The 63,489-nt window shown below is 41.8% G+C and overlaps 3 protein-coding genes and 1 pseudogene across 3 annotated transcripts in view; 2 read left to right on the top strand and 2 right to left on the bottom strand.

Annotated features, from left to right (window-relative positions):
- LOC129339735 (vomeronasal type-2 receptor 26-like) overlaps positions 1–6,486 on the bottom strand; it is a 7,204-nt gene extending 718 nt beyond the window's left edge. Inside the window, exons 1-5 of the mRNA XM_054994317.1 lie at positions 6,467–6,486; positions 5,286–5,577; positions 2,933–3,160; positions 1,752–1,878; positions 1–193 (exon numbers count right to left, since the gene is read on the bottom strand). The exon at positions 1–193 is cut by the window's left edge and continues 718 nt beyond it. Of these exons, the coding sequence (XP_054850292.1) occupies positions 1–193; positions 1,752–1,878; positions 2,933–3,160; positions 5,286–5,577; positions 6,467–6,486 (860 nt within the window). The remainder of the gene's footprint in view (positions 194–1,751; positions 1,879–2,932; positions 3,161–5,285; positions 5,578–6,466) is intronic.
- A 3,956-nt stretch (positions 6,487–10,442) lies between these two features.
- Positions 10,443–17,878, top strand: LOC129339734 (vomeronasal type-2 receptor 26-like). The gene is made up of 7 exons (XM_054994316.1): positions 10,443–10,660; positions 11,628–11,805; positions 12,046–12,906; positions 14,378–14,605; positions 15,718–15,722; positions 16,419–16,540; positions 16,977–17,878. Exons 1-7 carry the CDS (start codon positions 10,443–10,445, stop codon positions 17,876–17,878), a joined length of 2,514 nt encoding a protein of 837 aa, XP_054850291.1.
- A 10,769-nt stretch (positions 17,879–28,647) lies between these two features.
- On the top strand, positions 28,648–40,698 carry LOC129339733 (vomeronasal type-2 receptor 26-like). The gene is made up of 6 exons (XM_054994314.1): positions 28,648–28,865; positions 30,614–30,791; positions 31,006–31,866; positions 32,948–33,175; positions 39,224–39,350; positions 39,797–40,698. The coding sequence occupies exons 1-6, from the start codon at positions 28,648–28,650 to the stop codon at positions 40,696–40,698; spliced, it is 2,514 nt and encodes an 837-aa protein (XP_054850289.1).
- Positions 40,699–46,524: 5,826 nt separating this feature from the next.
- Positions 46,525–59,209, bottom strand: LOC129339732 (vomeronasal type-2 receptor 26-like; annotated as a pseudogene).
- Positions 59,210–63,489: the final 4,280 nt, after the last annotated feature.

Here is a 63,489-nt window from a genome sequence, read left to right as displayed (position 1 = left end):
ATGGGTGTCTTCTGGTGCTTTACAAAGATTGCAAATACTAAAGAGGTGAACAGACAACAAGAAATAGTTAAAGTCACTAGGAAAATGCCCAAAGGTTCTTCATAGGAGAGATAGCTTATAATTTTGGGAATGCATCGATGTTGTTGTTTGTTGGGATGTTGATCTTCTGGACATCTGACACAGGTATCCATGTCTGAAAAAGAAGATATGTTGTGATCAAATGGGCTTTTAAAGGAAAGGTTTACTTAGTGCAGCACCCAGAGAGTTGGAAGGTGAATGTTAAAAAAACTGCTTGAAGGGGGCATGATTGAAGGGCTGCTCCCCCCCCTCTGTGGTTGGCCACTGAGAAGGTAACATTTGGTGCTGATAAAATTGTTGAAGCAGTTGAAGTCTGGAGTCTGATTAAGAGGATCAGACTAATAATCCTCTGTCCGGGCAGGAGGGAAGGAAAAGTTTGCCCTAACTGGGACAGCTTCACATTTAAAGTAAGCCTTTTCTTAAGGTATTAAAATATGAAAGTCAGACAGAATAGAACTGGGAGTATGTTTTTGGTAGAGAAAGTGGATAGTGAAAGGAGACTCCTCTTCAGCCAAGTGATCAGGGTTATGTCTTTTGGGGGGAAAATCCTGCCTAGTGTCTAACAAGAGGGGGTTGGCTCTGAGGAGGTCCCTGGCTCTAGTGTAAAAGGAAAATAGAACTGAATTGAAGACAGAACATCTAAGATATAAAGTGAAGTCTGTGAAGAAACATTGTTAATGTAACCTAAATCTGAAGCTACCCAACTCTCACTTTTAAGATCTGTAACTAGTAAAACTAAGCTATAGGAAAATTATTGTGTCTAATTCTTGTGAAGTATTCTGTTCTACAATCAAAATTTACCTCAGCTTTTCTTTCCCTGCCTATCTATATACCAACCCTGCCTGTTTAATAATCCCATTGTTTCCTTTTGAACTTTACTGAGCCTCTAGTGCTATTTCATTTAAAGAAGATATGAGCTCCTGCTTCTTCCCTAGCAAGTATTTGGGCTGGGATGTGTGTGTGTAGAGTGCCTTGGCCTGGGATATAAACTATATATATGCTTTAAAGTGTGGGACAAAAATACTTTAAAATTACACCCAGAGGCTGTCCAGCCACAGCAAGCTATCATGACCATTTTGGAGGGGAAATCAGTCAAAAAGTGGAGGAGTGACTCAAGCTTACCTCATATATGTTTAAAAAGTTCAAGTTTTGACAAGCATATATGGGAAAGGAGATCCATATTTTGAAACCTTTTTGTTATTTCTGGTTGGAATGTGTTTGCTAATTGAACTGAGTTGGCACAGAGTAGTGTCTAGGAGGGTTTGCTATAGCCCCAACACCATCATTAATACCAAGCGGAATGTTGTCAAGACTGAGCTAACCCAAATATTGGCAGCATTGATAAGAAAGAATAGAGTACAGCAGCACCTCAGAAACCAACAAGATTGTCAGAGTGTAAGCTTTTGAGAGTCAGAGCTCTCTCCTTCAGATATAAGGTGCCATTGGACTCAAGTCCTGCTGTTCTTCTACAGACCAAAACTAAGAAGAAAGAGCAAGGTCAATGAAAAAGACAGAATGGTGGTTGCACACTCTATAGCTGAGGAAAAATTAAATAGTACAGTACTGTAGCTAGATGCAAGCATATGTTCTAAGAGCAGGTTCATTTATTTTTTATTAATATGGTTCTTCTGGAGTACAACGGATATAAGTCTGCGTTATAGTTTGTCTCCTACCCTTTTGCTCAGAGATCATTCCCTCTGGACATGGAACACAATTGTAGCAGCAAAATTCCTCCCCTTCCTTCTTTCTCTTGCTATTGCCAGGATGGCATATATCATTGCACACTGAAAGGGGCTTCACCTGTCCATAAACAGAAAGATTGTGACTGTCAATGCACTGTACAATAACAATAATTGGTCAACAAGGAGTGGGGGGCATTGAAATGAAATGATGACATCACAGAGCTGAAAAGGTTTTCCTCTTTGGAGTTATATGTGAACTTTTTCCTGAATGACAGTTGCGAGAAAAACTGAGTTACCTAAATCATGGTTCACTAATCACGGATTATAGATTAATGAGATGTTCGAATCATATTATTGTTCACGGAGATGAAAAACAACCCAATTTGTTGTGGACCCAATTTGTTTATCAATCATCCACTCATAGAAAAATAAAGGTGGTGTGACAGGGATTAACTTACTTGATCTCCACAAGATTACAATTTAGTTATATATTGGTCATAAAGCAAGACATTGAATTATAATAGTTTTAGAAGACACAATGGGAACATTTTATGTGATGCCCTGTGAAATATTGAACACATATAGTTGAACACTGATTTCTCTTCCTCTTTTAAAACTGAACTCTCCAGCAGCCATTTTGTGGATCTAGCACCTGCACCTTTTAAGCAGGATTTATCTTACATTTCTCCTTTTCTCTTCAAAGAGAAATCAAAGTGTCCTTTTTGTAACCTCAGCACTTGCAGTTGTTTTAAGTTATACTCCCCAGGGTGGTGCCCTGGCAGGAAGATAGGGAGGCCTGGGAAGTCATTGCCTACCTCTGACCATCTACAGAGTGAAATTCTGTAATTCTGCAGAACCTCCCTTCCCACCCCTCCTCTCTTCAAATTTGTTTGTCCAAAAAGGAATTGATTAGAAGCTTACTTCAAATTCCTTAAAGAGAGGAAAAGAAAAGGATTTCAGGGAGAAACTGGGTAAAGAGAAAATAAGTGAAATTCTTTTAATAACTCTAGTCCTTCCTTTTTGGATGAAGGACCAAGGAGTTAAAACTTTAAAAATTCAATCTGCTGCCTGTCACAATCCACTAGCAGAAAGGCCGTCAGATCTTTAAATTGGCAAGAATGAAAAATTTACCAGTTATTTGAGGGGATCTAGGACCTGCAGCTACTTCTCACCTGGTTAAAGCCTCTGTGCCACACAATCTGATCTTCATTCAAGGTTAGCTCTTTGCCTGCAGGGGCCTGAGGATCCAGCCTGCCCACTTTTACTCTAACAAAAGACCCGTTTGGGAAAATGACCCAGTTGGTAACATCAAAACCTGCAACTAATTCTCCATATTTATCAAAATGCACAGTGTCTCCAGCACTGTTATTGAAGAAGACTCCTCTTAAATAGTGGTGGACCTGGATTAAAAATGAAAATAAACAGAAAGAACAATTAAGGCATCTTGGAATCATACAGCGCAATCCTAAACAGAGCTACTCCAGTCTAAGCACATTGATTTCAATGGACTTAGATTGGAGTAACTTTGCTTTGGATCACACTGTTAGTATCTAGACTTATAAAGACCTACCTCCCCTTGATTTAGATTCATTAACAAAATATCTAGAGCTAAATCTATAGCTGCATACTGTCTGTGAAGACTCCAGTTTTTATTTTGCAGCTGGAACTACAGGACCAGGCTTTTAGATCATTTGTTTAAATGCACTTACAAGTAACATTTGTTTCTCTCTATGGGATGGTGTGACAACCCTTTATTTCTTTATTAAGATATACATAATTCACTTTTTCCCTCCAGTGGCAACCAAAAGCAGTTTACAACATTGTCCATCCTCCATTTTATTCTTATACGTAGGTTAATACCAGATGGCTGGCCATGGATATTAGCAGTACAATTACCTGTAGGCCTCTGCCCTGGATGGCCACCCCTCAATGTTTCCCTCAGAGCCCCCCCCCCATCGCTATCCCTCCTGACCCCATGTGGTTCTTTTCACCTCTTCACCCTCTCCTCGCACAGCTGCTTCTGTGCTTCATGAAATGCAGATGATAGTTTTTAGTTGCCAGAGATGGAAGAAGTAAAACAGCAGATGATGGAAACCAAAAGCAGAAAACTCAGCACTTCACCATGGTGTCATGGAGTCAGTGGGACAATTCCAGTCAGATGCTGCAGCTGCTGCTCCACTGAACCATATTTTATGGGCTGGGGAGGGCTGATACAGTCGAGCAGTGAGGACAGAGAGAGGCTGAAGCAGCTCTGGAGAGTGTGCTTGTGTTGATGAAAAGTGTCACATGGAAGGAATGGGGTGGGTGTTCAATGAGAGATAGGGTTGTACAAGGTGGATAAGAAGCATTTCCTGGGGGGTGGGAGGGTTTTCTGGAGCCACAGTGATATTTTCCCCACGATCCCTTTAAACAGCCAGTCTGCTAATAGTCAGGTCAAGACAGATGACTGGGCAAAGATTCAGGGGCAGAATAATCACTTTGAACCCAGGCTTCCCAGAAACTAGTGCAGTGCTCTAATTGCTGCACTAGGGTGGCTTTCAAGTTTTATGAACTTCTATTAAATACCTGCCATGGCTGTACCTTCCGGAAGTCCAGCCTCCCCACCTTTACCAGTCTTCTGTTCATTGGCTTAGATATATGGATGTCATGCAAAGCATGTGCCACAGCATAGACTGCATTGTAGACATTGTAGCTGTGGCCACTCATGTTCATTTCAAAGAACATCCTAGGAAGGCTCTCCAGCTTCTCTTCCCCAGTGCACCTTTCTATACTTTCCTCACACTCATCATACATTTTGAACGAACAGCTGAATGCCTGCTTCCAGAAGTCCGTAATAAAACCATCTCCCCCAGTCCAGGAAGGTCTTATGATCTGAAGAAAGTTTTGGAAACCTGGTGGCTGATTGGAATGAACTGCAAAAGATAGGGTCCCGTGGAGTGTTTGTATGCCCCAATCATTTTGATGGAAGAATGATTCAAAATCCCACGGGGATGTAACAATCCACACTTTCTTTAGTGGTGGTAATGATAAAATAGGTGCGTAAAATAGCAGCATTCTTAAAACCTTTACAGCCAGAGGTTCACCATGAACACAACACACATTGACTTTTCTGTCCAGGAGAAGCGGATATTTTTCCAGCTGCATTAAATACATGTCTAGCAAGTCTTCAATATAAGATAGTTTTGCTAATCTGAGTGTGAATGCAAAACAAATGCCATTCTCAGAGAGTACAGGCATTATTGTCTGCAAAAACCTGTCTCCATTGTCATCATCCACAGTGAGTAGCCCAATCCAAGTCCATCCAAAATGATGGAGCAACTGCACAACACCTCTGTGCTGATAGGCTTCTCTAGGAACCATCTGGTACAAGAAAGGGAATAACATGTTTTCAGCCGGTCTTGGGGAAAACAGCCCATGGGAGAGCTGAAAGAAAATGGAATTTTATTTTTCAAATGGCTTACGTAAGACATCAAACTTATGTGCCAGAGTTGTGAGAAGCTCTGCACCCCTGTGTGTACAGCCTACCTGAGGAATCTTATAGATGTTCAAAATAGTTGCCATATCAGCAGAGGTTTCAGAGGAAAGCCCGCCAATGACTGCTATAATTTTCTCGTGGTTATCACAGCTGTAGTTGGGAAGAAACTTCTGCTGGGTGGATAACAGGTTTAAAGTGGCCTTATAAGTCATCCTTCCATGTTGATAGCTGTTGATGATGTAAAAACCTAAGCTGATGTTTGGAAGGAAGTAGGCATTCTCATTCATCTCTTTTATGGCAAATGCCAAAGCCAAAATGTGCTGGTAATGTTTTGTCACTAAACTGAAAAGAGTGTTACAAGAAGTTTAATAAAACATTAGCATTAGCATACTTTTTTAAAAAAATGTCCTCTCTGTCATCAGTTTTGATCCATGTCATTTTCCTTTTTATTGAAGATGATTCTTCATTTTCTCAGTTCTTTTCCGTTATATACCATTTCTACACTATTTATGCAAACACCACATTTACTCCATTATATGATTCAGATGCTATTTTCACAAAAATGCCATCTTTATCCCATTTACACAGAACCAGAAAAGGCAAGATATGAGTCCAGTGGCACTTTAGAAATCAAGAAGATTTTTAGAGTGTAAGCTTTCAAGAGTTAAAGCTCTCTCCTCCTGCTGTTCTATTGCAGACCAACACCGCTATCCACTTAAAAACTATCCTCTTGGAAAAGACATTTATCTTTATTGGGAAATTTTAGTGTGAGAAAGAAAAAAATGTTGTAACCAGAAAGACTTGTACATAAGTTGTCAACAGCAGAGAGGAGAATACAAATGTGAATACTGAAATCAAACCAGCAAGTTTTCAAGATTGGGAATGATCTCTACTGTCAATCTGAGAAAACCACACAATGTGTGTTTATAACAGTATTTATAATAACCATGTGAAAACAGATGGGAGCTAGTTTAGGAGACCATGGAATGGTGAAGATCTAATATCAATCAATCATTTGACACAGTCTGAGTGAGATCTAAACTTGAGCCTTCTCTCATACCTTTCTCCTCACCTTGGGCAGGCAGAGTCAATCAAAATAAATGACAGCCACAACAACTCTTGGAATTCTCTTTCTTTCTCTGATAAGTCAATTGTAACTTGAGCCTTGAATGATTCAATGAGCCTGTCTCAGCTGGAATGAGCAGAACAAGTTAATGAAAATCATCCTTACATGGGTTCATCAATCTCCATGCCTGTCGGATATTCCATGAAAGTGGGAGGAATTCTCAGAAACATAACTACAGAGGCAATCCCACCAATAAGAATGTCCCCTGGTTGATACAATTTATGAGGAATAGGAAAGAGATCATCATATGTGGTACAATTAATAGAACACATCCTACATACTATACAACATGGCAGCACGATCAACAGCATCAGTATCAGTAGAATCCTGAGGACAAGACTTCCAATCCAGATACAGATTCCCATGGTTCCATCTACCACATTATCTGGAATTAAGTTTGGCACAGTCTTCCTCACATGATAGTGGACTCTGTTGGTTCAGTGATTTAACAACTGACATAAAAGGAGATATCTCCATGCTTTTGCTGTCTTTGAGTCTGTAATATTTTGTGCATCTTCATCTCTGAGCAGCATTATAGAAATCTGTCTCACTAGAAATACCAACACAACTGCCTTAGTGTGCAAAATAAATCAATATATGAAACCATCTTTGAAAGTTTTCAATCATTTTATAATTTCCGTTAGAAGGAAGAGCTCTGATGGTTAAGAAAAGTTGATGTCAGCCAATATAAGACATTTTGCAAATTTTTTAAAAAAATTCAATAATTTGCTTCAGTATAAGACTGAGAAAAGAGAAGAGATTAAATTGTACACAAGTGTATGTTTTAAAAAGAAATATAACGTAAGGGAATCAGAATAGGGCAATATAACATATAATATAATGTGAAAGGAACACATACAGCAGTGACTGAACCTTGCCTTTCCTTAGAGCGATGTCTGATGAAAGAGTGCAGTTTTATATTATTGATCAGATGCTGTTGTATTATTGACCTTGCTAGTGTCTCCAAGAAAAACATTCTGAAGCAGGAAGCAACTGGTAGTTTTCAGTGTTATGAAGGTGATAATTACTTCCCCTCAGAGAGCCACTTTGGGATCCATCAACACTCAACCAGCAAACAAAATATATGTCTTGTAAGTGAAAATTACAAAAGACCCAATTAATTCCTAGTTCTCACTGCATTAGCAAATAAGGTTAGGGTTACAGTCTAGTTCTCACTAAATTAGTACATAAGATTAGAGTTAGAGTTAGGGTCTAGTTCTTACTAAATTAGTATTTAAGGTTAGGGTTAGGGTTAGAGTTAGGGTCTAGTTCTCACTAAAGTAGTATATAAGGTTAGGGTTAGGGTCTGGGAGGCACAACTCCAGACTGTAGGTAGGGGCTCTCATAACTGATTTCTTCCACATAGAACAATATTTTTCACATAAGAAAATTATTGCTCATAACAGTGGATCCACACTAAACTGGAGACTTCTACAAATTTCTGCTTTGCATTGAAAATCCCCTCAGATTGTTCCTAATGGTCCAAACAAAGGTAAAGGTACTCCCCCTGTGCAAGTACCGAATCATTACTGACCCATGGGGAGACATTGTATCACGACGTTTTCTTGGCAGACTTTTTAGGGGGTGGTTTGTCATTGCCTTCCCCAGTCATCTATATTTTACCCCAAGGAAACTGGGAACTCTTTTACTGACCTCGGAAGGATGGAAGGCTGAGTCAACCTTGAGCTGGCTACTTGAACCCAGCTTCTGCCAGGATCTAACTCAGGTTGTGAGCAGAGCTTGGGCTGCAATACTGCAGCTTACCACTCTGCACCACAGGGCTCTGTAAGGGTCCAAAGGATCAACATTTTGGGAATATCAGTTACTTGCAGTGGGAAAGGGTTAGGTGGGCAAGTTCTGTTCCCCTGATGGACCATTTATTCTGGATTAGAGATGGGCACGAACCACAAAAACATGAACCATGAGGTTCGTGGTTCGTGAGTTTTCACAAACTCTCATGAACTGGGGCAAGTTTAAGAACCAGGTTGTGGTTCTTGGCTCATGGGGCTTAAATGCCCCTTTCCAGCCACTTAGCAGCGGCAGGGAAAGTGGTATTTGACAGTTTAAAGGGCCCTTTCCTGCCTTGCAAGCAGTAGGTCCCTTTAAACTATCAGCAGGCAGGTGGCGGGGAGGGGAGGCCACAGCGATGGCCATTTGAGGGGTGGGAAGATCGTTTTTGGCCTCCCCTGCCACCCTACGGGCCCACACAGTGGCGGAAGAGGCCAAAAATGGCCTTCCCACTCCTCACGGGAGGAGGGGGAAGACGCTGTGGGCCCACAGGGCAAGGTAAGTGTGGGGCTGGGGCTGGGGGCTGGGGTTTGGGCAGTTTAAAGGGCCCTGCCTCTAGCAAGCAGCAGGTCCATTAAAAATATCAGCTGGCAGGTGGCGAGGGAAGGATCCCCCCTTCTGCCTGCCAGCTGATAGTTTAAAGGTCCCTGCCGCTTGCAAGCAGCAGGAAAAGTTTATATGGCCATTTCCTACTTCCAAGACTACTTCCATTAAAGAAAAGTACAGAAGTCTGGCTTTTCAAGGGGCAGGGGGGATTATGGATTCCTGAATAGGAGCTAAGTGGGGATGGGAGCTATGAAGGTTTAAGCTATTCTTACAGAACCCTTTAACTGTCTTTCCGTGCAGAAGAAAAGATACTGCTAAATCAGGGAGCTTAATGGGAGAGTACAGTGGAAATATGTTGGGTGGAACAACCAAATCTCTATTCAGACTGTCAGAACAATGTGCCCAGACTGTAGCCTAACCCGTTTATAAAATAAGCATTTAAAAAATGGGAATCACTTTTTACAAAATATGTCCCTCATAGTCAATGCCCCCGCCCGTTTCTTGCTTTGGAAAGAGAATGAAAACAAAGTTAAAAACATTTTTCATTCCTTCTCTGTCTGTCTCCTCTTTGCCAAGAAGGAATGGTGGATTGCAGGGGGGATTATGCTGTAGTTTGCAGAACCTGGTAATAAATTACTATTAAACAGGGTGACAGAGGAGGCGGGGATCACTTCACAATCTACTTTGCTTGCCTGCCTGCCTGCCAGCCTACACCTAGGAGTTTGCTGGGTGTTATAAATTTAGGTTTGTTGTTGTTTCTCATGAAGCCAGTTTGGTGTAGTGGTTAAGAGTGCGGGACTCTAATCTGGAGAATCAGATTTGATTCCTCACTCTTACACTTGAAGCCAGCTGGGTGACCTTGGGTCAGTCACAGCTTCTAGCTCTCTCAGACCCGCCCACCTCACAGGGTGTTTTGTTTTGGGGATAATAATGACATACTTTGTAAACCACTCTAACTGGGTGTTAAGTCATCCTGAAGGGCAGTACATAAATCAAATATTATTATTATTAAAATTAATGAATTACTCTTTGGTTTTCCCAATCACATCATTTTGGTACATATAACCTTTGGAACAAATATGGAAACAAACTAGAAGACATCACGGGCAGTCAGCTCAAATGCGGTGGGTGGAAAATATCCCCTCTATGACAAAACGAAGTGAGTTTTCCCATTTCCATGACCTGTGAGGTTTAGTGGTTAGAATGTCAGGCTCAGATCAAGGAGATCCAGGTTGGAATCCCCAATCTGCCACACAAGTTTGCTGGCTGACTTAGGGCGACTCATATCCACTCAAATATTTTTATATTTGCATAGTTGTAAGTGAATTGATTAGATGTAGTGTTTTTAAATGTTTTAAATGGTATGCGATGTTTGTATTTCTGTTATCCACCCTGAGCTAGCCCACGGCTAACTCCTCTGGATCTCTCTAGGCTGGTAATCTTCACCACTGTAATTATCAAATAAACACTAATGACCTCTTACATCTTGTCCAAGTCTCTAAAGACACTCGACAACAACTAGCTTAATTGTGATCCAAGACCAAAGAATGTTCTTAAAATCCCCTGTATCATTCAGTAGTTAGGGTAAAATAAGAAAGGGCTCCGACCCTCAGATACCTGATACGATGGATCATTCAAAGAACTAGATAGCCATTTCAGTGGCTATTCAAGGCAGGCAGCTCAGAGGCAGTATCATAACAATGTACAAATGCAGGAATTACTGTCCAGAAGGAAAATTTCACTCGAGATGGTGGCATTTGCGATGTTGATATTGGCGCTGCTGCCTCTGGCAGTGGGCAAGATTCCTCCTGTCACATGTCCCATCAGGGACCCTCTTCCTATCCTTCACAAATATTATAAATCAGGAGACCTCATCATTGCAGGCATTATATCCCAGATCTACATCTTTACCAATCCGATCACTTTTGACAAACATCCCTCGGAGGAACTCTTTGATGACCACATGTAAGAAATCAGACTTTTAAACCACATGGTGTTTGTAGATGCAACCAAGAAGCTGAGAGAGGGAGAAAAGCAAAGCATCTTCCACAGCCCAATATTCTATCTCTAGTGTAGATTAGTTAACTGTCCAAGAAAGTTTTATCTAACATATCATGAGTTTTTACTGTTCAATATCAATTGAACAGTAAACCTTTCCTAGAAACCTTTCCAGGAATCATTGTATCTTGATATATATCTACATGTCATGTTTCAGCTAAATCACATTAACCTTCTAAGGCAGTGAGTAATATTTCTTCCCCAGCGAACTGAAAGCTCATCAGTGCAGAACCAAAGCCAGATTTCAGTGCATGAAAATGCATTTGGAAGTTCTACTCGGTTCTGTACAGGAGACAAGAAAAAGATTCCAAAACAGGGAAGGAGTTAGGGGGCTGATTGCAGAATTGGTAAGTCTGAATGTTGTTGGCTCAGTTCAGACAATATGAAACCAGGGCTTGTTTTAGTCCTGGCTTGCCTTGACAAATGCAAGTTTCATTGCCCGTCATTATGGAAGATGGGAATTGGAAGAGTAGTGCTGGAGAACAAGTCAGAATTAAGTCACAGTATCTGTCACTAAGAACCATAGTTAAGACTAGAACAGGTTCATATACCTGAACTGTAAATTGTCAAGTGGCCCATATATGGAGTTGCATATTAACCCTGGATAGCTTAATGAAACCATGGTTCTTCATTATGTTTTAACTCAATATGTCTCTTCACACATCTCAGGATTGGAATAGAAAATATATATTGAACATAGACTGAGGCTGTTGAATTCTGACAAAATGCACTGTGATGCTACATAAAAGTGTCATTGCAGATTCCTGACTCAGAACTACCAGCACATCCTGGCCTTGGACTTTGCTGTAAAGGAGATCAATGAAACCCCCCAGATCTTACCCAACATCACGCTGGGCTTTGACATCTACAACAGCCATTTCGCTGCAAGTTGGACCTACCTTGCCTCGATGGAACTTCTCTCCACACGGAGCAGATTCATCCCCAACTACAAGTGTGATGTCCGACACAATCCACTTGCAGTTATCACAGGAGCAAATTCTGACATCTGTCTCTATGTGGCAGCCATTCTTTGCATTTACAAGATCCCACAGGTAAGGTCTTGCGCAGGAGAATGACAACTCCTCATATAATTTACCCTTCTGCTATCTTTCTGACGAAGTTTTAAGTATGAATTGAAATATGAAATATTGAAATATGAAATATATAAATATATGGAATTCTAATAAAAGAGAGTGACTTCTGCAGTGAGCTAATAATATGGAGTAATATCTATGTTCACTCTGGTTTTAGCGTCAAAACTTTTCTTGCTCTTTTTCTGTTGATTTCTCTAGCTCTCATATGGATCTGCCCCAATGTTGAAGGACAAAACCCAAACTCTTTTCTCCCATCATATGTTTCCAAATGAAGTGTATCAATATATGGGGATTCTCCACCTACTGCTGTATTTCAAGTGGATGTGGATTGGGGTGATTTCTCTGGATGATGAAACTGGAGAGAGGTTTGTACAGGAAATAATTCCCATATTTTCCCCGAATGGAATTTGCCTTGACTTCATAGAAACATTCCTACCAATAGCATTTTCCAGTGAAATTGCTGAAATGGAGGAAGAGTTTTCTGAATTATTCAAAACTGTTATGGGAAGCACTGCCAACGTTTTGGTTCTTCACAGTGATATTCAGACTATGATAATTTTGAGACTATTTCTCCAACTCCCAGAATTTGTGGATATACCAATTGCAGCAAAAGGGAAAATCTGGATTATGACAGCTCAGATGGGCTTCACCTCACTTCCCTTTCAAAGAAGCTGGGACATAAAAGCTATCCATGGTGCCATCTCCTTTGCTATTCACTCAGTGGAGCTCTCTGGATTCCAGAAATTTCTTCAGAAGAAAAATCTTACCTCTGAAAAAGAAGATGGCTTCATCAGGCCCTTCTGGCAACAAACATTTAACTGTTTCTTCTCCAACTCTGAGTTGGACCCGAAGGATGGGAATATTTGCACTGGGAAGGAGAAGCTGGAGTCTCTTCCCGGATCTGTTTTTGAAACAATCGCAACTGCCCACAGCTATAGTATCTATAACAGTGTCTATGCAGTGGCACATGCATTTCAAGACATGCTCTTCTCTAGATTCCAAGAAAGAGCAACGGTACGTGGTGGGAAATCGGAGCTTCAAAATCAACAGCCATGGCAGGTAATATTACAAGTACACAACCTCAAGAAAGTGCATGCAATAAATCTTTGGATGCATGCAGCATCACACTGAATTGTTCAGTGGTAGAGATGTACAAATGGAGCAACTTGGCTTACATTAATTTCTAGGGGAATGCTAACAGTGTGTCAGGGAGACTCCAGTTTAGAACACATCATGTCTTACAGATATTGTGATAAATATCTCATGTCATTTATGTGAGGCTACCATACAACTTAGCAATGAAGGTGTATAAGTAATGAGAACATGCAGTGAATATACATATAGTTGGTATATCAAAAACATATGGACAATGAGACAGAGGATCTGTGGGATGTGATGATCTTTTATTTGAAGATGTTTCAGATTTCTTTCTGTTCTGTACTGTATCAGATGATCAATAATTATTTCAGCCAATACATGTATGTTCACGTTTCTACAAGTCTCTGGTGATGCTTCGAGCCTATCTAGATGGGGGGGAAATCTAGAACTTTAGTTGAACAATGTTTTTGTATGTGCATGTGATCTTGGGAAAACTGAGGGTGTCACTAGGGTTGTAAAGAGAAATTCTCTTACTTCCTCTTTATCCCTTTTCTCCCTGAAATCCAACATTTGTTTTCTTTTCCTCTTTTGGGGGGTTAGTTTGTAATTGTTTTCTTTTTGATCAAAGAGAAGTTGGAAAAGAGGAGGGGCAGGAAGGGAGGTTCTGCAAAATCTCACAATTTCACTCTGTAGATACTCAGAGGTAGGCAATGTCTTCCCAAGCCATCTTATCATCTTGCTAGAGCACCACCACGAGATATATAACAGAAAGCATCCGCAAGGGCTGAAGTTACAAAAGAATGACTTGATTGCTTGTCAAAGAGCAATGAAATATTAATGAAATACAAATCCTGTTCTTCAAAGAGAAAAAAAGAGAATAAGAGGAATCAATGACAATATCTATAAACATTAATTTAGGAAAAAGAAATTCCTCACTTGTTAATGACAGGTGTTACTTACTTTATTCCTATGTTGTAGCTTTTATGATGCTTCCAGAATCAGGCATTTGGAAAGATATCGTTAATAGGCTACTCCAGAGTTAAAGAAGCAAATAATATTTATTTTTTCTTTTGTGACATGGATAACAGTTTTACTCCTACCAGCTAAATCAAAAAGAGTCCAGTAGCACCTTTAAGACTAACCAATTTTATTATAGCATAAGCTTTCGAGAATCAAGTTCTCTTCATCAGATGCTGTTGCCCATCTGTTCCTTGTCTATTTTGGGGGAACATTACAGTCTGCAGCAAAGGAAGGGCAGCTGAATATTTCCCTTCTTTTAGCAAGATCCAACCTACAAATGATATAATGAATTTGTGTACAACTTTTCAGAGTGCTATGAACATCACCCCTCATTTCTGTGTTGTTATCTTCCAGTTGAATATTTTCATATTTTATTCCTCCTTATGTATTGTTGATCTTTTCTCCCGTTTAGCTTCACCATTTTCTGGGAAGTGTCTCGTTCAACAACAGTGCAGGAGAAAAAGTATCCTTCGACCAAAATGGGGAATTAATCACTGGGTTTGATATTATCAACTGGGTCACGTACCCAAACCAGTCCTTTCTTAGAGTCAAAGTAGGAAGGACAGACCCCAAAGCTCCTCTTGAAAAAATGCTCCTCATCTCTGAGGATACCATTGTATGGCCTGCCATGTTCAATCAGGTAGGATGCATGGCCACTTTGGGATATATCAAGTCATTTCCTTCCCATGTTATCATAGTAGTTCAGTGCTCACATGTTTCCATTCTGTTCTGTTGATGCAGGCTTCATTCCTATGGATGAGTTCTGTACACAGTAGATAGAAAGGATCTGTAGTCTGGCTCCAAGAACCTGCTTTTAAATCCAGATTTATACTGATTTGGCATAATCCAGTTTTGCCAGTTCCTCAGGCTGACCACCAGATCAAATCCGGTGGCTGAACTCTGCTGCACAGGATTATCTTGCTGCAGTAGGGAGCTGCAAGCAGCCGCAGCAGTGATGGAGAAAGCAGGCATGGAGCCCAGCCTTTGCTATTGCTGCAAGAGAGCAGTGTGAGGCTGGCAAGGTAGGGGAGAAGGGCGGAAAAGAGTGGATTCCCATCCCATCCTGCCTCTCCCCACCTGCCCAAGCTCCAAAAGGTCTCTAACATGCCGCCTCCAGCACCCTTTAAACTCTGTCACTCTGCAAAAAGCTACAGATTCTTCAGTCTTCATTGTTTTCCTAGGAATCAATGGATACTGTCTCAAGGTAGCGTATTCAGGGGCTCATAGAATGGAACCCTGAGGTCCAATTCATCTGAAGTTTGGTGGGGCTTTTGGGGGCAGTACATAGTGAGATCCTACCAAATTTAGTCTAGTTAGCTCAAAAAAGCCCCCTCTCCAATAACCTGGACATTTTCCCTGTTGTTAATAATGGCTGGTTAAATCTGAGATTCCCTAAACCAGATCAGAGAATATGATACAGATATCACAAATCTTGGATTTTTTAAAAAAATTGAAAGCCAGATTTAATTGATGCATCTCCTACTAGGTAGTCTCTGCCACAAAATGTGTACGTCCTCTTCTGCTATGAATTCCATTTGTGTAGGAGTTCTTTGAAAACTCTTAACACTGTGCAACAGGAAGCACTTGCACAAGGGGAAGCAAGCTCTTTAGTTACTATATAGCATGCCTGGAACTCATCCATAGGATCCAGGCCTAGGTAAGGTAGAATTATTATGATTTTCCACTCATATCTTAAACTAGACAGAACTTTAAATAATAATACATTATGCAGAGCTTTTTTTCTTGGAAAAGAAGTGGTGGAACTCAGTGGTGGAACTCAAGTCCGCACAATGACATCACTTTGGGTCAGCTGGAACAAGGTGTGTGGGGGAGTTTTTTAAAGTTTAAATTGCCCTTGGTGAAAATGGTCACATGGCCGGTGGCCCTGCCCCCTGATCTCTGCGCCATGGAGGGCAATCTAAACTCCCCTCTGTCTGGAGATCAGGGAGTGGGGCCAACAGCCATGTGACCATTTTCAAGAGGTGCTGGAACTCCATTCCACCGTGTTTCTGCTGAAAAAAAGCCCTGCATTAGTGCATGTGGAACATTAACAGTGCAATCCAAAGCAGAGTGGGGAAGTGGTTACAAATAAATATATTCAGTTCAAACCAAAGACTACAGAAAGAACATGACAATAAACGAGGAAGCCATTACCAAGCAAAACGAACGCATCACATCAAAATGCAGTGTATTGTGGTATAATATATTTGAGAATTTTTCTTTGGGTAGAGCATTAGATGAAGTGTTGAGATGACAGTCAAATTTGGCCAAGGCTCATATCAGATGAGCAAAAGTCCACCATCAATTGCATACTAAGTGGTCTCTACAAACAATGGTATCATACCATGCCTCCAATCTATTTTTAACAGTAGCTTAACCAAAAAAAATATAAATCTCCAAACATCTGTTATGTCTATGAACAAATTCCTTTATTTCATTTCTGGACAGGCAAGGCCCCTTTCTGTGTGCAATGACAATTGTCATTCTGGTTACAGTAGAAGGAAGAAGGAAGGGAAGCCTTTTTGCTGCTATGATTGTCTTCCATGTCCAGAAGGGAAGATATCAAATGAAAAGGGTAAGAGATGTCATGTATGGAGTTTATCAATTTAGCATTATGGTGTATGGAACTTAATCCTCTAATATTTTTTAAAAGTCACTCAAAATTCAGTGATGGCCATCAACCTGATAGAGAATCACTTCCAACATGCATCTGTCTGAACTCTTTGTTACATCTCATACCTTGTATTTGGAATCATATACAGATAAGATAAAAGTTCTGATAATTGCAAATTTATGCTATTCTGTGAGAGATGGTAACTTCATTGATGATGGTGAACATCTCCTATTCCTTGTTAGATCCTTGGACATTTACTGAGTGTGTCTCTTAAGTAGAAAGCTATAAGAAACCTGTAAATGCTGCATACCCAATTTGATCTATAAGCCCTTATTGATGGCTCCGTGATGCTTATTAGTGCAACTTGCTAAGAAAACTGCTTCAATTTCTTTTTCAGATATGAATTACTGTTTACAGTGCCCTGAAGATCAGTATCCCAATAATGACAAAGATTTCTGCCTTCCAAAACAGATAAGCTTTTTGTCTTATGAAGACCCTTTGGGGATCACTTTGGCCACGTTTGCTCTTTTCTTTGCTTTCCTCACATCTTTGGTGCTTGGGATCTTCATCAGGCACCGGGATACTCCCATCGTCAAAGCCAACAACCGGGACCTCACCTACACCCTTCTCCTCTCCCTCCTGCTCTCCTTCCTCTGTGCTTTGCTATTCATCGGCCAGCCAGGGGACACGACATGTCTGTTCCGACAGACAACTTTTGGCATCATCTTCTCAGTGGCTGTCTCTTGTGTGTTAGCTAAAACTGTCATTGTGGTTCTAGCATTCATGGCCACCAAGCCAGGATCCAGAATGAGGACATGGGTGGGGAAAAGAATGGCCAAGTCCATCGTTATTGCCTGCTCCTTTATTCAAGTCTCTCTTTGTACCTTGTGGTTGGCAACTTCTCCTCCTTTCCCAGATTTTGACATGCATTCTATAAATGAAAAAATTGTGCTGGAATGTAATGAAGGGTCAGCCACCATGTTTTACTGTGTCTTGGGCTACATGGGCTTCCTGGCCATCGTCAGCTTCACTGTGGCTTTCCTAGCCCGGAAGTTACCTGACAGTTTCAATGAAGCCAAGTTCATCACCTTCAGCATGCTCGTCTTTTGCTGTGTTTGGCTGTCCTTTGTTCCAACTTACCTGAGCACCAAAGGGAAGTACATGGTGGCTGTGGAGGTCTTCTCCATTCTAACCTCCAGTGCTGGGCTTTTGGGCTGCATCTTTCCCCCAAAATGCTACATAATTGTATTAATGCCTGAGTTGAACAACAGAGGACAGCTAATAAGAAGAAAAACATAGCCTAAGAAGCTACATCCAGATTTTGACTGTGGTGAACTATATATTTCTAAAATAAAGAAGATAATTTAAACTCTGAATCCCAAAATGATCAAGAAGACATTTCTGTGTCTACTGTTAGCTCCTTTGGACCAATGTGAACAACAGCATGCACATATTTATCTCTCTCATCAAGAACAAGAGGCACCTGAGTAGTTATGCAATCCACCCTCCAAAGCAGCTTTTTTCCCTTCAGGAACCGACCTCTGTCATCTGGAGACCTGTTGTAATGAAAGAATTCTTCAGGCTCCACCTGGTGATTGGCGAGGCTGAGCACAGAGAACAATAGCTTCTAGGGCAAAAAGCTGTAGGTGCGGTGGTATGTGGATTGTGTGTGTGAAATTATTTGAGTCCTTTCATATTTGACACTTTTAACTCCCCGTCCCACCATCATCTCAAAGCCAGTGGCCAGTTTTGAGACTCCTGGCTTTCTCTTTGTATCAGTTATGCTTCCCACAGACAACCTTAGCTTGTATTCAAATAACTCAGGGTGGGAATTCTAGTGATAAACTGGGACACAGTGGTCTGCTTCCCATTGTTTGGGGCTCTGCAACTCCCACAGTCCTCCTGAAGCCAGTGGCACCCAAAGCCTCAGGCACCTATAGGAGTTATGCCTACCACAGTCAACCTTAGTTTTCATTGCCTATATAATGGGGGGGGGGGGCTCTGAAAATACCTTGTGCAGGCAGATCTTTTTATTAATATTGGTTAATGAATGGACTAAAGAGGTTCATGGAATTTCACTGAAAATACAAATTGGATGAAGCAGCCCTGTTTGAGAGGCTATTAAAATTCTCATTTGTTGAGTGCACTGACTTTGGGAACACTGAATAATAACAACAACAACAACATTCGATTTATATACCTCCCTTCAGGACAATTTAATGCCCACTCAGAGTGGTTTACAAAGTATGTTACTATTATCCCTACAACAAAACACCCTGTGAGGTGGGTGGGGCTGAGAGAGCTCCAGAGAGCCGTGACTAGCCCAAGGTCACCTAGCTGGCTTCAAGTGGAGGAGTGGGGAATCAAACCCGGCTCTGCAGATTAGAGTCCCGTGCTCTTAACCACTACACCAAACTGAAAAGCACACAGGCCTAAACAATCAATGATTCTAAACGGGGGGATCTTCATGTTGGATTGTACACCTAAAGCAGAGAGGGGCATCTTTTTAAAAGCAAAAATAGACTATGGAAATAAACTCTGACCCTTATACCTCCTCTTCATTTTGTCTGGTGCTTGATGCATTTTGCTCCTCTTGAGACGCACTGTCTATTGCAAAAGAGGGAAGGCAAGTCTCCTCCACTGCCAATAGTGTGTAGTGCCTACCTTCAGTGCATAATAGAACATAATAGATAAAATATAATCAAGGAGTAGTCTCTGCTGAAATGATTAAGAAACTTCTTGCAATGCAATGAAAACAGTGCAAGAACTGACAGAAAGCTGAAAAACTATATACAGAGAGAATTATAGAGGTGATCTTTTTGGTGGGAATATCTGCTAATTCTTTTGGTGGGGTAGCATCCCTCCCATTTCCATTAACTGCTGGGTCTTTCCCCTCAGTTCCCCTTTCACTGCACTCCCTCATCTTGTGAAATACTTATATATATGATGAACAGTTATATTTAAAGATTTTCATGGACCATATACTCAGTAATAGAGCATCTACTTTGCATGCAGAAAGTTTTGGATTCAATCCCCCAGCATCTTCAGTTACAAGGGCCAGGCATGAAGTGATGTGAAAGACCTTCGCCTGAGACCCTGAAGAGCCACTGCCAGTGTGAGTAAAAAATACTGATCTTGGTGGACTAGGGGTCCAATTCAGTCTAAGGCTGCTTCATGCATTCATGTGTACTACCCCTTTTTAGTTATTGAATTAAATTTAAAATACTGAAAAATACAGGGCATTTAGTTTAGATTTTGGTGAATTAATTTATTAAAGTACATCCTGAAAATAACTATATCATGGGGTATTCCCACCACTTTGAAAAGAGATCTGGTGTGGAAAAATTAAACCTTGTCCAATTTTTTCCATCTGATTTGGTGATAAATGTCACTGTTTGCTACATTATATTTTTTCCTCCTACATGGAGTTGGGCAAAATTCTCACAATGGAACAGCTTAGAGTGCCAACTGACTCTAGACAACTTCCTGATTTCACTTGTTTTCAAGCCGGTACAGGGCCTTATGGTAGTATCCCATACGCAAGTGGCTGGCCATGGCATGGCTACATTGCTGACCAGAACTGCTGTGGCAGGGCTGGAGTGCTGCAGTGATGCCATTCTTTTTCCTTTCCTTCCTTTTTATTCCCTTAGAAGCTCATTGATTCATAAATCTTGAGCAGCAGAAAATACTTATTCCTTTTTTTTAATGCAAGGACTAAAAGGACTGAGACATATTTTGCAATTGCTAAGATAAATTTAGAATCCTTATCACTAAGCCAGAGAGCCAGGGTTTCTGGAGTATAAGGAGACAGCTGGTCAATTAAAGGCTTAATATAATAATCCCTTATATTTTGGAAGAACCTGCATTCAAGCAGGGCATGAAAGGATGTATCAATCCTATTCAGGCCTCAAGGACAAATTCAGTTGAAACAGAGCCTATTCAAAAATCTCCCCTGTAAAACCCTTGTGGGCATAATATTCAATCTTGCAAACAAGAAAGCTCTGCAGTATCATGGGGTAGCAAAATCATACATATGGGGAGGGGTATTTTGGGAAAGAAAGTTCAAAAGATAGGGGTGAACAAAGACTACAGTCTCTTCAAATCAAGCTGCTATGGTCGATTTCTAGGATACAGGTGTTAGTCCGAGAAAATGCTTTGGATTTGCCCATCTCAAAAATATCATCAATTGACAGTCGAACTATCATCAGTTTCTCATCCAAGGCTTTCATCTGGGTCAATTTGTAGATATCTCAATTTAGAGCGTCTAACAAACCATCTTCAGCCTAGAGCAGTTTTAATCTCCCTTTAAAAACATATAGCCATGCTCTTGCTTCCAGGGATAGCTGTCCAAATTCTGCCTATAATACCATGTTAGACACACAACAGGGGATATTCAATATTTTCCTAAGAAATTGCACTAAGGGTTGGTCCTTGGGTCAGTCACAGCTCTTCCAGAGCTCTCTCAGCCCCACCCACCTCACAGGGTGATTGTTGTGGGGATAATAATAGCATACTTTATAAACCACTCTGAGTGGGTGTTAAGTTTTCCTGAAGGGCAGTATATAAATCGAATGTTGTTGTTGTTGTTGTTATCTATAGGCAAGGAGACCTCTCCTCACCTACAGACAGCCCCCCAACCTGAAACGACTTCTCACTTACAATCATGAATCGGCTAGCAGAGTCACCAGCACAGGTACCAGGCCCTGCAACAGACCCAGATGCCAGCTCTGCCCTTATATCTACCCAGGAAATACAATTACAGGACCCAATGGCATCAACTACACTGTCTGGCTCTTACAGCTGCTCATCCTCCAATGTGATATATGCCCTCATGTGCCAACATATGTGCCAACATATGCCCTCATGTGCCAACCATGTCCATCTGCTCTGTACATTGGACAAACCAGCCAACCTCTGCGCAAAAGAATAAATGGAAACAAATCTGACATTAAAAATGGCGACATCCAGAAACCAGTGGGAGAACACTTCAATCTACCAGGACATTCCATCAAGGACTTAAAGGTCACTGTAGTTCAACAGAAACCTTTCAAAAACAAAATCCAACGGGAAGCTGCTGAATTGGAATTCATATGTAAATTTGACTCAGTCAAACTGGGATTGAATAGAGACTATGAATGGTTATCTCATTATCAGAAGTAACTGACTTCTTTAACAGAAGCAAACTGATCTCCATATCAGAAGCTACTCTTTGCATCTACTCCTCCCCCCCTCTCCACCTATATATCTGACCAGTTTCTTCTTGCCCTCCATGCATCTAACGAAGAGAACTGTGATTCTCGAACGCTTATTCTACAATAAAGTTGGTTAGTCTTAAAGGTGCTACTGGACTCTTTTTGAGATGTTCAATATTAGACCCATTGATTGACCATTGAGACAGGTTCCATTTCTTAGTCTTAGTGAAAACTAAGATCTTAGGTTTCGAGTAGTTGATCACCAAGCATTCTCAAGAGCAATAGTAGGAGGAAGATTGCAAGGCCTTTGCAACCCTACCCTAGTATGAGACAGGATCACAGCATCATCTGCATAAAACAGAATAGGTGTACCAGTCTCAGCTAATTTTGGTGGATGGCAGCAGTCATCAAAAACGGATGCTGCATTATTTAAGCATAAATTATAAGATGCTAGCAAACATCCCTGAGCCACAGTGATGCAACTGGGGCCGACGCCAGCATTTCTTGAAAGTACACCAGCATACAGCCAAGTCTGCTCCTGGAACACATCTCTATTTCTTTTTTCACCTTTGTTGTAAATATTCCAAACTTACCTACTCCTTTGTTTACATTATCTTCCCATCTCACCCATTCATCCAAACCTTTACCATCCTTTTCCAATATCATCCGTAATTGGAAATCTTCGTAGTATCTTTCCAATTGTGGAATGCCCCACCCTAGATCTCCCATTGGTGAGTAAATCGCTTTTCCTGGTAGTCTGGCTTCCTTACAGCCAATAATCACTTTTTAATTGTTTGATCCCCCATAAATAATTACTTCCTAGATATCTCTTCCGGGAGTACCTGAAATAAATATAACATCTGGGGTACTATAAACATTTTAACTGCCCTAATCTTCCCCAATATACTTAAATGTTTTTTCTCCCATTTAGAAAACAGTTCCACTTACCACAGAAATAGCATTTTACCCCGGATATTTGTGTAAGTTTTTTTTCCTCAATGGTAGTCAGATCAAAAGAAAAAGACAGGGAAAGCAGGTTGGAAGGAACACTGCTGCCAGCTACCACATTCAAAGATGCAGAGGAGTCAGCCGTGTTAGTCTGTAGTAGCAAAACAAAAAGAGTCCAGTAGCACCTTTAAGACTAACCAACTTTAATGTAGCATAAGCTTTCAAGAATCACAGTTCTCTTTGTCAGATGCTACAATAAAGTTGGTTAGTCTTAAAGGTGCTACTGGACTCTTTTTGATTTTGCTACTACAGACTAACACGGATCCATTACATTACAATAAGTCGATCCTAGTAATACCACCTGGGGTAGATGCCTGATTGGGGTGAATGGGGAATCTAAGGCACAATAAAGGGTGGAAAGTTTGTTTGTTTTTAAAGAGAAAGCAGAGACCTGGCACAAGATTATGTTACAGTAACTCAGAGTCATGCTAAATGTTACTTTCTTCACCAGTTTGCCACAGAGCCAATCTGGAGTTGCATGGACAAACAGCAGTTTTGGGGAATTAGGTAAAGGTAAAGGTAAAGGTAAAGGTAAAGGTAAAGGTAAAGGTAGTCCCCTGTGCAAGCATCGAGTCATTACTGACCCGTGGGGGGACATCGCATCATGATGTTTTCTTGGCAGACTTGTTACGGGGTGGTTTGCCATTGCCTTCCCCAGTCACCTACACTTTACCCCCAGGAAACTGGGTACTCCTTTTACTGACCTCAGAAGGATGGAAGGCTGAGTCAACCTTGAGCCGGCTACCTGAACGCAGCTTCCGCTGGGATTTAACCCAGGTCGTGAGCAGAGCTTGGACTGCAGTACTGCAGCTTACCACTCTGTGCCACAGGGCTCCTGGGGAGTTACTTGCATTAAAAAATGAGAGCTCAAATGGGCTTGGAAAACTGCCTCCAAGGAAGGGAGAGCTCCTGCCATTCTCCCAAGCTGTTTTCCTTGTGAAAAATGTGTGTGTGTGTGTGTGTGTGTGTGTGTGTGTGTGTGTAGTTTCCCATTTTGTCTGCTCTACATGGAGGAATTTTGTGCACATGCAGCGGCAGAAATGGGAAAACTGTCCCCTCCTCACTGTTCTTGCATGGTGACAGGGGTGGGGAGGAAGCTTGGGAGGATGGCAGAGTGGCCCAAAGTCCTAGCAATGCGACCTGGAGCTGATTGTCTGATTTCTATTTTCCAAACCAAATTCAATAACTACATGGTTGTTGTGGGTTTTCCGGGCTGTATTGCTGTGGTCTTGGCATTGTAGTTCCTGACGTTTCGCCAGCAGCTGACATCTTCAGAGGTGTAGCACCAAAAGACAGAGATCTCTCAGTGTCACAGTGTGGAAAAGATGTAGGTCATTTGTATCTACTCAGGAGGGGTGGGGTTGAGCTGAGTCATCCTGTAAGACTCAGCTCAACCCCACCCCTCCTGAGTAGATACAAATGACCTACATCTTTTCCACACTGTGACACTGAGAGATCTCTGTCTTTTGGTGCTACACCTCTGAAGATGCCAGCCACAGCTGCTGGCGAAACGTCAGGAACTACATTGCCAAGACCACGGCAATACAGCCCGGAAAACCCACAACAACCATCATTCTCCGGCCATGAAAGCCTTCGACAATACATCAATAACTACATGTTGCTAGAAATGTTATTATTTGCAGAATGACATTCTATATGACAAGATTTTTATATTAAAAGGGCTCCAATGATAAAAATCAGTTGTGTAATTTTGAAAATGAGTATGTGAATGTTGTTTACACAATAGCCATACTGCTTTCTCTCCTTGTCCGTTTCCACATTGCTCGTAATGACCCGGAACATCGCGCAAAAAATGCGGAAGATCGCATTTTCTCATGGCAGATTTGCACAACATCACGTGACGTCGCACAAATCTCACGTGAGGAAATGTGTTCTTCCGTGTTTTTTGCACAATGTTCCGGGTCGTTATGAGCAAAGGTAAGCCGTGTGGAAATGGCCCTTGTTTATTCAAATAAAAGCATTTCTCATATAAACCACTCATTCTTTTGACCTCTAGAATGCAAATGGTTTTATATGTACTGGTCACAGACTGTAATAATAAACTTGACCTCTAGAATGTGAAACTTATGGCTATTGTGTACACTAAAAAAACACCGAGCTCTGGGGCCTAATTCAGCTCTCTGGCTCTTCCTTTCTACCCTGCAGAATCATATTCTTTAGCATGTGCATAGTGTTGCTGTGATGGAATCAGTATAAAAATGTCAGGATTGCCAAATGCTGCATCCAGCAAGAGGCAGGTAAAAGCTTGAAACAGCAGCAGAAAGGGAGGTTGATTGACAGGTCTCTTCCTCCTTCTGTAGCTAGCCATAGAGAAAGAATGGCAGCTGGTGTTAGAATGATGAGCTGATGGTGCTAACAGAATGAAGGGTTGACAGCTCGGGTTAACTGAAAAGTTAGGGTGTTGGAGCCTGGCATTTGACCAGGCTTTATATTGGGTGCTTTATATTGGGTGAATTTTGCATTTACCGTGATAGGTTATTGTTTTGACGGCTGCTCCTTATCCCAGCTGGGTGAAAGGAAGAAGGGCAATGCCTCATGCTCTGCACCTAATTCCAGCCAGGTGAAGGGGTGAGGTGGGCATTGCCACCTGCTCCACTCCTGATCCCCAATGAGTGATGGCGGGGGGTGGGCATTGCCACCTGCTCTGCTCCTAATACCAGCTGGGTTAAGGTGGGGGAAATTTTCACCTGCTCCACTCCTGATCCCAGTCAGATGAAAGAGGGTGGGCATTGCCATCTGAATTTCAATTTAACAATAAAATCATTGATGATGGAAGGGTGGCCAGGTCACTTTACCCTCCCAGGAGGATGAGGAGACCCAGCACTCACATTCTCTTTGCTCTTTGTTTATGCAAAGCACTTCCATGCTTCCGGAGAAGTGTAATGATGTCAATTCCAGGAAATGATGTCATCGCACAGGCCTTGGGAGCATTTGCCCAAATTAGCCTGCTGTAAAGTGCAGGAGAGCTCTCAGGGTGGCACAATGATGTCACTCCTGGGAGTGACATCATTGCACTGCCTGGAAAGCATGTTCAGAAGGCCTATTCCCCCATCTTACCCTCCCACCACCCAGGAGAGTCATTCTGGGGGGAAGAGACTGGGAGCAGGGAGTCCCCTGCCCTCACCGGGTGACCTAGCATCTCTAGATGATGGCAATCTTATTTATGGAGAAAAGGCCAATCAGTGGCTACTAGCCATGATGAGTAATGGGAAACTCACACAGTCATCCTCTGAAAATGAGGCAATCATCCTCTGAAAATGAGTGCCAGGAGGCAACATCAGGGGAAGTCCTTGGCCTGTACACCCATCATGGAACAGGCCAGGGACTTTTATATGTCAAAACTGACCTCTGATTTACCTTTCCATAATCAGGATGAGGAGGCAGGAAGAAAAGGGGCAATTGGAATGGCCATATGCTTTCCCTTCACGCCCCTCATTGAATGCTGGAAGGAAGTGATAAGCTTGGGAAAAATTTATTGTGTGTTGTGCTCGCCTTTTGCCTCTGTCATAAAATCTGGGAACCAATGCGATGAGTTCTACATGAGAGACATGGTCAAAAGGTTTCCCAGCCTAGGGAAGGGACTGGATTTAGGGGAGGATACAAAAGGAGCAAGCAGTTTTTTATCTAGTGCTGCTCTGGTGAAACCTAGGATAGAGGACAGGGGTGTAGTCCTTCTCCCCCTACTGTTACCGGAAATGGTCTCCTTGCATAAATATGATTTATAGGGGGGAATTAGCTAGCAAAGAAGATGTCTATACGAGAGGCGGTAACTGGGATCTATCACCTTTGTATACCAGGTCTCTTCCTACGATAAGACAAGCGAGTCTGGTGCTTAATATAAAACCTTAACTTTTATTGAACACAAGAACTTCATGCGCATACACACCAATTACTGGGGGGAAATAATCACACAGACACACAGAGTCCTAGGAAATATAGCCAGAATATTTGGGAATAGAGCAAGAGGGAGTAATTATATCTACCTATCCTGGAGCAGGGGGTCCAGTCCAGGTTGTGGAGGGAGAGAGAAGAGCTTCAAACAGCCAGCGTCCTCGGCAAGGCAAGAGGCTTAGAGCAAACCTCAAGGGAACAGCGCTTGTGGATCTGGAAACATGTTCAAACGTGTTCAGAGGAAGAGAGGCTTAGGGAAGAGACCCTAATGGAACAGCATCCTGGCAGCTAGCACAATTTGAATGGGGCCAGAGCTCTACCTTTACAGGTGAAATGTGCCCTGAGGTGGAGGAGAGTCCTCCTAGCAGTTAGGACAAAGGCACCAATGGCTAGTTCCTGGGCAAGACCAAATGCTTGAGTACTTTGATTGATAGCTGCTGGGGTGTATGAATATAAATGTAAAACTAGTTCTTGCGCTGCACAAAATGACGGTTTTCCTAATGAAGTACACCGGAGCTAGGACAAGTATTTTTAGGGAGGGGATACTTTGTGCCAGGAACGACTGTCTATACTTATGAATGTCATTTGATCAGCTTCTCAATCATGGACAGGAGATCTCATCATGGAAGGAGGGAAAGGAAGGTGCTAAGTGGGGTTGACACTGCGAGTCCTTTGTTGCACTGGTCATGGGCGAGACCAGGAAGATAGGAAGTCCAATTGCCGCTTAATCATCCTGCATTCCTTTGTGGCATTCCATTCATGCCAAGACTCCTGGGCGGGACGTAGCAGCGGCAGGGGGCTCTCTGGTTGGCTAAACCGCAGCCATTTTAAACTCCAGAGGCTTGTACACTTTTAATATTACACACAGCTATATGAAAACTGCTGTACTACTGGAGGAGGCCGGGCTGACCGCTTACACTACCTAGACATTGGACTGCCCATCTCAAGCAGGAGATGCATAAGATATACTGTGGTAACTCTGACGGTGTAAGTTAGACCAGAAACAACTGTTTTTCTTTCCTTTTAAACAGCTGCAAAGCACTTGGTGGCAACCCTGTTTTCCCTTGTGTGCTCTTTCTCTTGAGGTAGCTTGTTGTAAGAAATAAAGAACTTTCTTGGTTAAGCTATCATTGTGTCAGTTATCACCAATGTGCTGGCTACCTAGCCACCATCTGGACCTGGGGGTATGCTCAGGAGCTCCTCTCAGTGGCTAAAAGAGAAAACCCGGCAAATGGGCCTCTTGCCCTCAACTCCAGCTCTGCAGGATCCCAAACTTTTATTTTCAGAACTTAACTATTTCCCCCCACTACTTGTATGTACATTGCAGCATTCCAGGGATCAGATGATCCCTTTCTACTTTTTGGTAATCATTATCTGCGCCTACTAGCACACCTTCCCATACTAGTCCCACTGTTATACTCAGGGTCAGGAGTGCATCCAAGCCATGTATTATGTCTAGGGTATGCATGCACCATTTGGCTATTTACTCCAGTGGTACCCCCTGTAACTTTCTTTGGGCAAAGAACTGTTTCCTCCTAGGCAGTAATGCTTTTAGAGCATTATATGAATAACTCACGAGAACCCCAAAAGCAAATCCATATGTAGAAATAAACATGTCAGGGAAATGATGCCATAACTTTTTTCCTCCTGCAAGGTCACATTGAACATCTCTCTAGGCCAGCAATTATCACTCTGGTAATTCTCGAATAAACAATAATGATTTCTACATCTTGTTCAAGTCTCTAGAGACGTTTAACAACTAGCTTGATTGTGTTTGTGATCCAAGGTCAAAGGATGCTCTTAATTTCCCCTTTGTAAATCTGTAGGAGAGTTAAGAAAAGTCTGTGTCCTTATAAAACCTGATGTTTTATGCTGTACAATCCAAGGAAATAGCTACCCCTTCATAACAATGTACAAATGCAGGAATTATTGTCCAGAAGGAAAATTTCACTCAAGATGGTGGCATTTGCAATGTTGATATCGGCGCTGCTGCCTCTGGCAGTGTGCAAGATTCCTCCTGTCACATGTCCCATCAGGGACCCTCTTCCTATCCTTCACAAATATTATAAATCAGGAGACCTCATCATTGCAGGCGTTATATCCCAGATCTACATGTTTACCAATCCGATCACTTTTGACAAACGTCCCTCGGAGGAACTCTTTGATGACCATGTGTAAGAAATCAGACTTTTTAACCACATTGTGCTTGTAGATGTAACTGAGAAATGACAGGTAAAGAATGACTGGGACTGCATTTTATTTTCTCTCTCTTTTTCAGAAAGGAAGTCATGCTGGCTATGCCATTATTTTTAATGTTTTCATCCTAAGTAGTTTCAGGTACTTTGCAGGCAAGAGATCCAGCTTCCCAAGCTTCAAGAAGGATGCTGACGTTGACTTTTGCAAGCAGAGATAATCCTACTTAAATTCCAGTGTAGGAAGAGGCAAAGCATCTTCCACCGCCCAATATTCCGTCTCTTGGGTATGCTAGTTAACTATCCAAGAAAGTCTTATCTACTGTATCTTGAGTTTTTATCCTTCAGTATCAATATATCCCCCTAGAGACCTTTCCAGGAATCATTGTATCTTGATTTATATCTATATGTCATATTTCAGCTAAATCATATTAACCTTCTAAGGCAGTGAGTAATATTTCACTGAAAGCTAATCAGAGCAGAACTAAACCCAGGTTTCAGTGCATGAAAATGCATTTGGATGTTCTTCTTGGTTCTGTACAGACGACAAGAAAAAGATTCCAAAGCAGGGCAAGGGTTAGGGGGCTGAGTGCACAATTGGAAAGTCAGAGGGCCAAGCTACACATGACGAATGACCCTTGACCGGCAAGTGTATTTCTCCCTGTTCACTTGCCCTCCACTCAATCCACTTGCCATTCAAGTGTCATTCGTCATGTGTAGCTTGGCCCAGAGTCTGATTGCTGATGTCTCAATTCAGAGTCTCTCTACACGAGACCTCTTACATGTGAAGTGAAGGGAGACGCAATGTTAGCTTGGAAGTCGAGTTTTAAAAGGCAGATTGGAAGGCTTTGTCAATTTCATCACTCTAGAGCCAGCAGAGATCATTCCTCAGAGAGTTTATTTCCTCTTTCCCTCTCAGAAAGTGAGGTGAAAATGATAGAGCCTTCAGGGAGGCAAAGAGAAAATATACAAACCTGAAGCGATTCAGAAGTCTGAAGATATTCAGTAGGCTGTACAGGTTGCTTAATTTGTTATTGTCAATTTTTGCATCGAGCAGGTATTAATGTTGACACCATGTTGTACAATTTTTATTTTTATTTTTAAAACAGCTTCCCGGCTAACATTGTGTCTCCCTTCACTTGAGCATCTTTGTGTAAGAGGTTTCATGTCAGACATAATGAGAAAGCAGGGTTTGTTGCAGTGCTGGCTTGACTTTTCCAAATGCAGATGTCATCACCAGTCATTATGGTAAATGGGAATTTGGAAAAGTAGTGCTGGAGAATAAACCAGAATTAAGCCACAGTATCAGTCACCAAGGACCATAGTTAAAACTAGACAAGGTTAATTAAAAATAATCAAACAGTGCTTTTTGATTCTGGTTTGATATACCTGAACTCTAATTTTTCAAGTAGCTCACATATGGGGTTGCATATTAACCCTAGATAGCTTAATGAAACCACGGTTCCTTATTATGTTTTAATAGAGTCAATGTCTTTTCTGGAGTGGTACCGTTAATGTCTATTCTAATGTGAATAGGAAATATATATTGAACAGAGACTGAGGCTGTTGAATTCTGACAAAATGCACTGTGATGCCCCATTAAAGTCTTATTGCAGGTACCTGACTCAGAACTACCAGCACATCCTGGCCTTGGACTTTGCTGTAAAGGAGATCAATGAAACCCCCCAGATCTTACCCAACATCACGCTGGGCTTTGACATCTACAACAGCCATTTCGCTGCAAGTTGGACCTACCTTGCCTCGATGGAACTACTCTCCACACGGGGCAGATTCATCCCCAACTACAAGTGTGATGTCCGACACAATCCACTTGCAGTTATCACAGGAGCAAATTCTGACATCTGTCTCTATGTGGCAGCCATTCTTTGCATTTACAAGATCCCACAGGTAAGGTCTTGCGCAGGAGAATGATAGCTCCACATATGATTTCCATTACTGTTATCTTTCAAATGGTGTTTCAGGTCTGGCATGTTAACAATCAAGAGTGACTTCCATAGCGGACCAATTTGTATATTCAATAGTATGAAATAAAACTTTGTACTCACTGGAAATCTCTCTCTTAATTTGGAAACCTCTTTCTATTTTTCTGTTGCTTCTCTAGCTCTCATATGGCTCTGCCCCAGTGATGGATAGCAAAACTCAATCTGCTTTCTTCCACCGGATGTTCCCAAATAAATTGTATCAATATATGGGGATTGTCCACCTACTGCTATATTTCAGGTGGACATGGATTGGGGTGATTTCTCTGGATGATGAAACTGGAGAGAGGTTTGTACAGGAAATGATTCCTATATTTTCCCAGAACGGGATTTGTTTTGACTTCATAGAAACAATCCCAGCACCTCCCTTTTCCAGTGGAATTGCAGCAATGGTTTCAGAAGGGATAGAAATGTTCAAAACTGTTATGGGAAGCACTGCCAGTGTTTTGGTTCTTCATGGTGAAATTCAGACTATGATAATTTTGAGAATATTCCTCCAACTACCAGAACTTGAGGATATACCTATTAAGGCAAAAGGTAAAATATGGATTATGACAGCCCAGATGGACTTCACCTCACTTCCCTTTCAAAGAAACTGGGACATAAATGCTATCCATGGTGCCATCTCCTTTGCTATTCACTCGGTGGAGCTCTCTGGATTCCAGATATTTCTTCAGAAAAGAAGTCTTGCATCTGAAAATGAAGATGGCTTTATCAGGCCCTTCTGGCAACAAGCATTTAACTGTTTCTTCTCCAACTCTGTGGTAGACCCGAAGGATGGGAATATTTGCACTGGGAAGGAGAAGCTGGAGTCTCTTCCTGGATCTGTTTTTGAAACAATTACAACTGCCCACAGCTATAGTATCTATAACAGTGTCTACGCTGTAGCACATGCGTTGCAGGACATGCTCTTCTCTAAATTCCAAAAAAAAGCAATTGTACGTCGTGGGAAATTGGAGCTTCAAAATCAACAGCTATGGCAGGTAATATTACAAGCACGGGAGTGTGCATGCAACATATCTTTGGATGCATGCAGCATCACTCTGAATTGTTCAGTGGCAGAGATGTACAAATGGAATAACTTGGCTTACATTAATTTCTAAGAGAATACTAACAGTGAGTCAGGGAGACCTCAGTTTAGAACGCACCGTGTCTTACAGATATTGTGATAAATATCTCATGTCATCTATGTGATGCTAATGTACAACTTAGCAATGAAAATGTAGGAAAAATGGTCTAACATAAATTGCATGCCTCAAGGAAATGTAAAGATGATGATGTATATAGGATTTTATCAGTGAACACAAGATGCATCGAATCTAAAATGAAGAACAAGCATTCTTAAGGATAACTGAAAATGTAAGTAATGAGAACAAGCAGTGAATATGCATGGAGTGGGAATATCAGAAACATATGTACAATTAGAAAATCAATGAGATGTGATAATTATTTTATTCGAAGGTGTTTCAGAATTCCTACTGTTCTGTACCGTATCAGGTGATCAACAATTATTTCAGCCAATACATGTATCTTCAAGTTTTTACATGACTTGGGTGACACTTCGAATCTATCTAGGTGTAAAATATCTAGAATTCTAGTTGTAGAATATTTTTGTGAGTACACATGATCTTGGGAAAATTGAGGGTGTTAGGGTGGTAAAAAGAAATTCTCATACTTCCTCTTTATCTCTTTTCTCCCTGAAATCCAACATTCGTTTTCTTTTCCTCTTTTTAGGAATCAGTTGTAATTGTTTTCTTTTTGATCAAAGATAAATTGGAAAAGAGGAGGGGCAGGAAGGGAGGTTTTGCAAAATTTCAGAATTTCTCTCTGTAAATGCTCAGAGATTGGCAATGTCTTCCCAAGCCTTCCTATCAGCAGCAAAGGGATGGAAGCTGAATATTTCCCATTTTTTAAAAGATCAAACCTACAAATAGTATAATGCATTTATGTACAGCTTTTCAGAGGGCCATGAATATCACCCCTCATTTCTGTATTTTTATCATCTTATTGAATATTTTCATATTTTATTCTTCCTTACACATTGGTATCTTTTCTCCCATTTAGCTTCACCATGTTCTGGGAAGTATCTCATTCAACAACACTGTCAGAGAACAGGTGTCGTTTGACCAAAATGGGGAATTAGTAGCTGGGTTTGATATTATCAACTGGGTCACATTCCCAAACCAGTCCTTTCTTCGAGTCAAAGTTGGAAAGACAGATCCCAAAGCTCCTCTTGACAAAATGCTCCTCATCTCTGAGGATACCATACTATGGCCTGCCATGTTCAACCAGGTAAGATTCCTTCCACTTTGGGATATGTCATTTCATTTCAGTGCTCTCATGTGTAATTTTTTCTGTTCTTTTCTGTTGATGCAGGCTTGGTTCCTATGGCTGAGTTCTGTATACAGTAGGTAGAAAGAATCTGGGTTCTAGCTCCAGGAACCTGCTTTTAAAGCTAGATTTGTGCTGATTTGGTGTAATCCAGTTTTGCTGGTTCCTCAGATTGACTCCCAGACCAAATCCAGTGGCTGAACTCTGCTGAGCCAAAATATCTTGCTGCAGTAAGGAGGCGCAGGAAACCACAGCTGTGTGAGAGAGGGCAGGCATGAAGCCAATCATGACCCACTGCTTCAGGACAGTGGCATGAGACTGGGTAGGCAGTGAATTCCTATCCCATTCTGCCTCTCTCCTCTCCCCAAGCTCCAAAAGTTCGCTAAATTGCCACCTCCAGCACCTTTAAACTCCATGGCTCTGTGGCAAGCTAGGGATTCTTCAATCTTTGTTTTCATCAGAAACAATTGACAGTGTCTCGGGAGAACTTATTCTGGGGTCTCTGAGGTCCAATTCATCTGAAATTTAGCAGGCCTTTAGGAGGCAGTCAGTAGTGGGATTTCCCCAAATTAAGATGAGAGATAAAACTGAGTATATAAATTATGAATACCTGATGCCTTCAAGAAGCCTCAACCAATCACTTCTATTTTAAGAAGGGAAAATAGAAACATGGCAAGAAATTCAAGATGAAGAGTTAAAAATTCCATGGCTGATGTATTACCAATGGTATCTAAATTCAAAGAACAAATAGTTAAAGGAGGAGGCTGGTTAATTGAGAAAACGGTTTTTAAACAATCAGTGGAGATTCAAAACACCTATTAGGAAAAAATATATAAATTATTGCAATATGAAACAGAATCAGAGCAATTAAAAAATTGTATGATAAAACGGCTGCAGAACTTTGGAGAAAATATATGTATGAGTTAGTGGGAAATCCATAGATAAAAGAAAGGAAATTTGCAGAACATCAAATGTTAAGATAGAATTGGTATAAAATGTTGTTTAGAGGTTATATTATTCCCGAATACTTTGCAAAAACTAATAAGCATTATAATGGAAAATGCTTGAAATGTCAGAACGCCAATGCAACATTTTATCAGATGTGATGGACAGGCAAGAAAGCAAGAAAATATTGAATAGGAGTACATGAAGAAATGCAAAAGATATTAAAATGTAAGTTTGTGAGGAATCCCAAAAATATGTAAATAAATGTTTTACCAAGTAATATTATCCATCCATCCATTCATCCATCCAATTTATTTGGTCAATGATATTCAGTCAATGACCAGCACAGATGCTTAGTGAACTATTTAAGTACTTGGTGATGTCAGCAAGAGTATTATTTGCAGCAAAATGGAAGGCAGAAAGATGTCCAGATTTGATGGAATGGAAGAATAAGCTATGTGAATACGCGTCAATGGCGAAATTTACATCTTATATACACAATGGGCCAGTTCAAGAATTGTAAGAAAAATGGAAAGTATTTTTTGAGTACATAGTTGAAAATTAAGAATAATTAAGAGCGATTATTATTATATATGAAGACAGATGGGAAGATATTTAAATAGAAGTGAAAAATTAAGAACATATATAAGCAAGTTCTATATGGATATATAGATATGGATACCAATACGATTTAAATGAAAGTGGTTTATTCAATTTATGGTTTTTTCTGTATGATTTAGATGATATGTTTAAGTTTTATGAAATACGATGATTGTAGGAGTGGACGATTGTAGAGGTATGATTTAGATGACTGTATGATTGTTGCTTATATTTTATGTGTCTGGGTTTATTAATTGAAATAAAATTTTATAAAATAAAATAAGAAAAAATTGGTGGGCCTTTAGGGGGCAGTCAGCAGCGGGATCCCTGCAAATTTGGTGTAGGTCACTCAAAAAGGCCCCCAATTCCAACCTGGAGGTTTTTCCCCCATAGGGAATAATGGCTGGTTAAAAGTGGGATTCTCTAACACAGAACAGAGAATATGACCTAGACTTCACAAATCCTGGGTATTTTTTTTAACTAAAACCAGGATCTCGATCATTTGGGGTGGGGCGTGAATATCCTACTAGATAACCTCTGCCACAAAATGTGTGCTTCCTCTTCCGCTAGCAGTTCCATTTGTGTAGGAGCTCTTTGAAAATTCTTAATACTATGCAAATGGAAAAACTAGCACAAGGGGAAGCATGCTCTTCAATTACTATATAACATGCCTTGAACTCACCCATAGGATCCAGGCCTAGGTATGGTAGACTCATTATGATTATCCACTCATATCTTAAACTGGACAGAACTTTGAAACAATAATACATTATTACTACATGTGGAAGTGAAGAAGTGAGCTGTGACTCACAAAAGCTAATAACCTACCACAAATTTTGTTATAGTCTTGTGGAATGTGAATTTATGTAGACAGCTGGATCAAGGCGGGTTGGCACTGCTGATATTGTTAGCTCTATCAGCAGCATTCGACACGGTCGATCATGACCTGTTGATCCACCGCTTTGCCGATGTGGGGATTTGAGGGACAGCTCTGCAGTGGTTTGTCTCTTTTCTCCACAGTTGGGGACAGAGGGTGGCACTAGGGGAGAAGTTGTCATCCCTCCACCCATTGGTGTGTGGTGTCCCTCAAGGGGCAATACTCTCCCCCCTGCTATTTAATGTATATATGCACCCCCTTGCCCAGCTTGTATGGAGTTTTGGACTTGGGTGCCATCAATATGCAGATGACACCCAATTGTATTTGATGATGGATGGCCGGCATGGCTCTGCCCAAGATGTCCTGGAATGTGCCTTCAGAGCTGTGACTGAATGGCTGAAGCAGAGTCGGCTGAGACTGAATCCCTCGAAGACGGAGGTCCTGCATGTGGGTCTAGGGTCCATGGGTTCAGGACTCTGGCTCCCCGCTCTCGATGGAGCACCACTTACACCGGTGTTGAGAGTGAGGAGCCTGGGGGTGGTCCTGGATGCTTCCTTGTCTATGAAGACATAGGTTGCAGCGGTTGTTCGATCCTCATTTTTCTATCTAAGACAGGCTCGACAACTTGTCCCCTACTTATTGACCCATGACCTTACGACAGTGATCCAGGCAACGGTCACCTCCAGATTAGACTACTGCAACTCACTGTACGCAGGGCTTCCCTTGGGCTTGATCTGGAAACTGCAGCTGGTTCAGAATGCAGCTGCACAGGTGGTTGCCAGAGCACCAATCATGGCTCATATAACACCTATCCTCCGTCAGCTGCACTGGTTACCAGTTGAGTACCGGGTCCGGTTCAAGGTATTAGTGTTGACCTATAAAGCCCTATGCAGACTGGGCCCAGCATACCTTTGGGACTGCCTCTCCCCATATGTTCCCCGGAGGTCGCTTTGATCAGCCACTAAGCACTTGCTGATGGTCTCTGGCCCCAGGAAGGTCCGCCTGGCCTCTACCAGAGCCAGGGACTTTTCGGTCCTGGCTCCGACTTGGTGGAACTCTCTGTCTGAGGAAACTAGGGCCTGGCAGGATTTGTTATCTTTCCGCTGGGCCTGCAAGACGGAGATGTTCCACAAGGCATTTGGTGGGGGCTAGGCTGTCCTCTTGCCGGCCATACCACTGAAGACCATCCACCACTCATGCAAAAAAAATGCTGTATTTTAATATGTTATACCTGCCAATTTTAATTGTTTATGATATAATGTTTTAATGTTTTTATAATGTTTTTACTGTTTTAAACTGTTGTTAAACCGCCCTGAGCCTGTCTGACGGGGAGGGTGGTCTAGAAATGTGATAAAATAAAATAAATAAAATAAATGTGAGAATGAATTTTATGTGCCTTTCTAGTACCTATGCAATTATTGTATTCCCAGTTGTTCTGATTATATTCTTACTATGCACAGTAGAAGATTGACACATGAATGCATACCTGCTAATGTGAAAAGGCTAAGCACTTGTAGCCCAGACTGCCGTTAGGACATGGGAGAAGAAGAAACATATTATGCACCTGCATCATTATGCTCTATATAAAAGGTATTCATAGGTTAGAAAGCAAAATTGTGTCAAAGGCAGCAGCAAGAGCAGGGCCAGCTGCATGTGAAGGCAAAGTGGAGACAGGGTTATTATCAGAAATGAAAGTTAAACCTTAGTCCAGAAATAACAGATAAAAGAAGAAAAGGAAAACAAACAGATGAAAGAAAAAGGAGAAGGGAGAGATTAAAAGAAGTGGACTATAGACTAGAGATGGGCACGGACCTAATTACAACCCAGGCCGGTTCGGGGTTTGTGAACCAGGGTTTGTGGAAGCTCCTTTCCATCCTGGTTTGTTGGGTCGTATTTACAGGGCAGTTTAAATGGCCATTTCCCCAGCATCAGCCCCACACTTACCTTATCCTGCAGTGCAGCATCCTTCCTCTCCTCCCAGGAGGGGTGGGAATGTTGGTTTTGGCCTCTTCCGCCACCCTGGGGGCCTGGAGGGTGACAGAAGAGGCTGAAAACAGCAGCAGCCATTTGAGGGGCAGGGAGGCTCTTTTCGGCTTCCCTGCCCCTCAAATGGCCGCCACAGCCATTTGAAGGGCAGGAAGGCCAATTTCAGCCTCTTCCGTTGCCCTGCAGGCCCCCAGGGCAAAAATGGCCTTCTCGCCCCTCCTGGGAGGAGAGGAAGGACTGCGCTGCAGGATAAGGTAAGTGTGGGGCTGTGGCTGTGGCTGGGGGGGGGTAGGGGGTAGGGGGGCTGGGGTTTGGGCAGTTTAAAGGGTCCTGCTGCTTGCAAAGCAGGAAAGGGCCCTTTAAACTGTTAAAGGCCCCTTCCCCTGCCGCTGTTAAGGCCAGAAAGGGGCATTTAAACTCCACGAACCACGAACTGGTTCGTAACTGGTCCAGTTCCGTGGTCTGTGGTTCGTATTTTTTTTGTTCCATGCCCATGTCTACTATAGACCACTTCAAAAGGAAGAGTAACAATTCCACTGGAATGCCTCTAGAATGAGAGAAGCCCCTCAGGATAAAGGGGGTGCCAAAAGCAGCTGCAGCTTATTCCTAAGAGGAAAAGGGGAGATTGTTCTCCCCTCCCATCAAGGGAGCCAAGGAAACCATATTTTTCAGCTTTGCAAATGTTGCTAACCTTTTATCTAAATGCCCTTGGAAACTGTAACTCTAATAGGGAGAAGAGAAAATCCCATTTAACTTTATAGGTGGGAAAGTGTGAGATAAAAGTGAGATGTTCTCTTGAAAGATAAAGACAGTGTCATAAGACGATAAGAAATGCTAATTGAAATTATGAATATTATATTATATCAAAATTGTTCTGCCATAAGTGATGAGTGGGTTATCAGGGGTGTCCACCAGAAAGGACCAATGGGGCCCAGAACCGAGCTTGGGCCAATGGGACCCCCGATATTGTAATTAACCCAAAGGTCCAAAATGTTTTGCACAGCTATTGTAGCTTTGACGAGTGTTGGGCACAAGGGATTCCTTTACTCTCTGTGTAACTGATGCTCCTCCACGGTTAATTAAACGTTATAGTCTACTTTGCGCACAGGACTCTTTGACTGTCTCTTATTGGAATTGGCTGAGAGGCAATTGAAGCACAGATTGCGTGCAACAGTCTTAAAGGTGCTACTGGACTCTTCCTCTTTTCTACTGCTACATGTGGAACATTAATAGTGCCATAGAGCACGGAAGTGGTTGCAAACAAATCTATTCAGTTCAAACCAAAGACTAGAGAAACAAAATGATGATAGATGAGGAAAGCATTACCAAGCAAAACTAACATATCACATCAAAACACAGTGTTTTGTGGTATAATATATTTGGTGGGGGGGAGCACTGGATGAAGTCTTGAGATGACAGAGCCAAGGCTCATATCAGATGAGCAAAAGTCAACCATCCATTGAATATTAAGTGGTCTCAAGAAACACTGGCATCACACCATGCCTCCAATCTATTTTTAATTGAAATTTAACCAATAAAATATAAATCCCTAAACATCTGTTACAACTATTAACAAATTCCTTTCTTCCATTTCTGGACAGGACAGGCCCCTTTCTGTGTGCAATGACAATTGTCATTCTGGTTACAGTAGGCAAAAGAAGGAAGGGAAGCCTTTTTGCTGCTATGATTGTCTTCCATGTCCAGAAGGAAAGATTTCAAACAAAGAAGGTAAGAGATGTCATGTACTGAATTTATCAATTTAGCATTAGGGTGTATGGAACCTAATCCTCTAACGTCTAAAGAAATTGCTCAAAATTCAATGATGACCATTAACCTGATAAAAAAACCCACTTTCAATATATATATTCATCTATCTGAACTCTTTGTTACAGCTAATAGCTTGCATTAGATGAGATAAAAGTTGTGATAACTGCAAATTTGTGGTATTCTGTGAGAAATGGTAACTTCATTGATGAGGGTGAACATCTCCTATTCCTTGTTAGTTCCTTGGACATTTACTGAGTGTGTCTCTTAAATAGAAAGCTATAAGAAACCTGTAAATGCAGCATACCCAATTTGATCTATAAGCCCTTATTGAAGGCTCCATGAGGCTTATTAGTGCAACTTGCTAAGAAAACTACTTCAGTGTATGTACACTCACATTTCTTTTTCAGATATGAATGACTGTTTACAGTGCCCCGAAGATCAGTATCCAAATAATGACAAAGATTTCTGCCTTCCAAAACAGATAAGCTTCTTGTCATATGAAGACCCTTTGGGGATCACTTTGGCCACGTTTGCTCTTTTCTTTGCTTTCCTCACATCTTTGGTGCTTGGGATCTTCATCAGGCACCGGGATACTCCCATCGTCAAAGCCAACAACCGGGACCTCACCTACATTCTTCTCATCTCCCTCCTGCTCTCCTTCCTCTCTGCTTTGCTATTCATTGGCCAGCCAGGGGACACGACATGTCTGTTCCGACAGACAACTTTTGGCATCATCTTCTCAGTGGCTGTCTCTTGTGTGTTAGCTAAAACTGTCATTGTGGTTCTAGCATTCATGGCCACCAAGCCAGGATCCAGAATAAGGACATGGGTGGGGAAATGGCTGGCCTATGCCATAATTATAACCTGCTCCCTTATTCAAGTTTCCATTTGTACCTTGTGGTTGGCAATTTCTCCTCCATCCCCAGATGTTGATATGCATTCTATAAATGAGAAAATTGTGCTGCAATGTAATGAAGGGTCGGTAATCATGTTTTACTGTGTCCTGGGTTACTTGTTCTTCCAGGCTATCATCAGCTTCACTGTGGCTTTCCTTGCCAGGAAGTTGCCTGATAGTTTCAATGAAGCCAAGTTCATCACCTTCAGCATGCTCGTCTTTTGCTGTGTTTGGCTGTCCTTTGTTCCGACATACCTGAGCACAAAAGGGAAGTACATGGTGGCTGTGGAGGTCTTCTCCATTCTAACCTCCAGTGCTGGGCTTCTAAGCTGCATCTTTTCCCCAAAATGCTACATAATCGTATTAATGCCTGAGCTGAACAACAAAGGGCAGCTAATAAGGAGAGAGACATAGTCAAGCTTTTGACTACAGTTGTCGAGCTTTTGACTACAGTAAACTATGTTTTTCTACAATAAAGAAAATAATTTAAATTCCAAATCCCCAAATGCTTGAGAAGACATTTCAGGTATGCTGCTACTTTAGGCCAATGTGAACAACAGTATGCACATTTTATCTCTCTCATCCTGAAGTAGAGGCACCTCATTGGTTGTACAGTTCACACTCCAAGAAATCAGTTTTCTTTAGGGTACTGGGTCTCTGTACTCTAGAATTCAGGTATAATTCCGGGAATTCTCCAGATTACACCTGGAGATGGGTGATCCTAGACACAGACCACCAGGGCTTCAAAAGCAAAAAAGCAGATGAGTTGAGGGTGGGTGATGCAAACTGTGTGGGCCAAAATTATTTGATTCCTCCCAGTCCACTGTCACCTTGAAGTCAGTGGCCAGTTTTGAGACTCCAAGCTTTATTTTTTGTATCAGCTATGCTTCCCACAGACAAACTTAGCTTCCATTTCAAGTAACATAACATAGGGACACAATGCTCAGATTCCCATTGTTTCAGGCTTTGCAACTCTCACAATCATCTTAAAGCCAGTGGCCAATCTTTAGGTACCTTTAGGAGTTATGCCTACCACAGTCAACCTTATATGGTAAATATGTAAATATATGGAAATTATTTTTAACTGTGCCAATGTTTGTGCATGAATTATTGTTTTGGCAAAAGGGGAGACTTGAGTCAATTATTCATAGCCATGATGAGAGAAGCTCAAGAGGCTTGAAACAAATGGCCTTTAATCCATGTGCTCCTTGAGCTTCCCCCAAGATGGCCCATGGCTATGAATAATTAGCTCAAACCTCCCCCTTGGAGCATTCTAGCAAGAAAGTTGCTGCTCTGTGGACACATTTAGATGAAATTCCTGCCAGATCAAGTTTATCCAGGCCCCTGGCAGCTAGGATAAAGGCCCTTTTATTAAAAAACAGAGTCCGGGCAGGAGACAGCTTCGCTCACAACAGAGGAGATGGGATGTTTCAAATTGGGTATAGGGTGGTCTAGACTGGAGAGATGGGAAATCCTGCTTAGCCCAGGGTTCAAAATGAATGTATCATTTACAGCATGGTTACTTAAATTATGGCTGCTTCCACGTACGTTGGATAATCCACTTTCAATATGCTTTAGTGAACATTTGTAACTGCTTTTCCATGTGCGGAACAAAAAATCCACTTCCAACGGATTGCTAAAGTGCATTGAAAGTGCATTACTCAACGTGTGTGGAAATGGCCTATGTCTGAAGATTGACACTGTCAGCTTATTATCAAGATCGTTGGTATGTGCACATGTCTGAGAAAAGAAAGACCATTAAAACAGAAGATATTCTTCCATTGCAATGAGCTTAATACTAGACCATAAGAAAACAGTCATAAACCAACATCAATACAGACACTATAGTGCCACAGTGTATAGTTTCAATACAGGTTCATATTTATGTATGTGTGTAATGATTTTAAATGTGTGTGTGTGTGTCTTTAAATGCTTGTTGTGGTACAGATGAAGAGTGGGGGTGAAAGAGAGGGGTGAGTGAGTGAGATGATTGGTTGATGACTGAGAGTAGGGGCGGAGTGAAGACAGCTTTAGACTGAGAGTGGAGAAAGAACATTCAGTCTGGGCAAAGCAGGCAAGCTGTGTGCAGCCTGAGTGTGTTTAAGCATTTCTGAAAGAAATATAGCTTGTGTGAAAATTTGTGTGGAAATTTGAATTCTGTGTGTCTGAGAGAAAACCATTCATTCTACCTAAAGGAGGCAAACTGTGTGTGTGCTTGAGAGAAAGTCTTTGGGTATTTGAGTGAGAAATTGATATTTGAAGCAAGCAAACTATTTGGATCTGTGTGACTGTGCTTGTGAGGAAACTTTAAGAACTGAGAACTGTCTTTGAAACCATCAAGCTTAAGCACTACAGTGAAACCAGTATGTTTACTGCTAAAATAAAAGTTTATTTTGGTTTTTTTATCCCCGAGTATATGTAGTAGTAGTAGTAAGATTTAATTGTATATGGCCAAAGGCCGTCACAATACAGAGTTAAGAACAGTAAAAGTAGGAATTTATCATACAAGCATAAAATACAGTTATTAAAATAACAAAAATAAAATACAGTTAAAATAGAACCTTAATAAAACCAATTGATCAGACCAGTATTAAAATATAGCACGATTATAAGCATCTGAAGCGACACCAGAAAGTTATGAAGAAAGTTAATTTTCTGAAGAAACAATCTTGGCCCTAATCTTTTTTGCAGCTAAGGCAAACAAGGATACTCTGCTAATGACAAATGAATCAGTATCAGATAACAAAAAAAAACTAGTTTGTCAATATCAGAGGTAAAGTTGCGCCCCACTAACAAATTAGCAAGAAACTTAGCTCTAGCCTCTACATACATAGGACAAAATAAAGTGTAATCTAGGAGATCCTCAGGAACTGAGGCACCACATATACAAAGAGAAAGAGCCATTGGGGTTTGAAGATATCTTGTCATTCCTATATATTCTGTTCCTATCCTCAGGGCCACATAAACCCATGAAGCAGCCTGACACTTGGGCACATTATTAAAAGGGAAATTTAAATTATTTTGGAATATAATTCCTGGTGGCAGCAATCTACCCAGAAGGGATAAGAAGAAAAAGGTTAAAAGCAAAATCTAACTGAGAAAGAAAGGGGCCCCTTAACAATGTATCAATTAAGTCAAAAAAGCTAATATACAATGTGCAAGACAAAAATATTGTTACAACAACACTGTGGTTACAATAACCAACAGTGCTGGTAATTAATGAGTTCTATTCATCCTAAACTTGTACATTGAGTCCCAAAACATAAACATAATGAGTTTTCTAGATTTTTTTCTCATTCTGTGTATCTTCATCAGATAGGATTTTCATGATAAATCACAACAGGAGCTATAACGTAAAATAAAGTTAAAGAGTCAAGCAGTAACGCACTTTACATACTCATGGACATCAAAAACAAGTCCTAAGTTGATTATTATGCTGAATTCCACAGCTGAAAACAATATTTTCAATAGGTGCATGGTAATCTACTTTCAACCCAAGCTAATTGAAAGCTGGCAAGAAACCTTCCTAAACAATCAATGTCCTGAAATCTTAGACCTTAAAGAACAGAACAGAACAGAACAGAACAGAACAGAACAGAACAGAACAGAACAGAACAGAACAGAACAGAACAGAACAGAACAGAACAGAACAGAACAGAACAGAACAGAAAGTTCCTTACAAACATGCACATGCACAAACATGTAAGTTCTGAAGCTAAAAGTCGGGAATCCCTGCAGGGCCCGGGTTGAAGTCAAATGGCCCATTTTCATTTCACTAATGGGTATCCAAACTGCATGGAAAGTGTTCAGATGTTTCTGTTTAATAAATAGACACTGCTAGGAAAATAATAAAAATTCATTCGAAAGCTCCTTTCACTAGATATACTGTTTGAGTATAACTAAGGAAGCTCTGAGTGTCACTAAGGAAGCTTTTGAGCATGAGCTTTCGAGAGCCAAAGCTCCCTTCTTCTTTCCCTTCTGAAAACCTCCTGATTTCTAATGTGCCACTGGGCTCAACTTCTGCTGTTGTACAACCATTAGCAAGACAATGGGACTTAGGTGAGAAGGTCCAGTGGCAGGCACAGATTATCATTACCAAATAGATGGAATGGGATCATCTGGTTCCAGTAGATTCCAATGGACTTAGCATTGCATAACTCGATTGAACTGTTGGTCATCTATGTTAACTGTGCACCCCTGCCATTACTTTTCAGAAACATGTATCACTGAACCACAGTGATCCTCATAGGTACCATATCCAAGCCATTGTCCTTTTACTTTGCTTGAAAACACAGGTAGGATTGATATACAAGGATTGGAAATTGTAGAATGGACATATCCATATGGCTTCCTCAATGGTCTCAGAATGTCTGAAATGACTGCCAGTAATGAAGAACTAGGAAGATGTAGAAGAATGCATTAGAATTACTAGGCTTCTGGAATTATGCACATTTGACAATATTGTTCCTAACCTCTTTCTTTCTCAGTGGTAGTTCTCAGCCAGCTCTCTTGTTTCTACAGAACAAGTAAAGTTGAAGTGTTTGGGATGTATATGTGTGTGTATGTATACACACACACACACACACACACACATGTCTCAGTTTTCTACAGTGAGCCTTGGAATTATACTTTTCTAACATTTCTAAGAAATAAATATTCTCTTCATTTTTTCCTCCTTGTCGATTGATCCCTGCTGTTCAGCTCAGTCCTCAACAAGGAAAGCCACAGAGAAGCTGATGGTGGCCAGCAAGCCTAGGTAGCCTAAGAAACAGTAAAAGAAGACCACTGACCCTTCATTGCATTGCACTATGATTAATTGGCTCAGAGTATGTGTGTCCAGATTTGGAAAGGGAGGGGAAGTTCCCAGCCATGCAGCACAGATGCCCTCTTGAACAAGAGAGAAGAAAGTGACAGCAGAATGTGCAAATCTTTTCCCCATCCATTTCTGAAAATTATTTCCTGGCTTGGAGGCCATGAAAGCAACCACTCCTGTGACAGTTTTGGCCAAGATAGAAGATACAGCAACTGAAAAAGAACAATGCCAAAAGTGGTTTGTCGAAGGAGGCAGGTCATCTCATTAAGCTATCTGATGAAGAACAAGGAGTAAAGGAAACAAAGAAGGAGAGAGATAAGGAGAATGTAGGTGACGTTCCAGTTGTTGGCTTTGACTATTGGAGTCTCCTCATATTTTAGGAAGGTACCAAGTGCTAACAGTGTGATCAAAGAGAAGAAAATAGCCAGGAAAGCTGAGGCCATTCCTAATGGTTCCTCAAAAGAGAGGAAGCTTATGAATGCAAGCCCCCTGAGTGTTGGCCATTTTGAATGGAAAATCATGAAGGTACACAGACCTGAGGGTAGGAGGTGGTCTTCCTTTAAAACGGATGATAATATATAACAAAATAGACTTATGACAATGAAACGATAAGAAATTAAACAATAAGTAAACAAAACCATATGATTCAACCCAATATTGAAACAATACCTTTTGGAATTAATAATGAAAGGGGGAAAAAACCCTCCCATGCACAAGTTTAATATTTTCTATCAGTTTTCTTCAGAGATTACAACACAGAGATGTGTCCAGTGCTTGACTGTAGAAACCCAAGGCAACCCCATGAACGATGATGAGGTCTCTGAGATGCAGTTTCTAGTATGGCTTAATGTATATCTATTTGCCCCAAACATACTTAGTTTTTGGACACTATCAAGTAGCCTTTAAAATTAACTAATGAATTCTATGTTATTAAAAATTATGTCACAATGCCAGAGAAAAACTAAAAACACCCTCCACCTTTCCCCCAGGTCTAGTTGGAGAAAGTGTACTACATGGATTCTCTGGGGAATGTTCTGGAGCTCCTTTTTCATATTGCCAAGTTCCTTTCTATCTTGGGAAAATTGGAGTGATGGTTTAATGAGTACCCCAAAGTTTGCTGAAGACATAAAGAAGAGAGCCCTCCTCCCCCATGTGCTGGCAGTGTCCAAGAAGAATGACATATTGGTGTGCTGACATTAATCCAAAGCTCTCTTTCAAGTGCCAAACTGTGGTTAACTAGAATGAGTGTTTCCCTGTCAGCATCAAACCCTCTATGACCCCTCAATCTCAGTAGATGCAGCATTAGTTCTCACTAGAGAGTCAAATTCTACTTTTTTATCACTTCAAGCATTCAAAACAGCATATATGTTGACCCATAGCAAACAAGAAAACAATATGTATGTATGTATGCATATCTATATTATATGTCATATGGACAGAGCTAGAGCTAGAGCTAGAGCTAGAGCTAGAGCTAGAGCTAGAGCTAAAGACAGAGAAAGAGATAGAGACAGAGATAGAGATAGATCCTTGTGGCTTGGATGACCAATGAAGTGCCTAATAGTAATATTTGTTTATTTCTTTCTCCTTATCATCTGTTCCCGGTTATTCATTTCAGGCCTCAACAAAATGATGTAGCATTTGGGGGGGAAGATGCAACCCAGTAAGCCAGAACTTGAGGATAAAATGGAGAAGATCTCCACAACCACCATGGATTTCCCTTTGGTGCTTAAGTAAGTTGGAACAAAGGACAGCCAAACACTGCAAAAGACCAACATGCTGAAAGTGATAAATTTGGCTTCATTGAAACTGTCGGGCAACTTCCTGGCCAAGAAAGCTACCATAAAGCTAACAATTGCGAGGAAACCCATGTAGCCCAGGACACAGTAAAACATGAGAACCGAGCCCTCATTGCATTCCAGTATGATTTCCTCTGTAAGAGAGTTCATGTCCATATCGGAGAATGGAGGAGAGGTGCTTAACCAAAGGGCACAAATACCAACCTGAATAAAGGAACAAGAAAGGACTATAGTATTTGCCAGTCTTTGCCCTACCCATTTCCTCATCCCAGAGCCCGGCTTGCTAGCCATGAATGCTAAAACCACAGTAACGGTTTTGGCCAAAATGCTAGCAAGTGCCACACAGAAGATGATTCCAAAAGTACTTTGCCGGAGTAGGCAGGTCACTGGTCCAGGCTGTCCTACGAAAAGCAAGGAGCAAAGGAAGCAAAACAGGAGTGAGATGAGGAGAGTGTAGGTGAGCCTTCTGTTGTTGGCTTTAACAATGGGAGTAGTCTGATTCATCACAAAGGTAACAAACACTATAACAGTCAGCAAGGAGAAAGATATAGCCATTGTAGCTAAGATGACTCCTAATGGTTCTTGATAAGAGAGGTATGTTATAAATTTCGGAAGGCATCGATCTTGATCTTTGCTGGGGTAGTGATCTTCTGGGCATTTGACACAGGTATCCATGTCTGGAAGGAAGGGAGGGAGGGAGGGAGGAAAGGAAGGAAAATTAAATGTAATGTTTTCTAGGAGATAGACTTTTGTTTCATTTACTTGTCATTTACTGAGAGCCAAACTACACGCTGATGTTTTTAAAGAGTTCTGTCCAAAGACTGGATTACATGGAGTGTTCTGTCCACACGGACCAGCGAAAATGGGGAAATAACTCCCCTACCAGTGATGTTTTGGTGTAGGAAAATGTCTGTGGAGGGGGGAGGCAGGAGCCCTTCTTCCCTCCTGCGATGGCATTCTGAGCTCATTTGGGCTCTCCTTTATACTTAACAGCCATTCCCTGCAGCTGCTATAGGCCTGCGAGGAACCTCAGTTGGGTCCAGGGAACACAAACCCAACTCTTTAAAAATGTGAATGTCTACTTTGGTCCTGACACTCCTTCCTTAAGTTTTAATTGATCTACACACCCAACCATTTTAAGTCGATTTTACCATCTTTTTAATTGTTTGCAGACTTGAGGCCCTCACTGAGTGGAAAGATGGGATGTTTTAAATTAATAAAGAAATAACACATTGAGAGGAGGTTCGATCCCTCCAGCTTTTTCACTCAGTCATAGCCCATCCCCTTCCTTATAACGGCCTTTATTGTCCATTGAGGGTCTGGTGGTCCTTCTCTCCCCTTTTCACTAGTGGGAAAACTGGTTGGATCCAACACATGAATTCCCCATGCACCTTTCTCCTCTTTCCTCCTTTTCACTACTTCCTTTGTTGTAGCTTTGGAAGTTGATAGTGGTGGTTACATGGCTGCCAGTTTAGCTAGCTGAAAAGCTAGTGCACAAGCAAGAGGGAAGGCTGATCCTTCTTGAGCACACGCTGAGAACCTTTGTTCCCAAGCTGTCCTAGTCACATCTCTGATGTTTCATTAAGCAGCAGTGAGGAAGGTGGGAAGGCGGCAGAGCATGGGATGCCTGTATCTATCAACCTCATCAATAATGCCATAAGAGAAATTGGGAGGATTGAGCGTAACAGAAGAAATGGTGAGGGACTTTCTGAGCTTAGGAGTGGACTCAGTGACTGTTGGCTTTCCCATACCCAATTAGATGTTCATATCGTAAGGGCCAATGACCACTTCTAACCAGAGTTATAAAAATACCTTTATTTTAGTTCGATTGAAAAGAAATGTTAATGGAATGACTGACATCTCTTGTCTTCTGTATTGGCCATTTGGTCTTTGCTTTTAACAGTAGGCAAATCTATACCTATGAGAAGGTGAAGCCAAGCAAAGGAGATCTGGGCAGATTTTCTTTTTTTCTTTCCTGCCTATGAGACAAGTTTGTTTCTCAACACATTGCCTACCCATTTGATCAGAGATCATTCCTTCTGGACATGGAGCACAATCATAGCAGCAAAATTCCTCTCCTTCTTTCTTTTTCCTGCTGTAGCCCGGATAGTAGTAGTCATTGCATATAGAAAGAGGAAGCACCTGTCCATGAACATAAAGGGAAATGAGCTCCAAAAGTGTCTTTTGGTCACAGCTGGACTACAAAAGGTGGTTAGCATGGCATGATGACACCAAAGAGCTCAGTTTGCATGCATGTGGTCCAAGCAGTTAATAACTTTTGCTGTGATTATTGGGCAGAAAAGTTGAAACCTATGATTCATTTATTACCAATGCACAAAACATGAGTATAATCAAAATATTCTGCTTCTGTTGGAAACATGTAAACTGGCTTAACCCTCATATGGCCAGGTCATAAATCAAGAAATGTTGGGATAGGAGATGAATTCACTGGTATAGTAAGAAAGTGCCGGTGAAGAAGTCATGTTTGATGTCAGGCTTTTAATTTATTTCTTTGAAAACCAAGGAAGGATTTTTTTTAAAAAAAAGAGAGACGCAAGCATCTCCATTTAAGTCTTACCTGGTTAAAGCTTCTATGCCACACAATTTGGTCATCATTAAGGATTAACTCTTTGTCTGAAGGAGCCAGTCGTCCAACTTTCATTCTAACAAAAGAACCATTTGCCAACGTTACCCAGTTGGTGACATCAAAACCTGCCACCAATTCCCCATTTTCATCAAACCTCACAGTGTCTCCAGCACTATTGTTGAACGAGATGGTCTTGAGAAAGTGATGAAACTAAGTTAAAAGAGAAAATATAACAGAAACGGCGTTGAAAACTTTACCATTGGAACCAAAACCTGCAAACCTACTTAGAAAAATATTAACTTCTCTCAAACTGTGTAAGCTGTCTTGTCTCTCCCCCCAAAAGTTGACTATAAAGGAAATAAATGAATATTTTTTTAAGTACAAATATTTGATTGTATCGTGGGAGCTAACAAACTTGAAAACTGGAATACTACAATTCTAGAGAATATAAATAAATAGATTTATAATGCATAGTCCTGTCCTTCTTTGGCTATTGTGCTAGTCTTTAAAAAAGTAGAGTTGGATCGTCAAGTATTACTACCTGCCATGGCTTTCCATTCTGGAAGTCCGTTATTCTGTGTTTGGATTTGGTTATGTACTTGGCATGCAAAGCATGTGCCATGGCATAGACAGCATTGTAGACATTATAGCTGTGGCCAGTCATGCTCATTTCAAACAATAGCCCGGGAAGGCTTTCCAGCTTTTCTTCCCCAGTGCAGGCTTTTTTACTTGTTTCTTGCATATTAAACATCATCAAGAAGCAGCTAAATGCCTGCTCCCAGAAGTTCTGGATGAAACCATCTCCTTTTTGCCAGAAAGGTCTTATGTCCTGGAGGAATTTTTGAAAGCCTGGTGGCTGATTGGAATGAACTGTAAAAGACAAAGCACCATGGAAGGATTCTATATCCCAAATCCTTTGAAAAGAGACTGACTCAAAGTCCCAGTGTGATGTAACAATCCACACTTTACCTACTGTGGGTAATGAAAAAATGGGTGCCTGAAACAACATTATACTCAATACGATCATGGCTGGAGGTTCTCCATATACACAACACACATTGGCTTTTCTGTCCATAAGAACTGAGTACCTTTGCCACTGCATTAAAAATAAGTCTACCATCTCTTCCATGTAAGTCAGTTTGGGTAATCTTAATGTGAATGCAAAACAAATGCTGTTGTCAGAAAGTATTGATAATATTGTCTGCAAAAATTTGTCTCCGTTGTCATCATCCACAGCCAGAAGCCCAATCCAAGTCCATCTAAAATAGTTCAGTAAACGAATAATCCCCAGGTACTGATAGGTTTCACTTGGGACCATCTGGTACAAGGAATGGAGCAGCGTTTTTTCATCATGTACCGAGGATAATGATCCATAAGCAAGCTGAAAGAAAATGCTTATGTATTTTTTAAAATGTATTTTTAAAAGGTTATTATGCATATGCCATACTTCTTTCTCTGGCATACCTGTGGAGTCTTGTAGATGGATAAAAGGGTCGCCATTCTAACGGAGGTTTCAGACAAAAACCCTCCAATGACTGCTATCAAATTATTCTGGGCATCACACTTGAAGTTGGGGGCAAACCTCTGTTTTGTGGAAAGTAGGTTCAGCGTGGCCTTGTAGGTCATCCTTGCAACATAGTAGCTGTTGAGGATGTGGAAACCCAGTGTGATGTTTGGTAAGACTTGGAGATTCCCATTTATCTCCTTTACAGCAAATAGGAATGCCAAGACATGCTGGTAGTTCTTTGTTATTGAACTGCAAAGAGAGTTACAGACTATAGGAAAAAATGCATTTGTAAATTTTTATCCTCCCTGCGGGGTTGCCAACTTTAACTTTCTAGCTACTTGTTCGATAGAAATAGACGTGAACGTAAGAATGTCAGAAGAGCTCTACGGGATCAAAACCCGCACTTTATCTAGCCTATCATCCTGTCTCATACAGAGGCCAATAAGTTACTTCAGAAGGCCAATAAACAGGGTCTGGAGACTGAGTCCATCCCCTAATGTGGCCTCCTGGCCCTGTTATTCAGATGTTTACTGCCAGTGATGACCTCTCCTCCATGAACCTGCTTAATCCCCTTTTAAACCTATCAGTGCCTCTGGCCATCTCTACATCCACTTGCCATGAATTCCACATCTTAATCACTTCTTGCATAAAGAAGTATTTCCTTTTGTTTGTCCTGAATCTGCTTCCCATCACCTTCATTAGATGCTCGTGAGTTCTAGTATTTTGGAAGAGGGAGAAATCTCTGTATCAGAGTAAACACTGTTAGCTTATTTCCCCCTATTCAGTGCCCAAGACAATGCCAGCCCATTTTCTTCCCCCTCTTTCTTGCCCTGTTCGCTTACCCCTATCCCTACCCCACATCACAGTTCTGCTTATTTTTAATTGAACTCAAAAACACATGAAACTTTCTTGTATTGAATCAGACCATTGGCTCATCAAGGTCAGTATTGCTTACTCAGACTAGGAACGGCTCTCCAGGGTTTCAGGCAGAGGTCTTTCTCATCATCTACTGCCTGATCCTTTTAACTGGAAATGCCAGAATTGAACCTGGGACCTTCTGCATGCCAAGCAGATGCTTTACTGTGTGTTGAGCCATGGCCCCGCCCTAAAATGAGAGGTGCATTAAGACTAAATTCCATACAGTCTGGAGAAAGCAGAAGGAAGGTCTATGAGAAGAGTGTGGCATGGCGCAAACCTAACTCCAAAACATTGTTCATTATTATTTCTATTTCTATTTCTATCCCACCTTCCCCGCAAGCGGGCTCGGGGTGGGTCACAACAGAAGATAAAGTATACAAGATAAAATCACAATAAATTAACACAGCTTTCTAATAAAACACCTGCTCACTGTATAAAAACAATATAACATCTAACGGAGGTGGAGGTACAGCTTAACCATGTGTGGTTGCTCATATATGGGGGGGGTAGATGGTCAATACCCCCTACAGACATAGAGGAGACCGGGAGAGAGGCTCATTTGGTGGAAACCCTGATGGCCTCAACCATACGCCTGACGGACCATCTCCGTCTTACAATTACTACATGAGGTAGATCTAAGTCCATGGCCTTCTTCCCTCTCCCTCCTCCCATTCTGGCAATTAAAGTCATCCAACATTGGCAACCTCAATGACCTCCATTTTTCACCTTTAAATTAAATCTATTGCTGTGCAAGAACTGCGTTGCTCAACAAACTGTTCTGAGTTGTCATAGAATCATAGAGTTGGAAGGGACTTCCAGAGTCATCTAGTCTAACCCGCTGTACAATGCAGGATATTTACAACTACCTCCTCCTCCACACACACCCAGAGACCCTTGCTCCATGCCCAGAAGATGGGAAAACACCTCCAGGATCCCTAGGCAGATTGGCCTGGGGAAAATTGCTTCCTGACCCCGAGGTAGCAATCGGCATTACCCTGGGCATGTAAGAAGGGGCAACAAGAATTAAGCACTGATGTCACCCTTCCTGCACTCCCTCTCATGACTTACCTGTCATAATCTCAACCTGCCATAGAAAGTACAAAAATAAAATCCCCTTACACAGGTTCAATCAAAGATAGGGTGGGCTGTTCTGTGAAGGAGGGTGGGTCGCTCGTGTGAAATACCTGGGAGACAATTCCACCAACAACGTAGGCCCCTGGCTGATAAAAGGCATAAGAAATAGGAATGGGATCGTCATCTGTGGTGCAATTAATAGAAGACATCTCACATACTGTAGGACATGGCAATACTAGCAGTAAAGTTATTATCAGCAGCATCCTGATTAAAAAAATCCCCTCCAAATACAGACGATCCTGTTCCATTTACAGCATTATCTCACTGGTATCTGTTTTCTTTGCCTCAAACTTGTTTAACAGAAAGATGGTGGTGTAGATGCACTGAGTTCAATATGCAAGTGTCTTTAGGCTGGGCTCCTGCCTTCCGATTCATGATTCCTTTTGGTCCTTTCTGTCCATCTGTATCTTTCTACATTATATAGAAATATCTCCTTCTGTGGTAAACAGTACCCAAGTGTGCAAAGAACCCTGAAATTCACAATTAAAAAAAGAAATTAGAGGGGAAAATCTGAAATAGCAGAAGGAGGCAATATTGAAAAGATCACAGAGGATTAAGATGGTAAAAATGATAATGGCTGGATCCAGACAACATTCTCTCACAGTGGAACAGACATTTCCTGCCTTCTCTCACTCACTGCACTCCTGAAAATGCTGCTTCTGGAGGATAGAGTACCCTGGCGTAGGATGTGTGTATGTGTGGGTGGGTCTACAGTAGGAAGGGGAAATGCATGGAAATTGCCATTTTAGTTTGGATCCAATTCAATACCTCTTTTATACAATTTTGGTTTTCACACTAAGGATCCGTATATGTATCTGAAGAAGGGAGCTTTGACTCTCGGAATATTATACCTTGAAAATCCTTTTTGTCTTGAAGGTGCCACTGGACTCATAACTGGGGGATTACTGGGAAAAGTGTATAGATGCACGCCGTGTGTTGTTTAAAATTGTGAAGTGAAAGATCTGCAGGAAACCTACCAGAAAACACAAATAAGAAGAGATCACATAAAACTGACAGAGCAATTCCTGTTCCTAGATCTGATCATCACAGAGGAGTTTTATAACATTTTTCAGAAAGTATAATTGTTGATCTCAGTATCTAGAAGGAAATAGTAATTTTGACAATAACATGGGAGATAACTGCCTCCCTAACCTGCTGCTGTTGCTGTGACATCACTTAAGACAAAACAACTTAGAATAACAGCTTAGTCATTGAAGATGGACCTCTTTTCCCACAGCAAGCATTGGGCTTGGGAAAAAAAATGAGAACAGCTTGCTTCTTTCTGGCCCACATGTCAAGGAGGCCTACAGAATTAGGAAGTTCATATTTTTTGTCCAATCAGAAAGCTGAGTATTGATTCAAACCTCCCACTAAAGACAGGCGGGATCACCTCAAGATCAGAGCTTGTACTGCACAGACTTTTTCAAGTGCAGAATCCAAATTAAGTGAGTGGAGTGCAAAGGGGAACACTCACTGAGGTCAGATCCCAGAAAACTATCCACTGATCTTCTCTGGATTGATAGCTGTCAGGTCATTTTGGCAGATGGCCATGTGTAACATCTGCATGCTCTCCTCCACCACCACTTCTGCCTCCAAAATCTGGGATGCATGCATGCTTTGCTCATCCTCCATGTGACAGAGCTTCAAGAATCAAAGGAAAACACCCCAAGAGGCCTCCTTGCTGTTTAAAACACTTAGATTTTCTATAACAGCGATGGTTTCCCACCACCTTTCCTTGCCCTACCTTTCTCCATGTTGATTATTCAACACAATCCTCAATAATGCAGCCAAGTGCCAAATGTGGAACTATTAGATGCTATCGCTTTGATTTTCTTGTGGCCAGCATATTTCAGATGTCTAGCACACTTTGCATTCTCCTATAGTATCTAAGTAATCCTTGAAATAACTTGCTGGGCAGAATCAGTATAATGTAGCGGGCAGATGGTTGAATGAGTTGCGGAGTGTTGCCAACTTACAGGGTGACATTCCGTCAATCACTCTTTCAGAACCAAAGCACTCAAGAAATGGGAAAGAAATAGAAAATAACTAACTATAAGGACCGACTAATTAATGTTGTTTTTGGTATAAACGTGTAACATGTTAAACTGAATAAGTCTACCTGAAGAAATATATGTATCAAATTGATTGATAACTTTTGATGATAGTTATATAGATGTATAATTAATGAAAGAGGGAATTAATAATATAATTAAATATAACTAAAGTAGAATGAAGACAAGATATGTAGAAAAAGTAATATACAGAATATAAGTTAAATTGGTTGACTTATATGAATGTACGGATTATATGGTCTATATGGTATATGGTTTATAGAAATATTTGAAACCAGGAAATTATGAAATTATGAAAAAAGGGACAAATTGTTTGTCTAATACGGAAGAAGGGACTTAAAGACAGGGTACAGAGTGTCAAAAATAGTTAAAGAATTATTGCTTAGATTAAAGGGAAAATATATGTTTGTTAGATAGATGAATTTAAAATGAGTAAGGGAAAAGGGACAAAGGGTTGGAAAACTGTTGGAAGTCTACAAAAAAGGGGGGAAAGGGAGGGGGTTAGAAATTGGGAAACGGGAAATGATTGTAATGTGAAATTAAATGATTCTAATTCCAATAAAAATTTCATTAAAAAAAAAAAAGAAGAAATGGGAAAGCTGGGTAAAACACATTGCATAGGTGACTTTAGTTATAGTTTAATAAATAGATTACGGCTGTCTTCATGTACAGTGTTGTCATTCCAGTAACTGCTAGCTGGGTACATGTGTCAGTAGCTTCCTAATGCTATACAACTTGCCTAGTTTGCAAGGGGCAATTTGTTTATGTCGTTAGTGAAGCAGCCCCCCCTCCACAAGTGGTAAGTCTCCTAGCAGTAGCCAGCTTAACGCTGGCTGCTATACCTGAACTGTATGTGGCAAAAGCAAGATACAGAGATGATAAATACAAAAAAATGAATAATGTAACATAGGTAGTTGTGGCTGTCTCCATATTATAAGTGTGGGGCTTGTGTAAAGAGCCTAGGGCAGTGAACTTGTTTATACCTTTGGCTTTTGTTATCTACCCAACAGTCTTGTAAGGTAGATGAGGATAGAAAGAATGCCTAACACAAAGTTACCCAGTGAGCTTCCAAGATGGACACCTGGGACTTCCAAAATTGACATCACAGTTCTGAGAACAGTTTCATTCATTCATTCATTCATTCATTCATTCATTCATTCATTCATTCATTCATTCATTCATTCATTCAACTTTTATATCGCCTCTTCCTTGAACGAGGTTTGAAGCTGTTTACAGCATTAAAAACAATAAATATTATATATTAAAACTGCAAATGAGGAGTCCCACAAAAATAACAACCAATAGTGAAAACACACACACATAAACAACTGGGGTTGATTGATTGATTGGATTTTTAGTCTGCCTTCCCCACAAGTAGGCTCAGGGCGGGTTACAATCATAGATAAATTACAACAATTAAAACCAGCTAAATACAACTCAGTACCAACATGGATTTCAACATTCCAGGTGGTGCGCCCTTCCCCCTTTCCCTGCCCACCATACACAAGGGAAGAAAAGGGTGGAGGTGTGGGTTGGTGAACCTCTAACTCCTCAAGCATGGGGAGGCAGATGTACCATATACTCCCCCCCTTACTGGCAGGAGACCAGCAGGGAGGCTAATTAGATGGATCTAGTGCTGGCCTCAACCATATGCCTGGGTTGTTCCCAGGGTGAGACAAAAGATTGAGAAATTCTCTCCAGGGCAAGACAAAGAGCTGGCAAATTCTATCAGGATCCGTAGCACACCTCTGGGTCATGGGAGGGGATGAGCTGGCCTCGCCTGTTTGTCCCCATGTTTGCCTTTTCCATCTCCTGGGTGGAATCTGGCTTGCCTGCTTGGGCAGCAGCTTCCATGATCTCCTGCCTGCTTGGGCAGTAGTTTAGTGTTTGAAGCACATTCAGAGAAGTGGCTTATTGCATATCCATACTCATCAGTCTTCTAATATTATGGAGGTGGTTCTAACCACTAACACCTTCATCTGTTAGCTGTACTTTGGATGTTCCAGTATCTGTCTTCTGCTGCCAACTGTTTCTTTATTTGTAGATATGATTAAGCTTTAGTGTTTGAAAGGCAACAGATATCTGAGGACCAAGCTACACATGACGAATGACACTTGAACAGCAAGTGTATTTCTCCCTGTTCACTTGCCCTCCACTCAATCCACTTGCCGTTCAAGTGTCATTCGTCATGTGTAGCTTGGCCCTGAGAGCCTGAAAAGCTGGTGTCTCTGCTGGGATCACCATCTGAGCTTATAAGCAGCTACTTTGCAAATGCGTTCCGAAAGTTAGCAAATGCGCCACAAGCCATCTCTAATTGTGCTTGTGGGGTGTGTGGTGATTCTCTGTAAATGCAAGGGCCTGTCTTGGTTTATGCTTTGCAGACTGGTCATTTCAGATATCTGAGGGCCAAGCTACACATGACGAAAGACACTTGCCTGGCAAGTGGATTGAGTGGAGGGCAAGTGCACAGGGAGAAATACACTTGCCATTCAAGTGCCATTCGTCACTTGTAGCTTGGCCCACAGAGTGAAGGGTAAAATCCAGGTAAAACACAGGTTAGATTCAATGACATTCATTGGGCCAGGAAGCAATGTTGGCCGAACAAGTTTCTTTGAGATTTTGTCTCTTAGTCATTGTCACCCAAGAGGTCGCTGCTGTGATCAGCATGGTCGATATGAATCCTGCATCAAGAAAAGACGATTTCTGGGGCTGGAACGAATGAGCAAGCGAGGCACTTGTTTTTGTAGCTGTCTTTCTTAATAGTTTATTTTGTTCCGCCAGTAACCTTGGGTCAGTTTCAATATAATAAGATTGTCAGGAAAATCATGAATGCAGGTCTAGTAATCTAATTGGACACTCTAACTACTCCACAACATTGTCTTCCTAGGTGAAGCAGTAAGGAATTCCCCCACCACCTTTTTGATTCTGCTTTTATCCACTTAATTCAAAATTACACCACACTCTTCCAATAATAAACAGTCAAATACACACAGGAATGTTCAATTTACACAGTGTGAAACTGAGGACATTTTTGTGGGTCAGGCTTTCAAACTGTTGTTCAGCGGTAGTTCTGAGTCAGCTGTGAGGAGATTTGTAGGGGCAAACAGACAAGTTACCAGTCATTGACCCAGTGTTATGGTGGGAACTTCATTGGAGGAAAACTCCAGACCTTCAGGGCCAAACTATGCATTACATTTTTTAGCAAGTTGAGTCCAGCTGCATAAAAAGGTTCCTTTGAAGATTAGAAGGAGCCCTTTTGGCTTGGAACTGAAGTGTGGGGGAAAGAGGGGCTCCTTTCTACCCCCTACACTATTTTCTGAAGCTGGAATGCCCCCGGCAGGGAGTTGTTTATGTAATTTTGGAGTGGCACATGATCAGATGGCTCCACGTGCTGCTTCAAAGTGATGTAAAGTTATGGCCCTACTGGTGCTGTTTTAGCTATAGGAAGAGAGGAGGGGAAAACCCCTCTTCTTCCTATGCCACTTCTAAGTCAAAAAGGGCTCCCTCTGTTGTATGACTGCAAAGAAATTGGTTCGGTCAGAGGAATCAAGAACCAACTCACCAAAAACTGTAACATATAGTTCAGCCTTCAGAGATATTCAAAATATGCATTGGAGACAGTCAAAAGAATAGATGGACAGTGATAATGTCTCTGTGGAGAAATGGCTTTTGCCTCCCCACAATATCCTCTCATGGCACAGAAATCATTCAGAAATGCTCACTGTTCATTCAAAGTTCATACATGACTATGTGCATTAAAAAAAATATATTTAAAACTAGCAACAAAGCCCGTTGTGGGGGAAAAATACAATGGGCTCTAGAAAGGGGAGGGGGGGCAGGCAGGCATTTGATCCTCCTCTGTCACTGATTCCAGCTGGCGAAGGAGGGGGGTGGGCATTGTCATCTGCTCCATGCCTGATCTGCCTGATCTCAGCCGTGTAAAGGGATGGTGGGCTTTGCTACCTGCTCCATGCCTGACACATACCAAAAAGGAATCCAAAATCCCCCGTGTACACAAATATGAAACCTGTACACAGGGATTTTGGGTTCCTTTTTGGTAGGTCTGGTTCCCGTGTAGCCCTCTTTTTCAGTCACCATGCCTGATACATGCCAGGTAAGGGGGGGCATTGCCTCCTGTTCTGTGCCTGACTATAGCTGTGTGAAGTGGGGCAGACATTGCTGGGATAAGCCTTATCCCAGCTGGGTGAAGGGGGTGGGCATTGCCACCTGCTCCCCACTGGTTGAAGGAAGAAACAGGCATTGCCTCTTGTTCTGTGCATGATCCTGACAGGTGAAGGTGGGCAGTGGGCTTTTTTACCCTTTCTGCTCCTGATTCTGGCAGGTTGAAGGGGGGGGCAGGCATTGGTGCATGCTTGGCTCCTGACTCTAGCAGGGTGAAGACAGGGTGGGCATTGCTGCCTGATCAGTGGCTTAGTCCAGTAGGTTGAAGAGGGTGGGCATTGCCACCTGCTCTACTCCTTATCCCAGCTGGGTAAAGAGAAGCAGGGCATTGCCTCCTGCCCTCCGCCTGATCCCAGCCAGATGAAGGCACGAGGTGGACATTGTCACTTGCTCCACTCCTAATACCAGCTGGGTTAAGGCAAGGGGGTATTGTCACTTGCTCCACTTCTAATGCCAGTTGAGTGAAGGAGAGCGGGCATTGCCAGCTGATCTGCTTCTGATCCCAGCTGGGTGAAGGGAAAAAGGACATTGCCTTCTGCTCTGCACCTGATCCCAGCCAGGTGAAGGTGTGAGGTGGGCATTGCCACTTGCTCCACTCTTAATGCCAGTTGGGTTAAGGTGAGGAAGGGCATTGCCACCTGCTCCATGTTTAATACCACTTGGGTTAAGGTGGGAGTGGGCATTGCCACCTGCTCTGCTCCTAATACCAGTTGGGTTAAGGCAGGGGGGCATTGTCACCTGCTCCATTCCTGATCCCAGTCGAGTGAAGGAACATAAGAACATAAGCAAAGCCATGTTGGATCAGGCCAGTGGCCCATCCAGTCCAACATTCTGTCACACACAGTGGCTAGAAATCCAGTGCCATCTAAAGGACTGTCAGTGAGGCCAGGACACCAGAAGCCCTCCCACTGCCTTCCTTCCAGCACCAAGACAACAGAGCACCACCTCCCCACAAAGAGAATACCATCTATCTCCTGTGGCTAATAGCCACTGATGGACCTCTGCTCCATATATTTGTCCAGTCCCCTCTTGAAGCTGGCAATGCTTGTAGCTGCCACCACCTCCTGTGGCAACGAATTCCATGTGTTTATCACCCTTTGTGTAAAGTAGTATTTTCTTCTATCTGTTCTAACCCGACTGCTCAATAATTTCATAGAGTGCCCACGAGTTCTTGTATTGTGAGAAAGGGAGAAAAACACATCTTTCTCGACCTTCTCTAACCCGTGCATTATCTTGTAAACCTCTATCATGTCTCCCCTCAGTCGTCTTTTCTCCAGGCTAAAGAGCCCCAAGCGCCTCAATCTTTCCTCATAGGGAAAGTGTTCCAACCCTTTAATCATTTTAGTTGCCCTTCTCTGTACTTTTTCCAGTGCTATGATATCTTTTTTAAGGTGTGGCGACCAGAACTGTACACAGTACTCCAAATGAGGCCTCACCATCGATTTATACAGAGGCATTATGATACCGGCTGATTTGTTTTCAATCCCTTTCCTAATAACCCCTAGCATAGCATTAGCTTTTTTTATGGCAGTCGCACACTGTGCTGACGTTTTTAGTGAGTTATCTATCATGACTCCAAGATCTCTCTCTTGGTCAGTCTCCGCCAGTTCAGACCCCATCAACTTGTATTTATATTTTGGATTTTTGGTTCCAATGTGCATTACTTTGCACTTGGCTACATTGAACCTCATTTGCCACATGGATGCCCACTCTTCTAGCCTCGACAGATCCCTTTGGAGTGCCTCACAATCCTCTCTGGCTTTCACCACCCTGAACAATTTTGTGTCATCTGCAAATTTAGCCACTTCACTGCTTAATCCCAATTCCAAATCATTAATAAACAAGTTAAAAAGCATTGGACCCAATACCGACCCCTGTGGCACCCCACTGCTCACCACCCTCCACTGTGAGAAGTGCCCGTTTATGCTCACTCTCTGTTTCCTATTAATTAGCCAGTTTTCGATCCACAAGAGGACTTGGCCCTTTATCCCATAGCTACTGAGCTTACTTAGGAGCCTTTGATGAGGAACTTTGTCAAAAGCTTTCTGGAAGTCAAGATAAACAATATCTATCGGGTCTCCCTTGTCCACTTGTTTGTTCACTCCCTCAAAGAACTCTAACAGATTGGTGAGACAAGATCTTCCCTTACAGAACCCATGCTGAGTTTTCCTCATCAGCTTTTGGTCATCAATGTGCCCACTAATTTTATTTTTGATAATAGTTTCCACCAACTTACCCGGTATTGACGTCAGGCTGACTGGCCTGTAATTTCCCGGATCTCCCCTGGAACCTTTTTTAAAGATGGGGACAACATTAGCTACCTTCCAGTCCTCAGGAACAGATGCAGAGTTTAATGACAGATTACATATTTTTGTGAGGAGATCTACAAGTTCACACTTGAGTTCTTTCAGAACTCTTGGATGTATGCCATCTGGGCCCGGTGATTTATCAGTTTTTAAATTATCTAGCAGTCGCATAACCTCCTCTCTCGTCACCTCAATGTGACTCAGGTCTTTCAAAACCCCTCCCAAAGTCAGTGCTTCCGGAGTGGGCATGCACTTCTTATCTTCCACAGTGAAGACAGAAGCAAAGAACGCATTCAGCTTCTCGGCCATTTCCCTATCACCCTTTAGTAATCCTTTTACGCCTTGGTCATCCAAGGGCCCCACGGCCTCCCTAGCTGGTTTCCTACTTCTAATATATTTAAAGAATTGTTTATTGTTTTTCTTTATGTTCTTTGCAATATGCTCCTCATATTCCCTTTTTGCCTGTCTGATCACAGACTTGCACTTTTTGTCACCTGCCATTGTCACCTGCTCTACTCCTGATCCCAGCTGGGTTAAGGTAGGGTGGGTGGGCATTGCCACCTCCTCCACTCCTAATACCTGCTGGGTTAAGGCAGTGAGTGGGCAAAGCCACTTGCTATTCTTTTGATCCCAGCTGAGTGAAGGGGGGTGGGCATTGCCAAGTGCTCTGCTCCTAATACCAGCTGGGTTAAGGTCAGGGGCAGGCATTGCCACCTGCTCTGCTCCTGATCCCAGTTGGCTGAAAGGGGGACAGGCATTTCCACCTGCTCCACTTCTGATGCCAGCCAGGTGAAGGGGGGCTGCATTGCCATCTGTTCTACTCCTCATCCCAGTTGGGTGAAGGGTGGTGGGTAATGCCACCGGCTCTGCTCTTGAGCCCAGCTAAGTTAAGGTGGGGGGTGAACATTGCCACCTCCTTCACTCCTAATACCTTCTGGGTTAATGCAGGGGGCGGGCATCACCATCTTCTCCTCTTTTAATATCAGATGGGTTAAGATGGGGGGAGGCATTGCCATCTGCCCTGCTCCTATTGCCAGCTGGGTTAAGATGAGGGGCAGGCATTGGCAACTGCTCTGCTCCTGATCCCAACTGGTTTAAAGGGGGGCGGGCATTGTCTGCTCCACTGCTCCACTGCTGATACCAGAGGGTTAAGGTGGGGGTTAGGCATTGCCACCTGATCTGCTCCTAATCCCAGATGGGTTAAAGTGGGGAGTGGGCATTACCACCTGCTCCCATCCTGCTCCCGGCCTGGGCTTCCCACCATGGAATGTTTTCTGGAGTGACATGGTGCCTTGCCTAGACTTCCGTCCATGGCAGTGCCCTCTTTTGGTGCACCAGGGTATAAAGTGAGTTGTCTGAAATACGCTTACTCAATTATATAGTAAGATTCTGCATCCAGGCAATCTAATTTTTTTATTCAGAAAACAAGATTCCCTGATCTGAATTAATTATATTAATCAAATATGCTTGCTTAATAGCTATTATTTTGCAATGTTCACTCTATTACTGTTACTATATTGTTGAGTTTATTCCTCCTTCTGCTGTATGTAGGGTGAAAAAGCAATGCATATACTGAAATTCAACTCCTCAACACTAGAAATCTGGTTCAGCCACCTTTTCAACCATTGCTCCCAGTGCATTTTAACAAATTAGGGCCAGGAAATTGGTCAGATGGAATAAAAGAAGGGAAATGGATTTATTCGGAATGGCAGCATTAAATAAAACCATTTTAATCACATGCTGAATGGGTATTTCATGAAAATGGTTGCATGTGTGATGAATTACAGATGTGCAGAAGTGGTGCCCATAAATCAGCTTCACTAATATTTATAGTTTTCTTCACCTCCATTTACGTGAGTTAGTTATTTAGATGGTCACACACAATCACAA

The sequence above is a fragment of the Eublepharis macularius genome, chromosome 12 (assembly GCF_028583425.1).
Source record: "Eublepharis macularius isolate TG4126 chromosome 12, MPM_Emac_v1.0, whole genome shotgun sequence".
NCBI classification, from domain to species: Eukaryota; Metazoa; Chordata; class Lepidosauria; order Squamata; family Eublepharidae; genus Eublepharis; species Eublepharis macularius.
The sequence above is the reverse complement of the archived record's forward strand: the minus strand, read 5'-3'. Positions and strand labels throughout refer to the sequence as shown.

Bases quoted from the DNA above. Each gene is read 5' to 3' on its own strand.
- LOC129339734 (XM_054994316.1), top strand. From the start codon at position 10,443: ATGGTGGCATTTGCGATGTTGATATTGGCGCTGCTGCCTCTGGCAGTG. The intron at 11,806-12,045 runs GTAAGGTCTTGC...TGATTTCTCTAG, and splicing joins GCATTTACAAGATCCCACAG to CTCTCATATGGATCTGCCCC. The intron at 16,541-16,976 runs GTAAGAGATGTC...TTTCTTTTTCAG, and splicing joins GAAGATATCAAATGAAAAGG to ATATGAATTACTGTTTACAG.
- LOC129339733 (XM_054994314.1), top strand. From the start codon at position 28,648: ATGGTGGCATTTGCAATGTTGATATCGGCGCTGCTGCCTCTGGCAGTG. The intron at 28,866-30,613 runs GTAAGAAATCAG...CATCTACAACAG, and splicing joins GAACTCTTTGATGACCATGT to CCATTTCGCTGCAAGTTGGA. The intron at 33,176-39,223 runs GTAAGATTCCTT...ATTTCTGGACAG, and splicing joins GGCCTGCCATGTTCAACCAG to GACAGGCCCCTTTCTGTGTG.